A 72,089-nucleotide genomic window follows, 5' to 3' on the forward strand; every position below is an offset into this window, starting at 1 on the left:
CCGGAAAACTGCCTTTTTGTGACGAATGCCACAAGCATCACTTTGAAGGATGTGGCAGGTTTCGCCACCGGCGCCAAGGACCCGTCGCTCGAAAGATGCCCAACGCACACAGAACGGGTGCTTGCTTCGAATGTGGCCAACTGGGTCATTTTAGGAATGTGTGCCCAAATAAGAAAATCAACCCCAACGCACGCCGTTGAACTTTCGACATCGACACCAAGGATGCCCGGAACGACGATGGACTAGTAACGGGTACGTTTCTTCACAACAAACCGTATATTTCATACTTGTTCGATTCGATTACCGCTAGACGTTTTATAACCAAGGATTTGACTCATGCTCTTTATATTCCACCTCTTTCCCCCAGATACTACTTAGACGATTTAAGTGACCGACGGAAAATATTGTGTGCTTATAAATTTTATTGGAGGATATACGTTAAGACTTTTGACTTGACACCTATAGAACTAGGGAGCTCGGAACCTATTCGTAAAAAAAAAAAAAAAAAAAAAAAAAAAAAAAGTTCCCCATCATCATGTATAGATTATTGTGAACTGAGTAATTTTCGGTTGGAAACCGATACCCTCTCCCTCGCATCCATGACCTTATGATTATTTGCACGAATCCCGTATGTTCCAAATCGACCTCCGTTCCGGTTATCATCAATTGGGGGTTAAGTGAGACGATGTCTCCTAAGCCACTTTCCGAACTCGCAACGTTAGTTGTAAATCTCTCTTAGTACCGCTTGATTTATTTAGGGCTCGCCCGTATCCATAAACCTCTTGAACCGCGTATGCAAATTCATATAGACTAATCTGTTATCGTATTTATAGATGACATCTTAACTTATTTAAGTAAAGAAGGAAAACGAACAACATCACCATCTTACGCTCGAACTTTTGAGAAAAGAGCAACTTTATACCAAATTCTCCGAGTGAGAATTTCTGTTGAACGAAGTCCAATTTTCTAGACCATGAAGTTAATGGTCAAGGAATTACAATCAATCTCGAAATCAAGCCACATGTAATCAGGAAACTCTCCCAACTCAGACTTGTATTCGTAAAAATCTTAGATCTCACCGGTTGTTACCGAAGATTCATTTCTGACTTTTCTCGTATTACACGACTTTAATCTCTCCGCGATCGAACCTTGAGCGTGATTCTTCACACCAACATTTCTAGCTAAATTCGTACAACACCAGATGGGACTCAAATATGGAAATATTTCTACTTGGACGCCGAAAGGCATACTCCCTCGACTCGAAATCAACGGGACGGAAATTCGTTATTTTGCACGAAGAATTCGAATACTAAATTGTGGATCCGATCAATATTCTTGTCATCACGTACCACACTACATACCTCTGTTATTTCACCGTTACCGTCTGATATTACTGGAAATTAAGATAACACACAATCCAACGATACTTCACTCTTCTTTGACTTAACGCCCTTGTGTTTCTGATAATCGGTCAACTATTATTCAACCCCGAACTATACAACTACGTGTACTACCTCGTTTCTCTTTCAGACTTCAACTTTTGACAACTAGAGGCACGTTATAGCAACCTCGAGATGTAAACTCATCCTATTCTAAGTCCTCATTTCACTACTATCTTTACCGTTCGCATTTCCGTTTAAAGAAACTCCTTGTAACATTTCTCCATGGATAGAGAAACTCCTCATATTGCATAAGTATTCGCCACGAGGGTGAATAGTCCTAACGAACATTTTTCGAACCCTAACTAACTTGTTCAACGTATCTTAAGAGATTCTTTTCCAACACGGTGTATCTTTGTCAATTATTCTGTATCGAAATACTCGTTTCACTTCTAGTTTTACAAGAAACCTTGGGAACCTGCTTAGACATGAGTACCGCGTACCACCCACAAACTGACGAACCGAGCAAACGAACGATTTACGTCTTGGAAAGACATCTCACAAACTCGTATTGTCACCTTTAGTAGATCACTCTTACAACAGTAGTTACCACTCGTGTGTTCACGCGCACTTTTCGAAACCTTATATGACCGCTAATGTCATACCCCTGTTCATTTAACCAAAGCATCAACCACCGAAATCTGAACTCCATCAAGAAACAACAATTGAGATCGTTCAAGTCCGAGAAGGGCTCGAGACGACCCGTAGTCGCCCAAAAGAGTTATACCAAACTTAGATGAAAACCTCACAAATCCCAGCGTGTAACCGCGTAATATTGAGAAACCGCACCTTGGAAAGGTGTAATCCATTTTGGGAAATCGAGAAAGGCTATAGCCGCAATATTGAACCTTTTGAAACCTTGGGGCGTAATGGAACCGCTTCCTACCGTTTAGAACTTCCGACTAAATTAAGTTTCCGTTTACCCTACATTTCGTGTAACAAACTTAGAAACGTGTCCTGCGGAACAGGAACGTGCAATCCTTCTAGATGCACCAACTATTGATGACAAACTCCTCCTCGTAGGGAAAACCGGCTGAACTTGTGGATCGTAAAACCAAGCCCTAATACAACGTAACACCCCGACTATCCGGATTCGTGGAATGTCCAAGAAAATACCTTCAATCATTCGTAGAGTTACTACACTGGGTCTCGAGTAAGAGACATCGACTATTATTTCTAACTAAATTTCGGGACGAAATTTCTTTTGAGGTGTGGATAATGTAACATCCCGCATTTTTCCGTTAAATTATTTTAACGCCCGTCTTTTTTTTAAAAATAATACCTTTCGTTATTTAAATTCGTAGTTTCCGTTGACTAACGTTCATAATAATTCCGTCATTTAATTATAACACCTCTCGTTAACTTGCGTTTTAAAAATATTCGATCGGTTAAATCCCGCACCCGCTTCTAAACTCGAGGGACTAAAATTGACACGGGGCAAACTAGTTGACTAGGTCAACTAGTCCACCCCAATCACCACCATTCAATCACCTCCACCTCTCTCTCTTTCTCTCTAGCAAGAACACACACACAAACACTCAATTCAATCATTCATCATCTAAATTCGATCTAGGAGGCTTACAACAAAACAAATTACATATTTGGAATCCTCTCTTCATCCTCTACAATTTGATACCAACTTCATCTCGTTTGGGTAACATTTCTAAAACTCTAGATTTCTCTAAATTCGTGTTTTTGATTTGAAATGGTGTTAGTTAGTGTCTATGGCTCGTGTCTAGCATGAATATATGATTTACTTGCTCGATTTGTTGTTTTGAGTAACTAGTTTGAACATTTGAAATGGGTGTGCTTAATCCTTGATTTTGGATGAGTTAATGTTGTTAGATTGTTAAAGTGCATGTTTTAATTGTGTTACTAGTATCACTAGCTTCGTTTTGATGCGTAGGTTGATTAAGAAAACTTCAAAAACATGAATATTGATTTTGTGATGTTTGACTAGGGTTTGATAGTTCTTGACATGAACTTTTGATGCTTGAATGTCATGGAATGTTAATTGTTAGTGATTAGTTGTAATGTATGCTTAATTACCTTCGAAACGGCATATCGTATGTGTAAATTGGATTCCCGAATCATAAAATACGTTTTACGAACTTGAAACTTTGAAAATAAACCTTTCTTGATCAATTGACGAGTTTTCGGTTATTGTAATTGATGTTTTTGTTTGATGAAACGTGTTTAGTTGTTTTCCTTGTCAAATTACCTTTCCGACGATATATAGTATGCATTTTGGATGTTTTCGGTTCATAAAATAGGTTAATTTGAGTTTTGGTTCGTGACTTGGTCTTTTTCTGCAAACTGCATGTTTCCCAGGTATTGCGCGCCGCGCATATACCCGCGCGCCGCGCAGAATCAGAGATCCCAGATGTTTGCCTTCTTGGTTGAGTTCTGACCAGAAATTGCACTGGGTGCGCGCCGCGCAACCCATTGCGCGCCGCGCATATGCCCAGCTCATTTTAGTTTTTATTTTTCCTTTCACAAAATGTTTCCCGCTTAACCGTAACTCCGATTAACATGAAACTTGGCCATTCTGCTCATAAATGATTTCTCATCATGGGAAAATTGTCGGATACCCGACCCGACCCCGTTGACCTTGACTTTGACCAAGTTTGACTTTTAGTCAAACTTAACCAAACGATTATACAATCGTTCTAACATACTTAACTACTTGTATCGTGCATGAAACTTGACAAATTGATTCACATGCTATATTAATCGAGTCGTAACGAGCCATAGGACTAATTGAACATCTTTGACCGTTTGTGTTTACCGTTATTGATATAACCTATATGTTTAGGTCAAGACTAGCATTGTTCTTTGCACACGTTTACTTGTCGAAGTACTTTACTACTCGTGCACTCAAGGTGAGATCATAGTCCCACTTTTACTCTTTTTGAACTTATATTGGGATGAGAAAACATAAACGATTCTTTTGAACTAAGTGAACACAAGAACGGGAAAACAAACATTCTACATACGAGTTTAGAACAAAAATCCTCAATTCGATTATCATTAGTTACACTTGCCGGGTGTAAGCGAGAACTTATGTTATATGGCCATATGGGTTGACAACCCTCATCCTTAACGGTTCGCTACCGTCTACGGATGAAATATATTTTCGAGAATCAGTGTTTGTTCTAGCACTAAGTGATGGGGTATACAATGGAAGGAATGTTAAGCTTTGATAATTGGGTGCTCGTGAAACAAACTTTTGGAATGTATTACTATTATTCATTGATGCAAATCTTGTGGTTCACTTGTACTTACTTACTTAAACCTATGATTTCACCAACGTTTTCGTTGACAGATTTCTATGTTTTTCTCAGGTCCTTGAACGATACATGATACATGCTTCCGCTCATTATTTGATACTTGCATTGGATGTCGAGTATATGTGCATTTCATGGAGCGTCTTTTGACTTTACTTTAAACCGTGTCGCCTAGATTTCGTTCGTATTATAACGTTGTAACTTAACTATTGGTTGAACAATTCTTGTAAACTTTGGGAACAATCTTTATTTTGAAATGAAGGCGACATATTTTGGTCAAACTTTGTCTTAAAGACTTATAATCAGGTAATGGGACCCACGTAGCCGACGCCGTCACTTGACGATTTGTCGGGGTCGCTACAGATGTAGAAACGCTGCGAGATTCAAAATAATGATTGAAACTTTTTGGTATGACATCTATCGTCACATGATGCAGACTGACACAGGATGGGGTTTCTACAAATATAATGATTTTTCGAAAAGTCAAAGATCAGTGAAATTACCGGTAAGTTTACTGCTAATGTGATGAGATGTAAAGGGTTCTCCGGTAACAATGACGAAAGGCAAACTTATATATCAAAGTTATAATAAGGCTAATCCGAATGAAAGTCGAAGTTGATTTACTGGAGCTGTGACAAAATTGGCTAATTTGGAAAGGTATTGTAAAGTTATTTTCGGTAATAACACGCCAATGGATCTGGCACAGTTTTGAATTCAAAGTATGACTTTGAAAGATGTAGGAATCTAAAAGTGATGTCTTCTGTTAAATCTTGACTTGGATTTTGATCGGTCAAACATCCGAATATGAAATTAAATTTGAATGAAATAGTTGTTCTTTGGGGAACGGATACGTATATGTGTGGTTGTAAGTAGGATAGTAAATGACTGTTGAATCGGAACTGTAGGATGTACAGTGCAACATGTTAATGTGAGATCTAAATATTCCTCGGGTTTTACCTACCCGTTAAAATATTTTCACCATCAATAGTTTGTACGAAAGAATTTTTAATCACAATCTTTATGAAAATATATATACGTATATATTTTCTTCAGATGTAATTATGGATTTAACGAGTCAATATAATATTAGACTCATTTGATTTTTGGTTTAAGTAATTCCTAAAACTATTAGGATCCACATATTCTTCGCAGAATATTAATGAAGTTATGGATCAATACTTCATCGTTCATTGCTGTTGGTACTCCTTGGTATCTATGGTGCGTATGATGTTGATGTTCGTAGGACAGATTGTGAAATTGAGGCTTGGGATGTGGATGTTGTTGTTGGTGGTACTGTTGATGCCAGTAATGTTGCTGAAGCTGGTACATTTTGCACCATATTTTTCAAGGCTATAACTCGGGTGTGAAGCTCGTTGACTTATTACTCCGGGATGATTGTCGGTAGGAACGGGCGAGTAAATAAGGTTTTGAATTTGAGATAGTATATAATCATAGCAAGATATTCAGAGAATGAGGGTGAAAATAGTGTTTCGAATAGGTTCTCCGGTAAGTGATTCAGGTTCTTCGCCAAAAGGTGAATTCGGTTGGTGGAAGGAATCGCCTTCTTCGTATCTCCATTGATTAAGTCGACTACGAACTCATTAGATGAATTGGGGATGACTGATTGATTGATTCATTCCATTGACACTGCTTTCAGAGCTTAGGTGAAACTCCATATTGAAATAGCTGTCGGAATCCGAAGAATTCGAACTGGTTGAGGGATTCAACTCGTACGATCAGATGAAGGATTTTTTGATAAGAAATAGATTATAGGATGTAGATTAGTACCCTGCAATACATAATTTACATATGCATATATAATACTAAAATCCCATATGTTACGGAGGAATCTACGGAAGCTGTCAGGCAAAATCTATAGTAACAGATACGCTAAGATATGAATTTTTATCTATACACTATCGATGCACTAAATGAAGTAAGGCGTGTCTAGACTTAAGAATAATAAGCAGGTAATTCTCGACACGAAATGAGAAGCAAAACTTTTGACATGCAGACACGGTCGAAGTCCAGACCCACTAATGCATCTAAACAACTATCAGTTAGACACACTAATGCAAGACCTGGTTCGCTAAGACCACCGCTCTGATACCAACTTTCATAACCCGTCCTAATCCATCCAGACGAAGTCCATCTCGATTATAAACTATTCACAATAGTTGATTTCATCGCGAGGTACTTGACCTCTAAATGATACATTTTACAAACGTTTCATTTGTTTTTAAAAGACAACCTTTCATTACATCAAAAGTCGACAGGTATGCATACCATTTCATAATATCCAAACTATAAATGACCTAATCTGTCATTTACTTAATAATAATCTCTAATGAACTTCAACGACTCGAATGCAATGTCTTTTGAAATATGTCATGAATGACTCCAAGTAATATCTTTAAAATGAGCTAATGCACAGCGAAAGATTTCTTTCGAACCTGAGAATAAACATGCTTTAAAGTGTCAACCAAAAGGTTGGTGAGTTCATAAGTTTATCATAAAACAATAAAATTCATCATTTTAATAGACCACAAGATTTAAATCCTGCATGGTACAAATGGGCCTGAATCCTATACCCACCTGTAATGTACATGCGATATCTTTTAAATACAGTACACATTTCTCGTGTACGAAATCATCTTTCATAAATCTTAGTAACCGTACACATATCTCGTGCACAAAAATAACATACACATAACCTGTATATAAAATCATTCTCTCGATACATAACATTCACTTTTCATTGCTTTCATAGCTTGGCTTGGTAACCGACCTTAACAATATAATGCGCATAATAATATCCCTAAAACAGAACATCTCGTCTGTATAAAAATCATATAAACTTCGAAGTACTAAACACCACGCCCACTAGCCCTTCCGTCTAGTGAACATTCTGGGTGAGGGTGTTAAACCCAGTAGCTACCTTTAGGATTCGCGTGAATTAGGCGTGCACTAATTCTCAAAATTAGTGATGTTCCCTAATTCTTAGGTTACCAAGCAATAATAATCAGGGAAAAAAATATTCATATCACTTGTGGCAATTATCACGTCCACATAATTCAATGGTGACAATTATCATGTCCACATAATTCATTCGAGGAATGTTTTGCTTGTGTCTATCTCGTCAAACATTTATAAAAGCATTTCATGTAATCGCAGTTCAAAATGTATTTCAAAAGCATTTAATAAAGCAGTTGTAAAAGTAGCGCATGTATTCTCAGTCCCAAAAATGTAAAGAGTAAAAGGGAATCAAATGAACTCACCATACTGTATTTCGTAGTAAAAATACATATAACATCATTGAACAAGTGTAAGGTTGGCCTTGGATTCATGAACCTAAATCATTTGTGTATATATATTAAAATATGTAATCGAAATCGAGTAAGTTTATATAAATTACTATTAATAATATACTTGTTATAGTATTTGTTATTTAGATTAATTTAATATATTTAATTTATATATATAGTATAACTAATATTTATCGTTCTTTGTAATATGTTGAAATATATATTAGGGTTTGTGTATGATAACAATATATATTTACGTATTATCTGATACATTATAGTTTAGTAATTATCATTTTAATAATTACAGTACAGTGATATGTAATTTTAATATTATTGTAATGTACCTTTATATATATAAAAAATATCTGTTTGTAATAATACTAGTGATGATAAGAATGATAATAATAACGACAGTAATAATAATAATGATACTAATAATAATAATAATAATAATAGCAACTATGAATATAACCATTTTACTACTTAATGATAATAGTGATAATAAATTTATTAATAACAATACTACTTGTTATGTTAATAATAATAATGGTTATAAATGATAATCAATAATAACAATAATAATAATCCTAATCATATACATAATAATAATAGTAGTGCTAAAAATGATAAATTAATAATGATAATATCATTAAAAATACTTATGGTAATAACAATGATAATTGTTATAATACTTTTTATGATACTAATAATAATTATTATAATACTTATAATTAGGGTAACAATATTAATTATAATACTTTTATCAATTATAATACTAGTAATATTTATAATAACAATGATAATATTAACAACATTAATAATAACGATAATAATAATAATTATGAAAATGGTAATGATAGTAATAATAATAAAAATTTGGTATTTAAAACTACCTTAAGATCCCAAAAAAATAGTTGCACCGAACTAGGATTGAACCCGTGACCTCATGAAACCCATAACTCCCTTAAACCAGTTGGGCTGTTGCCCGATTTCTATTTTATAACCCTTTTGTTATAATATAAACCGTAGACATGTATGTTCTTCTTCCTCATCAGAAAATAAATCGTTTGTATATAATTCGAATTCGTTACTGTTAAAACGCGTTTATTTTGGATTATATCAATGACACAAAATAACAATTGACTGATTAAGTAAATTAAATCAAAAGATTGAAAATAAAAATGTCGCTGTAACAGCTTTTTGACCCGTTATGAACTCAAGATGTGAATTTGATTTCCAGCTTGTTTTAGCAGAAACTTATAACATGAATTAGGTAGGAAAATGTTCCTATAAACTTTATCCATGATCAATTGAACTCAAAACATTAACACGAATCCTAATTTTTGGATGAACACGATCGTTTGACTTTTTCAATAAAACTTTGACTCTCAAATTCATTCCTGATATGAAAAATTGGAAGTTCAGCTTTTACATAAAGTTTGAGTATCAAAATCCTATCAAGACTGCATTTATAGTTTTTGAATTGGTTTACGAAATCATTCTGTTTTTAGAAAAATAAAAAAACAGAGAACACGATGTGTTCTTGCCTTTTCCTGTTTAAATTCAATCAAATTAAAGCTAATGAATTGATAAGTGGATATGGTGGTGAAGGAACTGAGCGACCTCTTTTCTAACCTTAAAAATATGATCGATTTATAATCTAAATGAATTCCACAGTCAATATTCGATCGTACAAAGAAAAGATATAAAAATAAAAGGCGATTTGGATTGCTAACAGAATTTGGTTTCTTCTGATTTGGATTTCAACAATTAAAAGTAACGAGTACTAATCATGAACAGCAATTAACTTAATTAATTGTGATGCTTAACAATTACGTGCTGTATCAATATCATGTATATATCTGTATGCAATGTAACTATATTTATTTATTTATCTGTTTTATATTTATTATTTGTTATATATTTATACATACTGTATTTTATATATTCATCTATCTGTATTTCCTGTATTTACTTTTATGTATAGACTGAAGTTTGTATATGTATATGTATCTTTGTATATCTGATTATTTTTCAGTATTTATATATCTGCAGTTATATATTTATTTGTATTCCTCTTATATTTATATATTTATATCTATAGATTATAGTTAATCTTTTAATAAATAGGATAATAATAATATCCTTAATATTTTAACTAATAATATTACAAGTATAATAATAATATTATTACTAATCATACAAAGGATATTAATAATATTCTTAATGATAATAATAATTAATTTATTTTATCTTCTAGTAATTATAATAATGATAATAATAATGATTTATAATTTCAATAATATTGATAATACTGATATTAATTACAATAACTAAAATTACAATCTCTCTATTAGTTATATTAGTAATGATATTAACAATGATAACAATAACATTAATAATAATGATACTATAACCAATCAATGTATCAAATTTCATATTATAATCTTTATGAATGTTTATAGTACTAATATTGATATTTACAATAATAATAAATGTAATAATAATATAACAATTTTAATTCAACTTGTAATTACATTTACTTTATTAATTATGTAATAATTATATTATATATGATATGATAATATTTATTGAATATTGCATATTTATATATTTCATATAATTTACAATATAATAGTTATTAGGTTTAGAAACCATATATAAATATATTTATTTATTTATTTTTACTGGAACTTAATTATTTTTACATGTTATTTTACATTTTTAATTCTAATTGATTAGAGTATATTTTTATTAAATCGATTTATTATTTATACCTTTGTTTATATTTATATATATGTAAATACATACACTTATATATATATTCACTTTTATTTACACCCACTCGTTCGTGAATCGTCAGGCATGGTCAAAGGGTAATTGATTGCATGAATATGGATTTCAAAACTTTCGAGACTCAACATTACAGATTTTGCTTATCGTGTCGGAAACATATAAAGATTAAAGTTTAAATTTGATCGGAAATTTCCGGGTCATCACACAACAAATACAATCAAATGACTAATTAATCTATCCTGTGCTTGATCAGGTTTTCACAAGTCTCAAGGGACTTGGATCAAGAGTTGGGCACAGTGATTAATTAATCAGATAATTGTATGTCAAATAACCATATAATTCACAAAAAACAATCAATTAAACAGATAAGAAAGCCAGATAATATGAATAAATGCGAGACTCCCCTTAGAAGATCAAAAGACTCTGAAGAATAGAATAATAATCAGCGGAAGACTTTAATTGTTAGGTAGAAACCCTAACCCTAATTTTGAAGAAATTAGGGTTTCGAGAACTATCACCACCCACAACCCACAGATCTTTAATCGAACCTATACAAACGCTTTTAATCTTCAAGAAGCCCCAAACAACACTTATGAACACCAGAATCACAGAAGCCTTTAAACAACTTCGATCGATCAACAATCAAGAGCGTACCCGCTCTGATACCATGTTAAATTTGCAGAAATAATCATCAAATCATATCAAGAACTTTATCACACCAACATATTACAATAATTTACAATTCCAGATTCGTGAAACTAACACAATCAACCACACAAACACATCTAATGTTTATGCAGGAACAATAACACAGATATCAATCACAAGATGTGAATTGATAATCTAAAATCACTCAGAGAGGAAAAAATCTAATTATGAATCTGGAGAGAAAACCCTAATTTGATGAAAGTGAAACTGAATGATAAAACTGATCGATTACATGTTAACCCTAACAGTATAGGGTATTTATAGCTTGAAATATCTAGAGAGCCTTTTGTGTTGGGCTTTACTAAATGGGCTTCTATTTGAGCAGCCTTCTTTACTTGTAAATGAGCCCAATAAGAAATGGATTTGGACTATGCAGCAACTTGGACTTTAGAAGAATAGATTATATACTCATGCAGATCATAAATAAATTAAGAAACTCCATTCTTGAGTAATCAGCAATCTACACTGCAATTCCATAATGTGCAATCCAAAACAAGTAATGCTGCTTCAATGCTAACTTCCATTAAGAGCAATATAACACCTGCAAATAGATTCTAGAAAACACCACAAGTAAGAGTACTTTTAAATAAATTTGTGTTTCAAAATAAGTTTGTTTTTAATAACTTCAATAGTTATCTTTAACTTTCAGTCAGCCTAATAACTTATACAACTGTATGATTCTGTTAAATCAAATGTGGTTTGGTTCAAATACTTCAAGTTTAACCAGGTTTATAATGTTGAGCACGTTTGACTACGATCGATTAATCCCGACTTCGATCAAATAATCCTAAGTTTGACCCATTGACTGACTTTTACAACACGGGTTTTATATTGGCAGAAAAGTACAGAACCAACTTGAATCACAATCGAACATGGAGGTGGTATGTGGTAAACAGGACCCGTTTCTGAAAAGTGGAACCGAACCTGATATTATGAATAAATTAGTTACTTAAGTGAAACTCTTAGAAAGTTCAATCTCTGAAAATCAAATTACTTTAAGTCTGACATGATTTGAAGAAAAAAAAAGATCATTTTTTTTTTCATCATACCAACAACCTAGGAGTGTGGATGTGATTTTCAACATGATTATATGCTTTCGAAAAAGTACAGAATTGCTTCATTCATTAAGACTTCATCAGATACCATTTTATTAAAACAAAAAGTATTATAAGTCCTAACAGTGGAAAGTTATTATTGGATTGAATAGATTGCACATTAGTTATGTATCAATTTGAGTAAAAAGCTAAGCCCACATGATTTGGACTTCATAACTAGTTCGGGTTGTTTCTTTTTTCGCCATTAGAGTTTAAATGCTGAGCCCCATGATTTGGACTTTATCCCGAGCAGTTAAGTAATAATCAAGGCATTTCTACAAAAAACCAAACGGATTATGTAAATGTTGTGGTGAGAAACTTGCAACCATTGATCGTGATCTAATAGAGGCAGAAAAATTTGCTGATTCAGTTGCGAAAATCGCTAAAGAAAGAGAGAGACATTTAAACTTTGAGAAATTTCAAGTATGAAAAGCACATGCATATACTTTTTACTTAGCATTATTGTTATAAGGATAGTCATATGTAATAAGTTTTGTTCTTTTTGTAGAAATGCCTTGATTAATACGGACCGTTCCACTTTCTGTTACCCAACTACCCTTGACCATGCCACCCGCCACCCCCACTTTCAACCGCTTCATCGATCACCCGATGAACCCATTTTTGTTTCCCAATTCTTGAAGCAGTTTTGCCATTGGGACTTCATCCGATACCATTTCATAAAAAGAAAAAGTGTTACAAAAAACCAAACGGATTACGTAAATGTTGTGGTGAGAAACTTGCAACCATTGATCGTGATCTAATACAGGCAGAAAAATTTGCTGAATCAGTTGCGAAAATCGCTAAAGAAAGAGAGAGACATTTAAACTTTGAGAAATTTTAAGTATGAAAAGCACATGCGTATACTTTTTACTTAGCATTATTGTTATAAGGATAGTCATATGTAATAATTTTTGGTCTTTTTGTAGAAATGCCTTGATTATTACAGACCGTTCCACTTTCTGTTACCCAACTACCCTTGACCATGCCACCCGCCACCCCCACTTTCAACCGCTTCATCGATCACCCGTTGATCCCATTTTTGTTTCCCAATTCTTGAAGCAGTTTTGCCATTAGGACTTCATCCGATACCATTTCATAAAAACAAAGTGTTATAAAAAAACTAAGCCCACATGATTTGGACTTCATAACTAGCTCGAATTGTTTCTTTTTGCAACATCAGTGTTTAAATGCTGAGTCCACATGATTTGGACTTTATCCCGAGCAGTTTGCATTGGTCTTTCTTCTCTAGAAATTTGAGTTACATGCTTAATCCACATTATTTGGGTTTTATGCCTCCACTTGAATCATAAGCCCACGTTACTAGGCTTGGCAATTAAAGTAATCCGAATAGCTTTTAAATATGTTCTGTTACTTTTATCTACACACGATGTGGGTAGAACTAGTGATTTTCTTTGTTTTTTCCTTTACACAAATTTTAGTTAATCCTGTTACTTGTTTTTACCCTACACATATGTCGGTAACAGTATCTTAAAAATCTCTTTATTAATCTCTTTAAGTAATGATTGGGTATTGTGATTCAACGTATTATTAGCTTGGATTACCTTTGATTAAGATTAGTTAAATAAAGATAGTAAAATGGTCACTCTCCCTCTCTTCCATTGTGACATTGTATGATCCTAATATCTTTGTCATGAGTCTGAACGTGTTGGATAAAATTTTGGGTGAACCTGTATATACAGTTTAAACAAGTTCGAACAAAATTTGGTTGAACTCGAACTCAATACGGGTACGAAATAAAAACTCTCGAATCATTTAGGATCGAACAAAATTTGTTTCCACTCGTACGTACTCAATAAAGTGTCAATTAACCCATATAATTTCAAATTTGGAAATCTATTACATTGTCACCAAGTTTCTCTGCTGCTGTGATCTGAGTCAAAACTGTATTTTGATTTACAGGAAGAATTGAAAACATAATTTCTTTGATACTTTTAGCGATTTCTTGAGGTGCATGTTTTTGGATTTCATGTCTGCCATTTTTTGACAAATGTGCATATAACTGCACTTCAGTGCTAGAATCAGCTCCCGAAAGGCCTTTTCGCTCTAATTCTGGACCTGGTCATACAAGTATTAAGATTGGTAAGTATTTCATATACAACTCAATCAAGTAAAATGTACTCCGTACAAGATAGTAACGGTATTGAAGAGAACACGCTGGTCTTGTAGTAGATATTTTTTTTCCAAAACAATAAAGGTGGCAATTGTTGACCCGTTTGCCTATGAGTGGGTTTGTGTTTAATTTCAAATGTGTCGAATGTGTTGAAAGTCGCCCAAATTCTAATACATTAGTCATACAACCATTCAAAACATTTTATTTCAAGATTTAAAGGTTAAGATATTATCATGATAATATTTCTTATGTATTCATATTGATGCGTTATCCATGTATAAAAAATGGACAAAATGGCGTGGGGCCAAGCCAGCTGGACTTTCAACCTGAACTTGTTTTGATCCATCGTCCAACCCACATGACCCGCCCATCCAACTACCTCTAAAAACACTTGGATCATACTTGATGGTTTACCTGTGTTTATATTGATGGATTTTTGGCTAACTTTACTTGATTTGTCACGGGTAATACATAACCACACTCTTTCCTCTTCAGAATCTTGTTCGGATGCAAGAAGAATATGCCAATGGCCTTTACTCGACTCCTGGTCAGTATGAAAACGATTATCAAATGTTATCTTTATGTTTCAGTCAGCCTAATAACTTATACAACTGTATGATTCTGTTAACTCAAATGTGGTTTAGTTCAAATACTTCAAGTTTAAGCAGGTTTAGAAGTTGACCACGTTTGACTATAACCGATTAATCCCGACCTCGATCAAATAATCATAAGTTTGACCCGTTGACTGACTTTTACAACACGGATTATAGCTACTGTCATTCATCCAACATCAACATATATTGGCAGAAAAGAGTAACACCAACCTGAATCACAACCGAACATGGAGGTGGCATGTGGTACACTGGAACCGTTTCTGAAAAGTGGAACCGAACCTGAAATTATGAATAAATAGTTACTAAAATGAAACTCTTAGAAACTTCAATCTCTGAAAATCAAATTATTTAGATTCTGACATGATTTGACGAAAAAAAAAAAGGATCATTTTGTTCATCATACCAACAACCTAGGACTCTAGGAGTATGGATGTGCTTTTCGACATGATTATATGCTTTTGAAATACCAGTAATAATTTGTATTTTCTATCAAATTACATAAAAGATCTTAATCTCTGTAGATATAAAACTCACTTGATGTCTCTCTTTCCATTTAGGAAAAAAAATCATTCCCCAAGTGCTGAAACAAATGGTATCTCATCTCATTGTTAGTTACGAGTAAGCACTTAAATTTTATAGCCGCATACAACCAGTACCTGATAATAACAATGCGTTTTTTTCAGTTGACAAGTTTATCAAGAAAAAAAAAAACAAGAAAAGGCGATGAAATGAAGCTTACCAATCATCATTTGAACCAGTAGGTGTTGCATAAAGAGCATCAGCAGTTTTCCACTTCTCGATTAACATCTTATTCTGTCCGTCAACCATATTATCACCGCTTATACGCTTGTTATGCAAGATATATAATAGCCATTTCTTTGAAGGCAGCATCTGCCTGATACCATTCGAAATGGTATTGACCAAAAAAAAAGCAATTTGGGTTAAACCGACTGACCCGTTTCATATGTTTTGACCCATAAACCAGACAACTTGCCTTAGATGGTTTAAACTATCTCTGGCTGAAAAGGCCAACATTCACCCCATCTACAACAGCTTCAAACGGTCCGTATTAATCAAGCCATTTCTACAAAAGACCAAAAAATATTACATATGAGCCTATAATTATACCACTAAAGTTGGGTTAAAAAGTATACTAATGTGCTATTCATACTTGAAATTTCTCAAAGTTTAAATGTATCTGTTTCTTTAGCAATTTTCGCAACTGAAGGTAATACTTTTCGCAAACCCGTTCGTAGTTTATGCAACAAGTAGTAAACTTTATCACTTCTATTAGTTTCTATACTAACTTTTAGAAGTAATTCCAATTCGGGTTCTTCTGGGTATACACCATGAGACAACATATGTTCTTCAACCTCAAATGCTTTTTCAAAATCCCCATTGTTGCAAAAAACTGTTAAAGCAGGACCATATGATCGTAATCTAGGATTTATCCGCAAATGTTTCATATGTTTGACCATATCAAACGCCATGTCACCATCGTTTCTTGACATTGCCATTCTAGCTAAAGAAGTTAAAATTGCTTCATTCATTGGGACTTCATCGGATACCATTTCATAAAAACATCGGATACCATTTCATAAAAACAAAAAGTATTATGAAAGTTATTGTTGGATTCAATAGTTGGGCTTTATGATCATTCAATGATCTTAAAATACCTCCACTTGGATCATAAGCCCACGTTACTAGGCTTGATAATAAAAGCAATCCGAATAGCTTTTAAATATATTCTGTTACTTGTATCAACACACGATGTGGGTAGAACTAGTGATTTTCTTTGTTTTTTCCTTTACACAAATTTCAGTTTAGCCCTATTACTTGTTTTTACCCTACACATATGTCCGTAACAGTATCTTAAAAATATCTCTATTAATCTCTTTAAATAATGATTGGGTATTGTGATTCAACTTAATATTAGATTGGATTAAATTTGATTAAAATTAGTTAAATAAAGATAGTAAAATGGTCACTCTCCCTCTCTTCCATTGTGACATTGTATGATCCTAATATCTTTGTCATGAGTCTGAACGTGTTGGATAAAACTTTGGGTGAACCTGTGTATACAGTTTAAACAAGTTCGAACAAAATTTGGTTGAACTCGAACTCAATACGGGTACGAAATAAAAACTCCCGAATCATTTAGGATCGAACAAAATTTGTTTCAACTCGTATGAACTCAGTAAAGTGTTTATTAACCCATATAATTTCAAATTTGGAAATCTATTACATCGTTACCAAGTTTCTCTGCTGCTGTGATTCGAGTCAAAATTGTATGTTGATTTACAGGACGAGTTGAAAACATAATTTCTTTGATACTTTGAGTGATTTCTTGAGGTGAATGTTTATGGATCCCATGTCTGCCATCTTTTGACAATTGTGTATTTAGTTGCACTTCGGTGCCAGATTCATCTCCCGTAAGGCCTTTTCGCCCTAATTCTGGTGATACAAGTATTAAATTTGGTAAGTATTTCATATATAGCTCAATCAAGAAGATGTAGAAAATTTTAACTCGTTTTAATTCATTGCTCAACCCGCATGACCCGCCCATCCAGCTACCTCTAAAAACACTCAGATCAAACTTGATGGTTTACCTTTGGTTACTGTGATGGATTTTTGGCTACCTTTAGTTGACTTATTATCACGGGTAACACATAACCACACTCTTTCTTCTTCAGAATCTTGATCAGATGCACGAGGAATATGCCAATGGCCTTTACTCGACTCCTGGTCAGTATAAAAAAAGATTATCAATGTATCTATATCTTTCAGTTAACCTAAAAACTTATACAACCGCATGATTCTGTTAACTTAAATGTGGTTTAGCTCAAATACTTCCAGTTTAACCAGGTTTAAAGTGTTGACCACATTTGACTATACGATTGATCCTGACTTCCATCAAACAATCCTAAGTTTGACCCGTTGACTGACTTTTACAAACGGGTTTTATATTGGCAGAAAAGTACAGAACCAACCTGAATCACAACCGAACATGGAGGTGGCATGTGGTAAACAGGACCCGTTTCTGAAAAGTGGAACCGAACCTGAAATTACGAAGAAACTGTTACAAATATGAATCTCTTAGAAAGTTCAATCTTTGGAAATCAAATTACTTTATAGTATGACATGGATGAAAAAAAAAAAGATCTTTTTTTCATCATACCAACAATATATAACACTCACTTGATGTCTTTCTTTCCATTTAGGAAAAAAATCATTCCCCAAGAGCTGAAACAAATGGTCTCTCATCTCATCATTCGTTACGAGTAAGCACCTAAATTTTATAGCCGCATATAACCAGTACCTGATAATAAGAATGCATTGTTTTTAATTGATATGTATACGTATATATCTATATGTATATGTATATATGTATAATGAAGTGAAGCTTACCAATCATCATTTGAGCCAGTAGGTGTTGCATAAAGAGCATCAGCAGTTTTCCACTTCTCAATTAACGTCTTATTTTGTCCGTCCTCCATATCATAACCACTTATACGCTTATTATGCAAGATAATTAATGGCCATTTCTTAGAAGGTAGCATCTGCCTTATACCATTTGAAATGGTATTGACCTAAAATATAAAAAAGAAAAGAAATTTGGATAAAATCGACTGACCAGTTTCATATGTTTGCGTTTTGACCCATAAATTAAACAACTTGCCTTAGATGGTTTAAATTTTCTTTGGCTGAAAAGACCAACATTCGCCCCATCTACAACAGCTTCAAAAGGTCCGTAATAATCAAGCCATTTCTACAAAACACCAAAACAGACTATCATTATAACAGTAACTAATGTTTAGTAAAAAGTATACTAATGTGTTAATTCATACTTGAAATTTCTCAAAGTTTAAATGTCTATCTCTTTCTTTAGCAATTTTCGCAACTGATTCAGCAAACTTTTCTGTCTCAACTGGATCAAGATCAATGGTTGCAAGTTTCTCACCACAACATTTACATAATCCATTTGATCCAACAAACGATTTCACAACATTCCATTTTCCGTTACCCAACCACCCTTGACCATGCCACCCTCCACCACCACTTTCAACCGCTTCATCAATCACTCGTTGATCCCATTTTCTTTTCCCAATTCTTGAAGCAGTTTTGCTTTTAAACCATTTTTCTATCAAATCTGCAACAGAAGGTAACACTTTTCTTACACCCGTTCGTAGTTTATGCAACAAGTAATAAACTTTATCACTTCTATTAGTTTCTATACTCACTTTAAGAAGTAATTCCAATTCGGGTTCTTCTGGGTATACACCATGAGACAACATATGTTCTTCAACCTCAAATGCTTTTTCAAGATCCCCATTGTTACAAAAAACTGTTAATGCAGGACCATATGATCGTAATCTAGGATTTATCCCTAAACGTTTCATATGTTTGACCATATCAAACGCCATGTCACCATCGTTTCTTGACATTGCCATTCTAGCTAAAGATGTCAAAATTGCTTCGTTCATTGGGACTTCATCAGATACCATTTCTTTGTAGATTTCAAAACCTCTTTTGAGTGCATATTCTTTAACATTATTACCTACTTTTATTCCATTTCTAACAACTGAGTTTTCATGATTATTTATCAAACAGATCAATCCATCCAGCGTCTGAAAAACCGTTTCGAATTCTATTCCAGCATCAAGTTCTTCAAATTTTCCAGAATTATCATTCAATTTTGTATCCGATTTCCCACTTTTAGCAGGCTGAACAACACCTACAGCAGCTGAAGAACAAAGATACAAAATCACAGCATAATGATATTGTCCTAAACTTATACCTTCTCTTTTCGCTAAATCGAAAATTCCTATAGCACCCATTACATCCCCTAATTTTGAACAAAGTTCTAAAGCGATTCGAAGGATAGCTACAGGTGATTCAAGTTTACCTTTTTTGGGCTTTTTAAACACCTTCACATCAGAAACTGCATTTTCCAAATGTTGTGAATTATTATATCTCATCTTTCTTGAATCAAGATTGTTTCTTGGATATTTATTATTTTCTTTCTGTTTAACTTTGACACCTCTGTTGTCATTTTCTTGTGGTTTTCTATCAAAGTTTTCATCTTTATACTCAGAATAAGAAAACCCTTGATGAATTTTGTCAATAATTCTTCTACTCATTGATGGTTTTGAATTTTCTTGATTTGCAGCTGATGTTTTTGTTTCTATGTGTGTGTTAATGTGTGCATAAATATGGAAAAAAGGTGAGAGCTTTGAGTGTTTGCATGGTGATAAAATGGGAACCCCATTTGGGAAATTGTTAAAATTAGAAGAAAGATTGAATGAGTACTTACACAGAGTGAAGGTATGAAGATGAATTTGGGGGTTTAGAGGTTTGAAGGTGGAAGAGAAGGCCATTTGAGGCCTGTTGGTAAAGAAAAATTAACCATCACTTTTGGATTGGATTATACGGAGTATTTGGATGAGGCTAATTTACAATTAAGCCCTTCAAGTCTTTGAAATCATTAAATGACTCCCTTCTTATGTGATACGGAGTAATTAGGAATATGCAATGTATAAAAATATTACTCTGTTATAATATATAAATATATATATATATAAATGGATAGTCAATTATTGATACACAAAAGTAATATTATTGTATTACCTAAACTTGTGATATTTTTGCTATAAATAGCCATGAATGCAAGCATTAAACTTGCACCATTTCTCACACTTACAAAGTGTTTCTTTCTTTCTCTCCATTATCATCTTTGTTCTTACACTTCATTATTAGTATTCTTAATCAAGAATCAAATCACTAAAGGTAGTTATAAGCCTACTGAATTATAACATCAAGAATCAAACCACTAAAGGTAGTTATAAGCCTACTGAATTATAACACGTTATCAGCATGATAATCTTAATACTAATTATGGTTGGCTATGCCACCTAAATGATATATGGTCGGTTATACCACCTGAATAATATATGGTCGACACTGTCGCCTAATTATCATTTATGTTACTAACATTTATATTTCTATTATCTAACATTTATATGGCCGACACTGTCGCCTAATTATCATTTATGTTACTAACATTTATATTTCTATTATCTAACATTTATATGGCCGACACTGTCGCCTAATTATCATTTATGTTTACTAATATTTATATTTATGTTATATAACATTTATTAATGATTGCTTACATATGGTCGACACTGTCACCTACTTATCATTTATGTTATATTAAATTTATGTTTAATGTTTATATACTTATGAATATAAAGTGACTATAATTTATCATGTTGTTTGTTTTAATAGAAAATGTCGAATCTGGAAAAGCTTAAATTTACTCCTTTAGAATCAACTGGAAACAACTACATGCCATGGGTTATAAAAGTAAAAATGCATCTTAAATCAATGGGCATTCTTGAAGCCATAAATGAAAACAACACTTGTTCTGAAAAAGAACAAGCAACGGCATGTTGCTTTATTCATCAACATATTGATGAATGCTTACAAAATAATTATGTGACTGTAGAAGATCCCCATGTTTTATGGGAAGGTCTCAAAAGCAGATTCAATAATCAAAGAGAAATTTTACTTCCAGCTGCTATGGAACAATGGAGAACATTAAGGTTCCAAGACTTTAAGAAAGTAAATGAATATAGCTCAGCTCTGTATAATACATGTTCACAACTTAAATTCTGTGGACATGAAATAAGTGATGCAGACATGATGGAGAAAACTTTCTCCACAATGAATGCTGCAAACAACACAGTGCAAAGAAATTTGAGAATGCTAAAGTTCAAAACATATCCTGAACTTAATTCATATCTCTTAGTTGCAGAGCAAAATGATGAGCTATTAATGAAAAATCAGCAATCCCGTCCTACTGGTACACTTGCAATCCCTGAAGCAAATACTGCAAATAATTATAAACAGGGACAAGGACGCGGGCAAGGTCGTGGTTATAATAACCATCACCATCATCATGCCAAAAGCCATAACTATGGTAGAAACCATCCTTATGGTAATGGTAATGGGCGAGGACGTGGTCGTGGTCGTGGCCGTGGTGGTCAAAGAAATAATAATCCACGAAAATATAAATATCAACCACAAAACAAGCCCACTAAACAAGATGTTGAAGAAAATTCTTCTAAAAATTCTGAAGAATCTTGCTACAGATGTGGTAGAATGGGCCACTGGGCTAATACTTGCCGAACATCTAAACATCTTGTTAAGATGTATCAGGATTCGCTGAAAGATAAAGAAAAGGAAGTAAACTTTGTGGATAACGTCGATCCAACAGTCACTGAGAAACCATCTGATTTATATGAAGATTTCTTGAATGTTTAAGTTGTGTGTCTTTCGAAAAATAAACGATTTAATATCGTCTGTCTTTGTCATTATGTTTGCTAAATGTTTCAGTACTATCTATTTGCGTTTAAAATATTGTGTAATATTAATGTACTCACTATTTATTTCTTATATATGAAGTTCAATATGAATTTTGCTGGAATACAACATCAATCAAGTGGTGGAGATCTCTGTATAGCAGACAGTGGAACTACACACACTATACTTAAATCCGAGAAATATTTTATTGATCTAAAACCAACGGAAGGAACTATACATACAATATCAGGACCTGCTAACTTGATAAAAGGGATAGGAAAGGCAAATTTCATACTACCAAATGGTACAAAATTTTTAATAAATGATGCCTTATTTTCTCCCAAGTCAAGCAGAAATTTATTGAGTTTCTCCGACATATACCTTAACGGGTATGATTATCAGTCAGTGACAACAGAAAATGAGAAATATTTAAGTATCACTGACAAGAGTCATGTGGTTGAAAAACTGCCAAGACTTAGTTCTGGATTACATTATACACATATAAATGTACCAGAAATACATATGGTAGTTAACGAAAAATATATTGATCCTGGTGTATTCAGTTTATGGCATAACAGATTAGGCCATCCAGGATCAACAATGATGAAAAGGATTATTGAATGTACTCATGGACATCCACTAAAGGATAGAAAAATCCATCATGATACAATGGTTCCATGTACATCTTGCTCTCTTGGAAAATTGATAACTAGACCCTCACCACTTAAGGTTGAGAAAGAATCACCAATGTTTCTTGAAAGAATTCAAGGTGATATATGTGGACCAATTCATCCACCATGTGGACCATTTAGATATTTCATGGTTCTAATAGACGCATCTAGCAGATGGTCTCATGTTTGTCTGTTATCAAGCCGTAATGTGGCATTTGCAAAATTTCTTGCCCAAATTATTAAATTGAGAGCTCATTTTCCTGATTACACCATTAAAAGGGTGAGACTTGATAATGCTGGTGAATTTACATCTCAAGCATTTAATGACTATTGCATGTCTATAGGAATTGTTGTTGAACATTCTGTTGCTCATGTGCATACACAAAATGGTTTAGCCGAGTCATTGATTAAACATTTACAGTCAATCGCTAGACCATTGATAATGAGAACAAAACTCCCTGTATCTATATGGGGTCATGCAATTTTACATGCTGCTGCATTGATTCGCATCAGACCAAGTGCAAGTCATAAATATTCCCCCCTACAACTTGCTTTTGGTCAAGAGCCAAATATTTCCCATCTTAGAACATTTGATTGTGCAGTGTATGTTCCAATTGCGACACCACAACGTACAAAAATGGGTCCTCAAAGGAGGTTGGGAATATATGTTGGATATGAAACATCTTCAATATTAAGGTATATTGAACCTATGACAGGTGACGTTTTTACAGCACGTTTTGCTGATTGTCATTTTAATGAAACATTGTTCCCTAGATTAGGGGGAGAAATGAAAAATAAAGAAAATGATGTTTCATGGTGTGAACCTCAATTAAAGTATCTTGATCCTCGCACAAAAGAATGCGAGACAGAAGTTCAAAAGATAATGCATATACAAGAACTTGCAAATCAATTGCCTGATGCATTTACAGATACAAAAACGGTGACAAAATCATATATACCAGCAGTAAATACTCCAGCTCGAATTGAAATTCCAAAAGCTGGCAATAACGTCACTCATGAATCTTTGCCACGTCAGAAACGTGGAAGACCAATTGGTTCAAAAGATAAAAATCCTCGAAAAAGAAAATCAGCTGATAATGAAGTAAAAGAAAGTGTTCAAGAAGAACCACAAATCAGTACTCCTACTGCAGAGGAGATTGATGATGTCAATACAGAAATTGCAATCAATTATGCATATTCAAAAATATTATGGAACCGAAATGAAATGAAAAATCTTGATGAGAAATTTTCATTTAATGTTGCATATGACATCATGAATAATGATGATGATCCAGAACCAACATCTATGGTTGAATGTCAAAATAGACATGATTGGGCTCAATGGAAAGAAGCAATACGAGCTGAATTAGAATCACTCAATAAAAGAAAAGTTTTCGGATCCATCATTCTCACTCCTAAAGATGTGAAACCTGTAGGATACAGATGGATTTTTATCCGAAAAAGAAATGAGAAAAATGAAGTTACAAGGTATAAAGCTAGACTTGTAGCTCAAGGTTTTTCTCAAAGACCGGGAATTGATTATGAAGAAACTTATTCCCCTGTTATGGATGCAATTACTTTTAGGTACTTAATCAGCCTGGTGTAACATCCCGTGTTTTTCCGTTAAATTTAATTTTAACACCGTCTTTTTTTTTTTTAAACAAAATCTTTCGTATTTAAATTAATAGTTTCCGTGAGTAACGTTCATTATATTCCCGCTATTTAATTTTGACATCACCCGTTTACTCGAGCGTTTTAAAAATATTCATTTGGTTAATTCCCGCACCCGCTTTGAAACTTGAGGGACTAAACTTGCCAAGAGGGCAAAGAGATGACTAGGTCAACTAGTCAACCTTCACCCTCCTCCATTCAATCACCTCCACCTCTCTCTCTTTCTCTCTATCAAGAACACACACACAAACACCCAATTCAATCATTCATCATCTAAATTCAATCTTGGAAGCTCACAACAAATCCGATTACATTTTCGTGATCCTCTCTTCATCCTCTACATTTTGATACAAACTTCATCTCGTTTGGGTAACATTTCTAAAACTCTAGATTTCTTTAAATTCGTGTTTTTGACTTGAAATTGTGTTAGTTAGTGTCTATGGCTCGTGTATAACATGAATATATGTTTTGTTTGCTCGATTCGTTGTTTTGAGTAACTAGTTTGAACATTTGAAATGGGTTAGCTTAATCCTTGATTTTGGATGAGTTAATGTTGTTAGATTGTTAAAGTGCATGTTTTAATTGTGTTACTAGTATCACTAGCTTCGTTTTGATGCGTAGGTTGATTAAGGAAACTTCAAAAACATGAATATTGATTTTTGCGGATTTTGGTTAGGGTTTGATAGACTTAAAACGAGCTTTTGATGTTTCGAATGCCATGAAATGTTATTAGTAAGTGCTTAGTTGTAATGTATGCTTCATTACCTTCAAAACGGCATATCGTATGTGTAAATTGGATTCCCGAATCATAAAATACGTTTTACGAACTTGAAACTTTGAAAATAAACCTTTCTTGATCAATTGACGAGTTTTCGGTTATTGTAAATGATGTTTTTGATTAATGATATGTGGTTAGTTGTATTCCTTGTCGAAATAGCTTTCCGATGATATAAAATACATGTTCTAATTGTTTGCGGATCATAAAATGTGAATGTTTGTGTTTTGGTTCGTGCATACTTTGAAAACTGACCAGAATTCTCTGGCCAGGTAGTGGCGCGGCGCGCCACATCCCCGCGCGGCGCGCAGAATCGCCTGGCCAGATTCTGCTCACTTTGGCGCATTTCACGCGAAATGTTTGACTAGCTATCGACCTCCGATTCACATGAAACTTGTTCTAATATGCTTATATATGAATAAAAACCTCAGAAAAATAGTTCGGGACCGAACCCGAACGTGTTGACTTTTTCGTTGACTTTGACCAAGTTTGACTTTTAGTCAAACTTAACCAAACTTTTATACAATCATTCTAACATGCTTTTATACTTGTTTCTTGTATGAAACTTGACAACGTGATTCACATGCTATACTTAATCGAGTCGTAACGAGCCATAGGACTAATTGAACACATTTCACCCGACCTTGTGTCGTAACCGGTTAATTGATATAACTTACTTGTTTAGGTCAAGGCTAAGCAACTTTCATGCACACGTTTACTTGTTGAAGTACTTTTATACTCGTGCACTCGAGGTGAGATCATAGTCCCACCTTTTCAACAACTTTTTATACTTTAAATTGTGGGCTGAGAAACATATACTTTGTTACATTTGGTGCTACTTACTTTTATACTTTGAACACAAGTACAAGGAAAACAAACATTCCACAGCGAGTTAGAACAAAAATCCTCAATTCGATTATCATTAGTTACACTTGCAGGGTGTAAGCGAGAACTTATATTGTGTGGCCATACGGGTTTGACAAACCCTCACTACGGACGGTTCGCTACCGTCTACGGGTGAAATATATTTTTGAGAAACAGTGTATGTTCTAACACTATAGTGATGGGGTTCAATGGAGGGAAACGTTAAGTCTTGATAATTGGGTGCTCGCGAACAATACTTTTGGAATGCAAACGATTTTGATAATCAACTATGGGAATACTAAATCTTGTGGTTCAAAAACAACGTTTACAAATACATCTATGATTTCACCAACGTTTTTCGTTGACAGTTTTCTATATGTTTCTCAGGTTCATACTTGGCTATTTGATACATGCTTCCGCGTACACTCATACTTGCTTGGAGTCGAGCATACATGCATACACTCTGATTTCTTGCTTGGGGTCAAGCATACTTACATACATACGCTAGGGATAGCACTTTTGGATTCAAACTTTTGTTTACATATTTACGCTATTTATAGCAACGGTGTTTTTCAACTTATATCATGTCGCAAGTTATTTCATTTATACTTTATGACTTTTGTAAACTTAGACTTGTTGTCGAACGGTTTTGTAAACTAAACTTGCAAGTCTTGTACCTTTCAAATGAATGCGACATAATTTTGGTCAAACGAGTCTCATATAGGGACTACGACCACGCAACGGGACCTAAGTTAACGACGCCGTCAATAACGGTTTTGGTCGGGTCGTTACAGATGGTATCAGAGCGTTGGTTGTAGGGAACTAGGATATGCATTAGTGTGTCTGACAGAGTCGTTAGGACGCATTAGTGAATCTAGACTACAGCCGGATAGTTAGTCATTGCATTCTGACATACATTTGCTATAGATAGCACTTACTTGAATACTTGTGCATTATACTTGAATCATTCTTAGGCAAACTTTTTAATGGTACCCAACCTTCATCATACGAATTCGTATTCCGCCACTTTTTGGTAACACACGTAAATTCATGATTCATACACGTATGGATGACGACGACTTCGTTAGTCACACTCGTTCGGGAACTCTGTCTCCCGGATTGTTATTTGCCACCGTTTCAACTTACTATCGGTTTCCCACTGGTGTTTCTTACTATCTACTTTTTAGTGTTACTACCATCACTACTCTAGATGAGTATCGTCATCACTATTTATCGCTACGGTTGCGTACTACTTGTTATCATGACTCGTTACTCTTTTTATACCTAAATACATTATTGTTTGAATCGAACCGATTTGACGTTAACAATCATTTATACTCTTCCCGCGGGGAAACGCTTCTTTAGAGTTGTAGAAACTATTTCGATTTAATACGAGTCACGTTTGAGACGTCGTTACATTTTGTTCATTTTAGATTTTCGCGATGACACGAACTTGAGTCTATGGAGTGATGTGGGAATGGAGGTATGAGTTAGCATAATATAACTACACTCGATCAACGTAGTTATATTACGGTAAGACATACCAAAGTTCTAGTGACGCGTGATGGTGGTTAGACTCGATCAACCTAAACACCACCATGTGCCATGTACATGACTTCATCCTTTCATGTTTGGACATCCGAAAACTCCGAGAATATTGATAACAACCATACCGGGGACACCCCTTCGACTTTTGTCGAACTATACTTATGCTTCCGAATGAATTACCGATTCCTCTCGACTTCAACCGTATGTTACACGTGTATACTATCTCGTCCTCGCACAGTCTTATTGACTAATTACGATTTACTCGTTATGCTCGCACCGAGGCGGAAACTTCTTTTGCATCACCCTCGTACTTCCGGTTCAGGAGGTCCTTATTCTAAATTCCCAATGGAGAGAGACTCTCCACGTTATACTAGTATTCACCTCGAGGGTGAATAGTTCCGACGAACGTTTTTCTTTCAGAAACCGATGAGGACTTGCCCCGACGAACGTTTTTGGAAACTGATAAATCTTTCGCTACGCGAATTTTCTTGAGAAACTTGTCCTAACAAACTTGTCTAAATATACCTTACGGAATGTACTCCGTAGACTTCGGAGTGCCTCACAAAAAGCCTCGGGACCACGTTTAGACATGGGTACCGCGTACCATCCACAACCCGACGGACCGAACAAACATACGATTTAAGTCTTGAAAACCATAATACGAATTTGTATTACCAACTTCAAATTTACTTGAGAAAAGTATTTTCCTTAACCGAATCCTCATACTACAATGATTTTCATTCGAGTTTTAACGTCACTCCTTTTGAAACCACATGTGACCGGAAACGTCATTCTCCTTTGTCGAACCAAGTAAACGATGACCAATTCACCGGGGCCGAGGTTATTCATGAACAACCGAGAAAATTTATTCATATTCAGGCAAAACCCTACGCGACTCGTAATCACCAAGAGCTACGCCGATGTTAGACGTAAACATTTCAAATTCCGCGTGGGAAACCGCGTCACGTTAAGAGTCGCACCTTGGAAAGGTACAATCCATTTCGGGAAACGTAGGAAGCTAAATCCGCGATACTTTGATCCTTTAAATTCTTGGGGTGTTTTGGACCCGTCGCTAACCGTTTAGACTTTTCCGACTCATTTTGGGTCTCCGTTTATCCTACATTCGATGTATCAACTCAAAGACGTGTTTTGCGAAACGAGAACTTGTTATCTCCTTTGATGAACTCACTATCGACGATAACCCTCACTTCCTAGGAGGACCGGTTGAAACCATAAATCGTGAAGCCAAACCTTAAAACAACACATGATCCCGACCGTCAAAATTCGTTGAAATACCTTAGAACGTACTTCTCCCTCATTCGTAGAATTGGCAACACAAGATCTCGAGGAAGATTCAACGACTACTACTTCCAACTAAATTTCGGGACGAAATTTCTTTTGAGGTGTGGATAATGTAACATCCCGTGTTTTTCCGTTAAATTTAATTTTAACACCGTCTTTTTTTTTTTAAAAAAAATCTTTCGTATTTAAATTAATAGTTTCCGTGAGTAACGTTCATTATATTCCCGCTATTTAATTTTGACATCACCCGTTTACTCGAGCGTTTTAAAAATATTCGTTTGGTTAATTCCCGCACCCGCTTTGAAACTTGAGGGACTAAACTTGCCAAGAGGGCAAAGAGATGACTAGGTCAACTAGTCAACCTTCACCCTCCTCCATTCAATCACCTCCACCTCTCTCTCTTTCTCTCTATCAAGAACACACACACAAACACCCAATTCAATCATTCATCATCTAAATTCAATCTTGGAAGCTCACAACAAATCCGATTACATTTTCGTGATCCTCTCTTCATCCTCTACATTTTGATACAAACTTCATCTCGTTTGGGTAACATTTCTAAAACTCTAGATTTCTTTAAATTCGTGTTTTTGACTTGAAATTGTGTTAGTTAGTGTCTATGGCTCGTGTATAACATGAATATATGTTTTGTTTGCTCGATTCGTTGTTTTGAGTAACTAGTTTGAACATTTGAAATGGGTTAGCTTAATCCTTGATTTTGGATGAGTTAATGTTGTTAGATTGTTAAAGTGCATGTTTTAATTGTGTTACTAGTATCACTAGCTTCGTTTTGATGCGTAGGTTGATTAAGGAAACTTCAAAAACATGAATATTGATTTTTGCGGATTTTGGTTAGGGTTTGATAGACTTAAAACGAGCTTTTGATGTTTCGAATGCCATGAAATGTTATTAGTAAGTGCTTAGTTGTAATGTATGCTTCATTACCTTCAAAACGGCATATCGTATGTGTAAATTGGATTCCCGAATCATAAAATACGTTTTACGAACTTGAAACTTTGAAAATAAACCTTTCTTGATCAATTGACGAGTTTTCGGTTATTGTAAATGATGTTTTTGATTAATGATATGTGGTTAGTTGTATTCCTTGTCGAAATAGCTTTCCGATGATATAAAATACATGTTCTAATTGTTTGCGGATCATAAAATGTGAATGTTTGTGTTTTGGTTCGTGCATACTTTGAAAACTGACCAGAATTCTCTGGCCAGGTAGTGGCGCGGCGCGCCACATCCCCGCGCGGCGCGCAGAATCGCCTGGCCAGATTCTGCTCACTTTGGCGCATTTCACGCGAAATGTTTGACTAGCTATCGACCTCCGATTCACATGAAACTTGTTCTAATATGCTTATATATGAATAAAAACCTCAGAAAAATAGTTCGGGACCGAACCCGAACGTGTTGACTTTTTCGTTGACTTTGACCAAGTTTGACTTTTAGTCAAACTTAACCAAACTTTTATACAATCATTCTAACATGCTTTTATACTTGTTTCTTGTATGAAACTTGACAACGTGATTCACATGCTATACTTAATCGAGTCGTAACGAGCCATAGGACTAATTGAACACATTTCACCCGACCTTGTGTCGTAACCGGTTAATTGATATAACTTACTTGTTTAGGTCAAGGCTAAGCAACTTTCATGCACACGTTTACTTGTTGAAGTACTTTTATACTCGTGCACTCGAGGTGAGATCATAGTCCCACCTTTTCAACAACTTTTTATACTTTAAATTGTGGGCTGAGAAACATATACTTTGTTACATTTGGTGCTACTTACTTTTATACTTTGAACACAAGTACAAGGAAAACAAACATTCCACAGCGAGTTAGAACAAAAATCCTCAATTCGATTATCATTAGTTACACTTGCAGGGTGTAAGCGAGAACTTATATTGTGTGGCCATACGGGTTTGACAAACCCTCACTACGGACGGTTCGCTACCGTCTACGGGTGAAATATATTTTTGAGAAACAGTGTATGTTCTAACACTATAGTGATGGGGTTCAATGGAGGGAAACGTTAAGTCTTGATAATTGGGTGCTCGCGAACAATACTTTTGGAATGCAAACGATTTTGATAATCAACTATGGGAATACTAAATCTTGTGGTTCAAAAACAACGTTTACAAATACATCTATGATTTCACCAACGTTTTTCGTTGACAGTTTTCTATATGTTTCTCAGGTTCATACTTGGCTATTTGATACATGCTTCCGCGTACACTCATACTTGCTTGGAGTCGAGCATACATGCATACACTCTGATTTCTTGCTTGGGGTCAAGCATACTTACATACATACGCTAGGGATAGCACTTTTGGATTCAAACTTTTGTTTACATATTTACGCTATTTATAGCAACGGTGTTTTTCAACTTATATCATGTCGCAAGTTATTTCATTTATACTTTATGACTTTTGTAAACTTAGACTTGTTGTCGAACGGTTTTGTAAACTAAACTTGCAAGTCTTGTACCTTTCAAATGAATGCGACATAATTTTGGTCAAACGAGTCTCATATAGGGACTACGACCACGCAACGGGACCTAAGTTAACGACGCCGTCAATAACGGTTTTGGTCGGGTCGTTACACCTGGCAGTTTCTAAAAATTTAGAAATGCATCTCATGGATGTTGTGACTGCTTACCTATATGGATCACTTGATAGTGATATATATATATATGAAGATACCTGAAGGATTTAAGGTACCAGAAGCATCAAATGCAAAATCCAAAGAAATGTATTCGATTAAATTACAAAGATCTTTATATGGGTTAAAACAATCGGGACGTATGTGGTATAACCGATTAAGTGATTACTTGATAAGTAAAGGGTATACAAATAACCTTACTTGCCCTTGTGTTTTCATTAAGAAAACAACATCCGGATATGTGATCATAGCTGTTTATGTTGATGATCTTAACATCATAGGTACAAATAAAGAGATCTATGAAGCCATTCAACTTCTAAAGAAAGAATTTGAAATGAAAGATCTCGGAAAAACCAAGTATTGCCTTGGTTTACAAATTGAGCATATGCCTAATGGTTTACTTGTACATCAAACAACATATACTGAAAAGATTTTGAAACGTTTCAATATGGACAAGGCAAAACCATTAAGTACTCCTATGGTTGTTAGATCACTCAATGTTGAAACTGATCCATTTCGTCCATGTGAAGATCATGAAGATATTCTTGGACCAGAAGTACCATATCTTAGTGCAATTGGAGCTCTTATGTATCTTACAAATTGTACAAGACCTGACATTTCTTTTGCAGTTAATTTGTTGGCAAGGTTCAGCTCTGCTCCTACCAAAAGACACTGGAATGGGATCAAACACATATTTCGATACCTTCGAGGAACTACTGATTTAGGATTATTTTATTCTAACGAATCAAAACAAGATTTGGTTGGTTATGCTGATGCAGGTTATTTATCTGATCCACATAAAGCTAAATCTCAAACTGGATATGTATTCCTAAATGGAGGTACTGCAATATCATGGCGTTCTCAAAAACAAACACTTGTTGCTACATCATCAAATCATGCCGAAGTGATTGCATTACATGAAGCTACTCGGGAATGTTTTTGGTTGAGATCAATGACACAAATCATTACTGATTCTTGTGGACTAGAACGCGATAAAAGTCCAACAATTATCTATGAAGATAATGCAGCTTGCATAGCACAGATGAAAGAAGGGTATATCAAAAGTGACCGAACCAAACACATACCTCCTAGATTCTTCTCATACACTCAAAATCTCATTAAGGACAACGAGATTGAAATGAGATATGTTCAATCCAGCAAAAACTCTGCTGATCTTTTCACGAAAGCACTTCCAACTGCTATTTTCAGAACACACGTTTATAACATTGGCATGAGACATGTTCAAAAGATGTAACAACCGAAGCGATGTCTACTTGAGGGGGATTCAACTCCATGCTGCACTCTTTTTCCCTTAGCTAAAGTTTTTCCCACTGGGTTTTCTTTAGCAAGGTTTTTAACGAGGCAGTAACTTACAGTTGATCTTCAACAAACAAAATTGATATCCAAGGGGGAGTGTTATAATATATAAATATATATATATATAAATGGATAGTCAATTATTGATACACAAAAGTAATATTATTGTATTACCTAAACTTGTGATATTTTTGCTATAAATAGCCATGAATGCAAGCATTAAACTTGCACCATTTCTCACACTTACAAAGTGTTTCTTTCTTTCTCTCCATTATCATCTTTGTTCTTACACTTCATTATTAGTATTCTTAATCAAGAATCAAATCACTAAAGGTAGTTATAAGCCTACTGAATTATAACATCAAGAATCAAACCACTAAAGGTAGTTATAAGCCTACTGAATTATAACATACTCCTTAATATCTTAAGTATACACATTTTCATAACGATATCGACCAATCGACCAATAAAAATAAAGAGTAACAATAACATATGTGTTTTAAGAATGAATTGTACTTAATTGCTAACCTATAGTTCCATATAGATTATACTTCAAAAATGTATTCTTGTAACTCACTTTTAAACAATAGGATATTATTTTTTTTTGAAAAGCCAAACATTTTATAAAACAGAAACCAAAGAATTACAAACAATTAGCCATAAGGCATACAAAAGAAAACTCAGGAGGCTAAACTATCCTATAGAGAAACTATACAATATGTAAAAGAAAAAGCCTTGACTCGAATATATATGATAAATACATGTAGGAAAACACTTGGTGATACTCTAGCTCACTATGGGATAGGGACAACTTGACAAAGCAAGCCGAATAGGACCCGTAACAGCAGTGCCGTCTAATTGCGGCTACAAAGCGAAACGAAGCCATAACCACTTAGCCCTAGGCCCAAAGGATTAAGAGTCCCAAGCGAAAAACCTACACCTAACTAACCAATTCCTTCTTTGGAGGGGGCGATACGGAACGAATGGATTGGGTCAGATAGCCATGCTAACCAATCTAGACACAATTTTTTTCCCCGACAATTAATCCACTCGAAACATTTAACTTGGATATCCGAGACCATTTTTGGCGGGCTGACCGGGTTTTTTCCGAAAACATGGTCGTTCCGATTTTTCCAGATGAGGTAACAAGCAACCCAGATCACCGCTTGCCATATGGAGGATTCGGGAGCGGAAGGGAATGAGGGGTGAGATGCTTTAGCTAAGTCAGGTAGATTATTTAGGTATAAGTTGTTTATATTCCACCATTTTCGGATTTTTTCCCAAACAACCGAAGCGGTTTTGCACGTGAAAAGAATGTGATGGAGTGATTCAATGTCGTCATCACATATCGAGCATCTAGTTGAGTGTAAATCGATGCCACGTTTGTCTAGCTCAGTTCGAACCGGGAGTTTGTTCTTGATTGCACGCCAAATAAAAATAGATAATTTTTGAGGGAGAAGTGGATTCAACACCGTTGGGTCAGATGTGTTTCTTCCATCAGTCGAAACATCGTTAATCAATTTGACAAGAGAACATGAAGTGTAAATACCATTATACTGATATTTCCAGGCCCATGAATCAGCGTGATTACCGGATGGGATGTACGCTTTAATTTTTTCCGATAACTCAATTAGTTCAGATTCTGCTCTCCACTTGGGTTGAGCCTGCCATTTCCAAGAGAGTTCCGCTGAGTCCGCAGTCCACCGAATTCGGTCAGCAACACAGCAACATTTTTCTGTCTCGAGTGTATGCAGTCTGGGAAAAAAGGGTTTTAAGCGGCACATCACTACACCAAACGTCGTCCCAAAAACTCGTTTCTTTGCCTTGACCTATAACCTTAACAAAAGCATTAGAAATATCGCACCCTAACTTGGTTAGGGTGTGTTCAACATTAATGATATTAAACCAGGTTCTACCCGAAAATCTTTTGAGATTTAAACGGCCGGATGGTATTACGCAATTTAAACCCCCATTTTTTCCATATATACTTTTGATGATCAGGGCCCAAAAAGAGTTGTTAAAATTAAGAAAACGCCACCACCATTTGAGAAGTAGAGCGAGGTTTTTTGCTTTAAGAGAACCGACATTTAGACCCCCGTGTTCATAAGGTAGTAAGATTTGATTCCAATTAACCCAAGCCATTTTCCTTTGATCGGCGGAACACCCCCCCCCCCCCCCCCCCCAAAAGAAAAAATCCCTTCGCAAACTTTCTAGATCTTTAAGAACACAGGAAGGGGCGTTGAACAATGAAATATAATAAAGAGGTAAACTACTTAAGACCGATTTGATTAGAGTGAGCCTACCCCCGAAGGAAATAGATTTAGCTCTCCAATCCGTTAAACGTTTTTTGAATTTATCAAAAATAGGGTGCCAACTTTTGTAGCGTTTAATGTTTTCACCGATGGGAAGACCAAGGTAATTAAAGGGGAAGGAACCTACCGTGCACCCGAACCATGAGGCAAGGGTGGATACCTCGTTAGAGGTGAGGTTGATACCATACACGCAACTTTTATTTAAATTTATTTTTAGCCCCGAGAGATCTTCAAAACATTTTAAAATTTTTAGTGTGTTTCTAACCACCTTTTTATTCCATTTGCCAAAAAGAATCGTGTCATCCGCATATTACAAATGCGAGACGACCACTTTGTCATGACACAACTTATCGGTTATTGCTTATGTGTAACGGAGGACCTTTTAAGGGGCTAGGAGAGGCCTTCACCTTCTTAAATTTAAGTAAATGGTGAAATCTGTAACCCTTCTAAGTTACAAACAATTTTGAATTAATTAAATCAAAGTTTATATGACAAATATATGGCTAAAGTGATGAAGGTTCATAGAATTTGCATTTTTTACAATATTTACAGAGTTCTCATGTTCAAACTTTATTAGCAGTGTTTGGCAAAAGTGTTAGAAACGATCATGGTAAATAACTCGATTAGGACGCGTACAAATACTATCCTTTCCCCCCGAATAGCATCAACTATAAAAATAGATTTGTACACCCTGAGAATGGCCAAGGCAATACATCTTGGTCCGAATTTCTTTCCATAAGTGGGCCCCATAGGAAAATGGATTATCCTTGGTTCGGTGCTCATTTCTTGGTTGGAGTGTGTGGTCCTAGAGCCGATGCATACAACGATTCTTAGAAAACAGTTGATTGAATTTTGTGATGAAGTACATGCTCAAGTTAGACAACGAGCGATCGAACATATAACAAAAGGGGTTATGTTTCTTGGTCAGGTTCTGCGTAGAATAATTGTTTACCAGACTAGGTTTTGTTCTCGTAATTTATCATGAAAGAAAGGAAAAGAAGTGAAGAGAGGTGAAAGGGAAGGAAGTGAGACCCTTCCGATTTGTAATGTAAGATCGGAAAGAAAATGATACTAAAATCAATAGTTCTCTTCCTTTCCATTCTTCCCTATTAGAATTCAATGGCACTAAAAAAAAAATTATTTCTTTCCGTTACATTTCCTTTCCCTCCACAATATAACCCTCGAACAGAGTGTAAGATATACCGCATCGAGTGATAAATCATTAGTTGAGAAAGGTGTTGGTACTTTATTATCAGTCATCACAAGCTTAAAACAGTGTACTTTATTAGAAGTGACTCGTACAACTCAATTAATAAAGAGGAATTGTACGAATACGGTGAGAAGCTGGGGTTGAAGTGGCAAAAGAAGCCACAAGTGCTGTAAGAGTATCTTTTCCCATCGTAATTTCCAATTTTTTAATGAAGATTATGTCATATAATATTAGGGGTTTCGGGGTGGGAAAGGATAGTAAATTTGGACCAACAAAAAAGTTAATTTCAAAGGAAAAACCCTCTTTCTTAGCTTTACAGGAAACGAAGCTTCATAATGTCAATTTACAGTGGGTCCAAAATTTGTGGGGTTGTTGCGATTGTGATTTCATTCAGCGTGAAATGGTAGGGAAATCGGGCGGGCAATTGCTGATTTGGGACACAGGTTTATTCGAGGCCGTGGATATTATTGACATAGAATATGCAATTGGCATTAGAGGTAAATGGAAAGGAAACGGGTCGTTCTTGAATATAGTCAATGTATACGGACCACATGAGGATTCTGGTAAAATTAAATTGTGGGAGTTATTAACAAAGCTTGTTGAAGATGACTCGGAACCGTGGGTACTTTGCGGGGATTTTAATGAAGTCCGGAATGAATCCGAATGTTTCAATTGTGTATTTGTGGACAGTAGGGCTAAGAGATTTAATGACTTCATAGAGTCAAATAATCTAGTAGATATTCCAATCGGGGGTAGGTTGTTCACAAGGGTTAGCGATAATGGGACGAAATTTAGCAAATTAGACCGGTTTTTAGTCACTGAAAAATTTAACCTGTGTTGGGTTAATTTGTCAGCTGTCGCTCTAGATCGCACTAAATCGGATCATTGCCCGATTTTGTTAAAGGATGTTGATAAAAATTTCGGGCCGAAACCTTTTAAGATATTCGATGTTTGGTATGAAGAGGAGGATTTTGAATCACTTGTTACTTCTTCCTGGAATGCGGCAACAGAAGCACTTACTCAGCTAGACAGGCCACTTACAGCCCCATTCGACAGGCTTTTTCTACTAAAACTAAAAAAATTGAAACTTTCTTTGAAAGATTGGAGCAAAGGAAAATTTGGTAGATTGGATTCTGAAATTGAAGAGTGTAAGGAAGAAGCTTTAAAATTGGAATTAAAGGCCGAGACAGTAGCTCTTAACGAAGAGGAGTTGGAATTGTGGAATGTGGCAAGGAAAAATTGGTTCGAGAAGGAAAAGTGTAAGGCAAGTATGATTAGACAAAAAGCACGGGTCAAGTGGGCGCTTGAGGGAGATGAAAACACCAAGTTCTTTCATTCGATGATTAGAAGCAAATACAACAGATGTAATATTCGTGGACTTAACATCAATGGGGTTTGGAACGAAAATCCGGAGGATATAAAAACCGAGGTTTTTGAGCACTTTAAAATCAGATTCGAAGAACCAGATAGCGAGAGACCTTCATTGGAGGATCTTAGTTACCCTTCAATCACCCGTAACGAAGCGTTAACTCTTGAAAGTGAAATTGGTGAGGAAGAAATTCATGACGCCATCAAAGATTGTGGAAGTTCAAAGGCGCCGGGCCCCGATGGTTATAACATGCGGTTTTTTAAGAAATTTTGGCATTTAATTAAAGAAGATTTAATAAAAGCCATTAAATGGTTCTGGGAGTTTGGCGAAATTTCTCAAGGTTGTAATGCATCGTTTGTAACTTTGGTTCCAAAAAAGGCGGACCCGGTAGGTATGGGTGATTTTAGGCCGATTAGTTTAATTGGTAGTTATTACAAGGTTATTTCAAAAATTCTTTCGAATCGTATCCGGAGGGTTCTACCTTCGTTAATAGGGGTGGAACAAAGTGCTTTTCTAAAAGGAAGATTTATTCTGGACGGGGCTTTGGTCGCTAACGAAACGATCGAATTTCTAAAATCAAAAAAGCAAAAGGGTATTATCTTTAAAGTGGATTTCGAGAAGGCGTTCGATAGTTTAAATTGGTGTTTCCTTTTTGAGGTTATGAAATGTATGGGGTTCGGGGCGAAATGGATAAAGTGGATTGAATCTTGTCTTAAATAGGCTTCCATTTCTATTCTCGTCAATGGCTCGCCTACGAAGGAATTTTCGCTTGGAAGAGGGGTAAGACAAGGTGATCCGTTATCACCCTTTCTTTTCGTATTGGCAACGGAGGGTCTAAATATTCTTACGAAAAGTGCATCCGAAAAAGGACTTTTCAAAGGGGTGAAAGTAGGTGATGAAAACGTTCTTGTTTCACATTTACAATACGCGGATGATACGATTTTTTTTCGGAGAATGGAGTCGAACAAATGCATTTAGTTTGAGGAATTTACTCAAATGTTTTGAACTTTCTTCGGGTTTAAAAGTGAATTTCCAAAAAAGTTATCTCTATGGTGTTGGTGTTGATGTCGGGGAGGTTAGTCGTATTGCGAGACATGTTGGTTGCCAAGAGGGCAAGTTTCCTTTCACTTACCTTGGATTACCTATCGGAGCTAAGATGAGTAACTTAAAGTCGTGGGACCCGGTTATTGATAAATTCAAATCTAGACTCTCAAGTTGGAAGATGCGTTCGTTATCATTTGGAGGAAGATTAGTCTTGATAAAGTCGGTTCTTAATAGTCTCCCGTTGTATTACTTCTCACTCTTTCGCGCGCCATCGAGTGTCATTAACATTTTAGAGTGTGAGGAGAGACTTCTTTTGGGGGGGCTCCGTTTCCGGGAAAAAGATTGCATGGGTAAAATGGGAAAATGTTATTAATACTTTCGAGAATGGGGGGTTAAACATTGGGACCTTAAAAGGAAAAAACTTAGCTTTATTGGGAAAGTGGTGGTGGAGGTTTAAAACCGAAACCAACGCTTATTGGGTTAAAATTATTCGTAGTATATATGGCCCGGGTGGGGGCTTGATGAGGGGGAACGAATTTATTCAATCTTCCTCTTCGAGCGTTTGGCAAAATATAATTTTTACAGGTACTTTAATTGAAGAGTTGCAGCTGCCGTTTCAAGCCTCCTTCGTCAAAGCTTTAGGGGACGGTGGCGATACTTCATTTTGGCATGAACATTGGATCGGGTCAAATAAACTGTGTGATTTGTATCCGAGGATTTACAGGCTGGAAGCGGATAAGCATGCGAGCGTCAAAGATCGAGTACTTACTGATGCGGGTAAAATTGAATTTAGATGGAGCTGGATTCGGGTGCCTGGTGGGCGGACGCAGGCGGAATTCGAAGGTCTGGTGCATCTGGTGTCGACAACTGATTTAAAGCTCAAGGACTGCAGTGATTCATGGAGTTGGGCATATTCTTCTAATGGAATTTTTGCGGTTAAAGTCCTCGCGGGACTAATTGACGAGCAGACTTTAGCTTTTTTCTCAACCAACACGGGTACGTTACGCAACAAACTTGTCCCTAAAAAGATCGAGATATTTATTTGGAGAGCAATGAAATCAAGACTTCCGGTTTTGTTAGAGTTAGATAAACGAGGGATCGATTTACGTAGTGTGCGTTGCCCACTATGTAACGACGACCTCGAATCGGTGGACCATGCTCTAGTTGGATGTTCAAAGGCTAAAGAGATTTGGATTCGGGTTTTTAATTGGTGGGGTCTTGGATATTTCTCTTCAAAAACACTTTCGGAAATTATTGGAGGGGTCGGATCACCATCAACATCGGGTCAAGGTAGTCTAATTTGGCAAGCTTTGAATTGGATTTGTTTGTATCTCATTTGGAAAAATCGGAACAAGCTAGTTTTTCAAGGTAAAAATATGGAATTCCACGATGGCTCTAAGTGAGATTCAAACACTATCCTTTCATTGGATCGCTAATAGATTAAAAAAGGAGATCGATTGGCTATCATGGCTATCAAGCCCAAGTTCATTCCTGTAAAGTTCATGATTGTTTGTGTTTTATAAATATTCATTCGTGTCTGTTTAAGGGTTGCTAACTCGCAACCTCCAGTAGCTTAGTTTTAGTTTGTGTTGTTTGTATTCGTGTTTTGGTTCGTGTTTTTGGCTAATGTCGGCTTGTGACATAGTCTTTGTTGTACTCTCGTGTCTTAATAAAATTTGCCTTTCAAAAAAAAAAAAAAACAGTGGATTTAACAGTTTGGAAAGTTGGTTTTTAAAGGGCGATAGAGAAATAGAGATCCATACCCACAACCTTGTTGTAGGATGTTTCATGCTACACAAGCTCATACTAATGCACATATGAACAAGCTTTTGAGTTTTGACTACAATGATTGAGTGGTACAGGTTTGTTGATAATCGAAATTAGATATTAAATTTTCTCATATATTATAATGGGTTCTCTTGCAAAACTTTATGCTGCAAAATATAAGCTTTGTTCTCCTGCTAAAGTTTACAAAATTGGCCTGATCACGAGAAGGCGTTACTTGAATACATAAAACTAGATGATACAAAAACATTTGAACAAAATCGTACAACTTTAACTGAAGACGGTCTATAATCACCTCAAGATTATGGCTCTATGCTTGTTTGGAATTATAAGGAAGTGCAGCCATTAATGGTGTGAATAAATCCAAAGAAGGTGAAGCGTTGCTGCTAGGATCAGATGTTTAAAGTGATGAGCAAAGGGTAGAAGATGATCAAGATGTTTTAAAGTGCAGCCATTAATGGTTTGACAAAGTAGTCCAAACCCAATAGCACTCAGCAATGTAGTTAAAATGTGGTTATGCATAACATTATTATAAAATATCAACCTATAAAAATGTGGAAGTAAAAAATGACTTAACTGTATGGTTCTAGCATAATCCAATTCTAAAACATGGCGTTTTATTTCGTCAAAAACCACATACTATTCATGTTTAAGGGCAAACGCTGATGCAAAAAGATTCAACACATATCAAATCTGATCTTTTGTAAGACCTGAATGAACACAATCTTAATTATCCTAATAAGTAGCATTACATGTCAAAAGAAGAAACTAGTTCAACCTATGTCTCAACCCAAGTAGATTTCCCCTCGATGTAATATGCCAGAAAAAGTGTCATAAAGGCATCGAAATGCCTGCAAGTTCAAACCATGAAATAATTTTAGAACCGAATAATAAAATGATAGAAACACGCAAATCAATGAAACATATCAGATTTTCATTCTTCCCTCGTGGAGTAATAGCAATACCATATTCATCTATATCACTAGGCACACCAATACTAAAAAGGTATGCGCTATTAACATACAGATTAGAGTTAAACTTATTCCATTCCACATGAAATTCATCAAAACATGACAATACTATCAAGAATAAATAAAACAAAACAAGTCAAAACGACAAATTAAGGATCAAAAACTGACCTTGAGGGACTAATCCCCAGCTTTGAGACTCTAACGACAATCCGGATTTCAAACATGATGATGCAATAGCACTATGCAATGGTAACATTGTTATCAAAGCGCTTAATTCCAAGGGTAATCTAACACAACAAATAAATAAAAATTACCAACAATGTAACAATAACAAAACATCCATCACCATTTCTCTGCATTTTCAGCCCTTAATCATATCTCAAAATTTCTATATTCTTAACTTTATATATCAAATTTCCAAGATTCAATTTTGCTACCATCAAGATTCTAATTTTAACGGGTATATGGGTACTCAAGTTAATAAAGATCAAAACTTGCAAATAAAACAGATTTCAAAGTGTTGTAAAATGAAATCAAAATACAGTAGTATATACACACAAACACATATACATATATAATTAAACAGTATAACTTTCTAGGAACTGTGGAAAGAACAAACCTTGAAGTACGGCGAGATGAAGAAGAAATTTGGGGGTTCGAGGTAAATTTGAAGAATGATGATGAATCAGTTGATAGCGATACAAAGTTCTTATTGTTCGTATTACATTTGGGGGATAAAGATTTAATACGAGAACATAATCTTGATATAGCCCTAGAAGAGTATGCCATGGCGAACCAACCCACCCTAGTTTATACCCTAAAATGGTCAATGCAAACATAAATCAAAATCAATATTTGGATTTTTCTTGTAGGTCATCAACTAAACACTTGTTGGTTTTGGGTCGGGTGCTAAGCCCATTTCTTTTCAAGCCATTTGTTAATTATGTTTTTTTATATTTACAGTTTCTATTAAAATCCTATAATAATGATGTCATTATTAGACAAATTCCTTTGTTAAAAAATTCAAAGAATAAAAGAAAAAAATTTAAGTATGGTAAGTGATGTCATTAATCTAAATAATTTTAAATTAAAATTAAATCTTATTAATTAATTATTATTATTAAATCTTATTAATAATTATTTTAATTATTAATATTAAATAATTTTAAATAATTATTTTGAATTGAGTACGAGAAGGTATAAAAGCTAGACAGAAGGAAACCGATTCTAAATTTATATTTTAATTTACACTTTTAAATTAAATGACAATCAATATTATCTTTTATGATTGGATGTGGATTGTTTAATATGCATTTTAAGTGTTTGATGCAATGTTCAGCTGACGAGTTTCTTAGTCGGACTCTGTAGTTCCATGGATCATTAAATTAAATGACTTTAACATTTACTTTCACTTAATACCTAAAACATATAGTTAAACTGTTTCGTTTAAACAAACTCGTGGTCTCACGGGTCATTTCACTGATATATTATAGATTATAGATAGATAATAGATAAGTAGATAATAAATATAAATGTATAAATGAGTCGTAATCCCTTGAATCCATTAATTTGCTTGAAATCCAAATGGCCAATGAGAGCGCAACATGTGGCGCGAAAATCACATGTGATTGAAAAAAATATTAAATTTTTTTTTTTTGATAATTTATTTTGTTTTCGAATTTTTTTTTCGATTTTTTTTATGCATGTTAATCACATGTGATTCTGCATGTCAATCACATGTGATTATAAACCCAATCACATGTGATTATGCTTGTCAAATTCAATCACATGTGAATATACAATTCAATCACATGTGATTGTGAAGTGATTGTAAAAAAGATTTTGAAATTTTTTTTTTTAAAGTTTCGAAACAAATTTTTTTTAAAAAAAAATATTTTTTCAAAAAAAAAAAATTTTGAAATTTTTTTTTTCAATCACATGTGATTTTTTGCGCCACATGTTGCGCTCTCATTGGTCTCTTGGATCTCAACTTAATTTATGGATTCAAACGAATATTCCTTATGTATAAATTTCAATAATAAAATTTGCGATTTTTTTTTTTGAAAGAAAAAAAAATGCTACTTCACTGACCAATTGAAACATGCATTAGCGGATTCAAGTGGTGGTGAGAGTTCAGACGTGTGTATTAGTTGTGGACTTGTAGTAAAGGTGGTCCTTCGAATGCTAAATGTGTTGGTAAGATTTGTCATTTGTGAGAAGTCTTGTAGCTTGTTTTGGAATAATCGGTTTAAGCATAAGGATGACGTTTGCGGGATTGCTTCTGAGAAGAACAAGAAGAAGGAGGCAGATGACAGGGATTTCACATTGCGGGATGAAGACGAAGAGCTAGAGTCGGATGTTAATGATCATGGTTTTTTTTGACATATTAGTGAAGCGTGGTTTGTTGTCTCCTTCATTGGTAAAGCTCGTCAAAAGCGAGTCGTTCAATGTGTTATCTTACTCTTTTAATTCCCGGTTGGGAAGAGAGATTTATCGAGAAAAAGATAATAGCAAGTTGGTTAAACCGGCACTAAGAGTCTGAAAGCCTCCTCCGAAGCCGTTTTAGGTTGCTTTGATATAAGATCCAGAATGCCTTCGTTTGTTATTTGTCTGCTTGTTTGCTTCTAGTTTGTTTGGAATTTTTGTTTCCATGTTTTGGTAGTGGTTTGAAAGTTTGGCGTTGTGTTCTTTGTAGTTTGGTTGCGAGGCTCGATCATAGATGGCGTCTAGCTTTGTTTGTTTCGTTTTCTAGTCTTGAGGCAGGTCGAATTTCGTTGTGTTCTTCGATACCGATGGTTTTTTCATTTTTTGACGAGAGTCATGGTTGTAAAGTTACTGTTATTTTTCTAAAAGAGAAAATAAAAAGAAAGTGGATTCACGAGGAAGTTCATCTAAAAAATGAAACCATCAAAAAACATATAAACTGAACAACCGAGCTTAACTCTACAACAACGAAACTAATAATCTAAGCTCTTAACAAACTAATGCTTAAAGGGTTGATCCGCATGGATGATCAATGTAACTAATATAGTAAGAAGGTATACAAAAAATTATATCAATCATCCTTATATCTTTTAAATTACAACAGTTGTCCTTGGTTGATTGGTATAATTAACATAGTAAGTTTTACTAACAGTCCTTCAGATTTACGTGAAAATCATCAAACATCATTGTGCTATGAAAATCACACTGATAGTCCATGTGATTTTTATGTGATTACATCAATCATCTTCATATTTTTAAAAAGATAGTGATATATCCACTAATAGAATGATAGATCCACTTTATAATATGCAGTAACACTTGTACATTAGTATTCAATGCACAGTTTAAGTGAATTTATTAATTTTAAAAGTGGAAATATCAATGCCCTCTTAAAAACTACACTGATCGTCCTCATTTAAAAATGCACGTTGATGATGGCCCTTTATTTACATAAAATGCGCAAGAGACCGTTTTAACTAAATCATAGACCATCAGGCATCAACGTACACTTTAATGTTAGTCAAAGATGATGATGTGATTTTTAAATAATAAGGACGATTGGTGTAATTTAATAAAAATTACCGGGACAACCATCGTGAACTATCAAATAAATTAAGAACGCTTAATGTCATTTCAAGAGATAAAGATAATTGTTGTAATTTCATGTAAATCACGAAGAGTACTTGTATAATTAAATTATCCACAACATCTAACTTCACTATCAATGATGCGTTTTGTGATAATTATCCACAACATCTCTCGGATTTGGGTGCGAAAACATGGCAGGCGGTAAAATGGACGTGCGGTTATCTCATTTGGAAGAATCGAAATAGCATGATCTTTTCCAAAAATGGTTGGAATCCTCCAGTTGCTCTAAATGAGATTCAGGTTTTATCGTTTGATTGGATCGTGAAGCGTGGCAAGATGTTGAAGCTCGATTGGCACAATTGGCTACTTAATCCTCAAATGCTATTTATGTAATGTTTTGTAATTTTGTAGTTTTTGTGAGTTCACTGCTATGATGCATCCTTTGCACCTGGTAGTTTTTTGTTCTTCAATTTGGGTTGCTTTTCTTGAGTTTCTGTATGTATATGTCTTGGGGAGTTGTTTCCCCTTGTATTCTTGTAAATTTTGAGTTTTAATATAATTGTTTTTCTGCTTTTCAAAAAAAAACTTGTATAATTAAATTAAATTACTCTAATTAATATACGGCTATATATGTGTGTGTAAATTGTTTGGACCTAGGTTACGTGTGAAAGTGACTATTACTTAGTTATAAAGAGTAGTGCCTTTAGATCCTTTTTTCACAAAGGTGGTGATTTATACATCATTAGAATTACCATATTAACTATTAGACAACACTTATGAACAGTATCGGGAGTATTTTTGCCTTTTCACCTTTTTTTTTCTTTTCGCTTCTTTCTTTCAAGTAACACCACACAAGCCCCCCACACTTTGTTCAAAAATTAAAATCGACCCCCAACACAGGGGGTTAAAGCGTCAAATCAAAATTTTCATACAATATCTTAAATAATCTCCACTCAAATATTCAACAGGTCATATCTTCTCGCTCGCAACGAGTTAAATTTTTCCGACACCATCCTTAAACTCGAAATAATTTTATGAACACAATGTCACTAACTATACACAAAACGGACACTTTTAAAAAAACGCTAAATATTTAGAGTACTATTCATATATGTTGATTTTTCACTCGCAGGCTACGTAACTAAACACAATAAAATACATTAAAAATCAAATCCCCGGCGCGAAGCGAGGGTTCGAAAACTAGTTATTATTCATTTGTTCTTATATTTTATTTTTCTTTTGAAAAGCAAGAAATATCTATATATACGCAAATTTACAATGAGAGGGTGAGCCAAGACTACACCCAAAGTACACGAAAATTAATTACAACTCAAAGGCTTGCAAGCAAGCAAACCTAACAATCTACAATTAACAACAACAACAACAACAACAACAAAAAAACCCAATACCACATAAGTGGTGTATGGAGGAGGTGAGATGTTGACAATCTTTCCCCTATCCGAGTATAAAGACAAGTCATTTCTTCACCCAAATTGGAAACACTCTTAAAAGTAGAGAAAGTCATCCCTCTCTCTATTCGACGGATAGAGAGATTGCTTTCGAGTGGACCTCCGGCTAATAAGTAGGAAATTTTTTTAAAAAAATTAAATTAAATTAAAAATAAAATTGAGACGCCATGAAAATGGTAAAATCAAATTTCTATGGGTTTTAAATCCTGCATGAAATTTAATTTAAGCTCTAAGAGTCAGTCAAGCCGTCAATAAATCGACGCTTGTTGTCGACTTAATAACTAGAGTCGTAACAATCTACAATTAACAAGTAAGGTAAAAGCTAGGGTTACTTAACCACACAAGTCAATCAAGCTTTTTGTTCTTCAATCTATTCTTGATCCAAGGATCCCTGTGCTAAGTTTCATATTGTGGGCTTATCACATGGGCCCGTTTGCAGTTCCATTTCGGGCTGTATTACGAGGTTCGGTCCAAAGCCCCTGGGTACTCCGTGTCGAAGGGTGTTGTAAGACCCTAATATTTATTGTACGGAAGTGTAATTATGCTACATAGAGTGCAGGAAGTATTGTGTAATTAAACGAAGGTCAGAATCTGCCCAGACTGTTGTGCGCGCCGCGCACAGTTATAGGTGCGCGCCGCGCACCTTGCCAGCGACATAATTCAGCCTTTTCTAATTTTGAGTTTAATGAAGGGCAATTTGGTCTTTTCACTTGAGGTCGGATCTCAGGCCTTATCAGCTGGGTTGGATCCACTTTTGGATCATATTTCACATCCACAAACACTCTCAAGTATCTTAGAGAGAGAGAGAGATTTCTAGAGAGGGATTTGGGGTTCTGGTGAAGAAGGAGTTCGAATTGATCAAAAGCTCGGGTTTTAAAGTTGTTCACCTCGTTTCTAGCTACGTTTTGGTTGTTGTGGTAAGTTCTAACTCCGAATTTCATTGTTTGATTTGATATTCAAAGTTAGCGTTTGAACTTGATTTGTAGAGAAACCCATTTAAAACTCATGAAGTGGGTTTAGTGATACTAGTAATCGGGTTTATCGTTGTTGTTGGTGGATTTTGGGTTGGTGAACAAATTGGCTATGATTAGGACTTGTATTTGGGTTTAATCACTAGGTTTAGTGATTATGGAAGTATTGGAACCCATTTGTGTGTTTGAAAGACTAATTTTGAATTGGGTCAAAATTAGGGTTTTGGTGTCAAATTGGGTAAGACACGTGTTTAACACTTGTGTTCGGGTTTAATCGATGTGTTAGGACCATTTTCACTCGTGTTAGTGAATATTGGTTAGTTTGGGTGCGGTTTGTGCTTGTAAGTGCAAATGGGTCGAATTTGCACTAAGTGTCAAATTGAGTTGGTTTGTAAATCCACTCTAAGTGTGTTGTTGAATTTGTGATAATGGAATAGGTACTTTCCATTGACGAATTACGGATTACTTGGAAGCATTCATCAAGGCGACAAGGTGAGTGTTAATATCCTATGTGCATATGTATGTGTAGGATGGGTGCGGGTCGGGTGAAGTGGTTCTCGGTTATAGAGCTCACTTCACATATAGGTGGATTCGATGGACTTGCGTTTAGGTCTAATTGGCACGGTTGTGCATTTTGGTTGACCACCTTTGGCGAGGTACACGTTTTGTGTGTACGTTATCACACGTGTTTGTGATGTGGGGTATGTAACCCCAATGGCGAAGGGTTGATATTGTTGTGATGTGGATAACCCCGATGTGGTGGATTTTATAATCCCGTGACCGTGGGTTTTGAATTGTGAAAGTGGATCTCGTGTAGTTCGGATTCACGATGATGCGTGTAGTTCGGTCATCTTATCGGAAGTGAGTCTCGTGTAGTTCGGATTCACGGTGACGCGTGTAGTTCGGTCATCTTATCGGAAGTGAGTCTCGTGTAGTTCGGATTCACGGTGACGCGTGTAGTTCGGTCATCTTATTGAGGTAGTGATCTCGTGTAGTTCGGATTATTAAGGCTCGTGTAGTTCGGCCAACCTCGATGTTGTCTTGTTGAAGATAGTAATCTCGTGTGGTTTCGGATTACTAAGGCTCGTGTAGTTCGGCCAATCTTCATTGTGGTGTTCGGTATTCGGTAATGGGTTAAGGGGTTAACCTTATTCGTTTATATATTGTTATATATATATATATATATATATATATATTGTTGTATTGTCGCGATGTAGCTAACCCTCCGGGTGTAGCTTCTTGGCGTTGTTCACATCGTCGTTGGTGAACTTATGTTTGTTGATGCATATTTAGCTTGTTGCTTAGTGATCGTACGGTATGCTTAGATTAGCTTGCCTTTATGCATGGATGCTCCGGTATGCGGTATTTGATTATTTGTGTGGCGTGTCCATTTTATGCATATATATGTATGTAGTATATTTTCACTCACTAAGCGTTAGCTTACCCTCTCGTTGTTTACATTTTTAAAGATTTGCTTGGAGACGGTGGCTCGGGTAAGCGTGGGGGCTAGTGGACTTGCATAGTTACTTTAGAAGATCTTGCTTTTGGATTGATTAGGATTGGGTAGCGTATCCCTAATCGCCATGCTCGGTCTTTATTTTAAAAATCTTGTGGTTGAAAACTTGTATTTTGTACGAAAGTCGTAAAACGGCCGATGTGGGCCCGATTTCGTAAAACTCATTTTATTATTGGAACGTGTTAGTTTTAACTAATATAAGATGTTGTGAAAAGCGTTTGGTCTAAAAGTGTCGGGAAGCAAGAGATCTTTTTACGAAAATTGGAAAAAGTTGACAACGGGCTGTCAGGCCCTGTGCGCGCCGCACACAGGTGGGGCTGCGCGCCGCGCACCCCATCTGGTCAGCTCTGTTTAAATTTTATTTTTTTTCGCGTTTTTGGTTGGTTAACGGGTTGGGTTGTTACAAGTGGTATCAGAGCATGGTCTAAGGGATTTAGGTGACTTGAGATAGGTGCCTAGACTTAGACTTTTGTGTGTGCTTAATTTGTTGCGGGACTTGTAGGATTCCGGGTCGGAATGAGTTATAGTTAGTGCCTTGTTTGTAGGTGGACTAACGTTTATATTAGTAATGCGGATATTATTAATATATTATTGTGTTGTGGTGTAATTCTCGCGTGTGTTTATATTGCGTAGAATTTTGTTTGTGTTTGTTTATATCATCGAGCGAAGCGGTCATTGTACTAACGAGTTGATACGGCATGTGTGCGTAATAAGGACTTGCAAACCTTATTACGGGTGCAAATCGTGTCTAGCAAGTGATGTACGACGAGTGTTTAGCATGGCGCGGTGTGGAGTGTGTGTTTTATACGTTCGTGATCTAATCGCTTTGCATTCCTTAGAATGGCGACGGGAGGTGGGATCGAGATGAACGATTTGGAGTTTAACGCTAGAGTTGCGGCCGCCGTTGCGGAGCAAATGAGTGCGTTTCGAGAAGAAATGGATAGGAAGTATTCCGAACTTCAAAGTAGTGGTGAAATGGAGCGTTGTCATAAGAGCTTCATGAGGACTAAACCCCCTATGTATGATGGGAAACCGGATCCTTTGGTGAGCACAACTTGGATCTCGGATGTCGAAGGGTGTTTTCGTACTATTGATTGCCCTCCCGAGAAGAGGACAAGACTCGCTACTAGTTTGTTGCGAGGTAGGGCGAAGGATTGGTTGGATGGTAAGATTGTTCTTTTCGGTGGTGAAACGTTTATGGATTTATCGTGGGACGAATTTAAGAAGGAGTTCTTCGAGGAGTTCCGGACTTCAGCCGATTTGTGGGAATTGCGTAATGAGTTGCGAAATTTGCGACAAGGATCTATGGATTTGAATACTATCAAGACGACCTTTATGGCGAAGGCTCGTTTTTGCCCGGAGTATTTGGGGAATGATCGTTTGTTGATGGGGGATTTCTATCGGACCTTGAATGATGACTTGAAGAGTAAAATTAGCCGAGGTCAAGCGAAATCGTTTGCGGAATTATTCGTCTTGGCTAGAGGTTTCGAGTCGTATTCACGATCCAAGAAGGGTGAACCTTCAAGTGAGAAAAGGGTTGTTTCGTATGGTGCTCCAAGTAAGAGGATTAAGGGTCCGAGTGTGAGCACGGGTGGTACACGGATGGGTATATTGGATTCTAGTGCGTCTAGATGTTACAATTGTGGCATGAGGGGTCACAAGTCTTGAGAATGTTCGGTACCAAAGGGGGATGGTATGGTGTGCTTCAATTGCCAAGAAGAAGGACATCGTAAGTCGGAATGTCCCAAGTCAGCGGGGACGGGTGCAGCAAGGAGACGTTAAGGTACGTTTCATTTTAATAAATATGTCTCTTGATTATTTATTAAGTGTCGTTTGAGTTTGAGTTTGTAAAATGCATTGTGTTGTGCATGTTATTGATATGGGTGACGTTCCTAATGGAAGTACCCTATGGTGATGTCTTGATTGTTGGGTGAAGGGCGTAAGACTTGGTGCAACCAAGCATTCCTTAGTGTTTGGGAAATGTTTCTACCAAGTCATGGAAATGGGCTTTGGTGTTCGGTCTTTAAGCACGTGTTCGCTCTCATGTTGAAATTGATGAACTGTGAGGTTCGTTGGGTGGTTGGAACCCTTGAGATATAGTGTCTTGAATCTCAATGTATGTTGGTAATGGAGTCTATATGACGCGACATTAGGTGCCTCTTTTATACCTACTAGTGTGGTGTTCAACTCCGACTGTGTTGCGGTTACATTGTACTTAGGGTACCGAAGTGAAACCCTTAGGTACATGAGTGATCGGGTGAAATTTGACAAACTAAAGCAATTGGATGATTGCGAGAGTAGAGTGGTGTAATTTGCGGTACACTTTTCGTTCGAAGTGTTTAAGGATTGGTTGAAATCCTTCGTATGCTCAAGGTGGGAGCAAGATATGGTGATGGGTCGTGTGAACCCAATTGTTGGTAAAGTCTACCTTTGGTAGCATGGTACGGTTGTACGAGATGCGGTTATGAGACGTAGTTCCAAGTGGGGGAGTTACACTCCCGCCCGAGGAAGTTCTAGTGTGAGATTTCGGATGACGTTTTAGTAAGATCCGAAAATTGTGTTGGGACCTAGTTTTGGTCAAATTGTGGTAGGGTACAATTTCGGTTAAATTGTACTTATAGTTTGGATTTAAATTATCACCGAAGTGGTAATGTGGTAAATCTCGTTGAGAGATAATGGACGTGTTGGGCGAGCAAGGTGAAATCCCTCGGTTAAGGGATGTGTGTATCGGATTCTCTTTTAGAGAACTATTGTTGGGTACCTATGTTTGATATAGGCCGTTCTTGCTCGATTGTGTGAATGGTTAGTGGTATCCGTTAGGATTCACTATGGCGTAGCAGAGCGCGATGTTACGCTACTCGTTGTTCGAGGCCAAAAGGGCGTTGATTGATGAAGCATGACCTTCGGGGTCCGCTGACTTCATCATGGTATTGATTGATTGGTGAAGCATGACCTTCAGGGTCCGCTGACTTCATCATGGTAGTACGTGATTGGTGGAGCATGACTTTCGGGGTCCGCTGACTTCATCATGAGCGTGGTGTTATATCGGTGAAGCATGACTTTCGGGGTCCGCTGACTTCATCCGGTGTTGAGATTGGTGAAGCATGACCTTCGGGGTCCGCTGACTTCATCATGGTAGTGGATCGCGTGTGGTTTCGGATTCACGATGATGCGTGTGGTTTCGGTCATCTTATTGTGGAAGTGAATCTCGTGTAGTTCGGATTCACAAATGACTCGTGTGGTTTCGGTCATTGTATTGAGGAGTGAGTCTCGTGTAGTTCGGATTCACAAATGACTCGTGTAGTTCGGTCATTCCTCCGGGATAGTGACTCTCGTGTAGTTCGGATTCACTAAGGCGCGTGTAGTTCTGCCAATCCCGAGTGTTGTTGTGGTGAAGGTAGTGAGTCGCGTGTAGTTCGAATTCACTAAGGCGCGTGTAGTTTTCGGCTAGCCTTCGTGTTGTGTGATCTATTGGTCGTTTTATACACCAATGGTGGGGTCGTAAGGACCATGTCGTGTGATCTATTAGTTATTTGATACACCAATGGTGGGGTCCTAAGGACCATGTTGTGGGAACTATCGGTTGTTTTATACGCCGATGGTGGGGTCGTGAGGACCATGTTATGTGTTGAGTGATGCGATAGCCGTGTTTCGCACACATGTTGTTACGGGTGTGACGATAGTCGATTTTGTACACTTTGGGATCAGCGTTTCCATAGTCGTTTTGGGCGCTATCGGTTTTAGCCGTTTGTTTACGATGTTACGGTAGTTGCGTATTGGTCGTATTGCACACTACAAGGGATGTTTAGTGGTAAGTGTTATCCGTAAGGGTTCGTTTGGTTCGGTCTTCATCGTTTCGGGTTATTGATCTTAGGTTGAGACTTGGTTGCTTTTAGCGTTGTACTCAGTAAGGGTATGCTAGGGGTTGATATCTCAGTTCGAGATTGGTTGAGTTTTTCCCGATGTGAGGGATTGAGCATGGTTTTAGTGCTCGGAATTGTGGATTTATAAATCGCGGGTGACACTTTTAGTTGATAGAAGTGATTTATTGGGAAGAATTGCTTAGGAAAGTCGGATTGGGACTTATGTTTGAGGACCGTTGAGTGTGGTCCATTTGGTTAAGTGACGAGGATCACGAGGACGTGATCGATTCTAAGTGGGGGAGAGTTGTAAGACCCTAATATTTATTGTACGGAAGTGTAATTATGCTACATAGAGTGCAGGAAGTATTGTGTAATTAAACGAAGGTCAGAATCTGCCCAGACTGTTGTGCTCGCCGCGCACAGTTATGGGTGTGCGTCGCGCACCTTGCCAGTGACAGAATTCAGCCTTTTCTAATTTTGAGTTTAATGAAGGGCAATTTGGTCTTTTCACTTGAGGGCGGATCTCAGGCCTTATCAGCTGGGTTGGATCCACTTTTGGATCATATTTCACATCCACAAACACTCTCAAGTATCTTAGAGAGAGAGGGAGATTTCTAGAGAGGGATTTTGGGTTTTGGTGAAGAAGGAGTTCGAATTGATCAAAAGCTCGGGTTTTAAAGTTGTTCACCTCGTTCCTAGCTACATTTTGGTTGTTGTGGTAAGTTCTAACTCCGAATTTCATTGTTTGATTTGATATTCAAAGTTAGGGTTTGAACTTGATTTGTAGAGAAACCCATTTAAAACTCTTGAAGTGGGTTTAGTGATACTAGTAATCGGGTTTATCGTTGTTGTTGGTGGATTTTGGGTTGGTGAACAAATTGGCCATGATTAGGACTTGTATTTGGGTTTAATCACTAGGTTTAGTGATTATAGAAGTATTGGAACCCATTTGTGTGTTTGAAAGACTAATTTTGAATTGGGTCAAAATTAGGGTTTTGGTGTCAAATTGGGTAAGACACGTTTTTAAAACTTGTGTTCGGGTTTAATCGATGTGTTAGGACCATTTTCACTCGTGTTAGTGAATATTGGTTAGTTTGGGTGCGGTTTTTGCTTGTAAGTGCAAATGGGTCGAATTTGCACTAAGTGTCGAATTGAGTTGGTTTGTAAATCCACTCTAAGTGTGTTGTTGAATTTGTGATGATGGAATAGGTACTTTCCATTGACGAGTTGTGGATTACTTGGAAGCATTCATCAAGGCGACAAGGTGAGTGTTAATATCCTATGTGCATATGTATCTGTAGGATGGGTGCGGGTCGGGTGAAGTGGTTCTCGGTTATAGAGCTCACTTCACATATAGGTAGATTCGATGGACTTGCGTTTAGGTCCAATTGGCACGGTTGTGCCTTTTGGTTGACCACTTTTGGCGAGGTACACGTTTTGTGTGTACGTTATCACACGTGTTTGTGATGTGGGGTATATAACCCCAATGGCGAAGGGTTGATATTGTTGTGATGTGGATAACCCCGATGTGGTGGATTTTATAATCCCGTGACCGTGGGTTTTGAATTGTGAAAGTGGATCTCGTGTAGTTCGGATTCACGATGACGCGTGTAGTTCGGTCATCTTATCAAAAGTGAGTCTCGTGTAGTTCGGATTCACGGTGACGCGTGTAGTTCGGTCATCTTATCGGAAGTGAGTCTCGTGTAGTTCGGATTCACGGTGACGCGTGTAGTTCGGTCATCTTATTGAGGTAGTGATCTCGTGTAGTTCGGATTATTAAGGCTCGTGTAGTTCGGCCAACCTCGATGTTGTCTTGTTGAAGATAGTAATCTCGTGTGGTTTCGGATTACTAAGGCTCGTGTAGTTCGGCCAATCTTCATTGTGGTGTTCGGTATTCGGTAATGGGTTAAGGGGTTAACCTTATTCGTTTATATATTGTTATATATATATATATATATATATATATATATATATATATATATATATATATATATATTGTTGTATTTTCGCGATGTAGCTAACCCTCCGGGTGTAGCTTCTTGGCGTTGTTCACATCGTTGTTGGTGAACTTATGTTTGTTGATGCATATTTAGCTTGTTGCTTAGTGATCGTACAGTATGCTTAGATTAGCTCGCCTTTATGCATGGATGCTCCGGTATGCGGTATTTGATTATTTGTGTGGCTTGTCCTTTTTATGCATATATATGTATGTAGTATATTTTCACTCACTAAGCGTTAGCTTACCCTCTCGTTGTTTACATTTTTATAGATTTGCTTGGAGACGGTGGCTCGGGTAAGCGTGGGGGCTAGTGGACTTGCATAGTTGCTTTAGAAGATCTTGCTTTTGGATTGATTAGGATTGGGTAGCGTATCCCCAATCGCCATGCTCGGTCTTTATTTTGTGTTAAAAATCTTGAGGTTGAAAACTTGTATTTTGTACGAAAGTCGTAAAACGGCCGATGTGGGTCCGGTCTCGTAAAACTCATTTTATTATTGGAACGTGTTAGTTTTAACTAATATAAGATGTTGTGAAAAGCGTTTGGTCTAAAAGTGTCGGGAAACAAGAGATCTTTTTACGAAAATTGGAAAAAGTGGACAGCGGTCTGCCAGGCCCTGTGCACGCCGCGCACAGGTGGGGCTGCGCGCCGCGCACCCCATCTGGTCAACTCTGTTTAAATTTTTTTTTATTTCGCGTTTTTGGTTGGTTAACGGGTTGGGTTGTTACAGGTGTGAAGAGTTTCCTCCTAGCGTGTGTGTGTGCAAATGATGAGTGTCGTTGAAATAAATGATACGCTGATGCAAATAGCCATTCAAAAAAAAAATCTATTCTTGATCCACTCGAAAAATTTGATTTATATCTCGCTTAAAGTTACCGGTGTGCTCCAAACTTTGCCACGAAATACCATGTGATTCCAGTTCCTCTAAATGTAATACGCACAAACTCATTCAACAGATTACCAAATTTTTTTTACCAATACTTGTCATTTGTGTCAGCGCGATACCACATAAAATTTCATTGATGCTTAGATTTGAGAAGTTGCCAAGTCCCCACCAATTAAAAACACGATTCCTTATCTCGAATGAATGTTTGCTGAATATTAACGAATGATCAATTGATTTGATGTCATCATCACAAAGTGGACATCTTACACTAGATTGATTTCCCTTTTGTCGAGTTTGGTTCTAACCGGTAGACGCTTTTTCAAAGCCCGCTAAACAAAAAGTTCCAGTTTTTTCGGGACCAAATTGTTGTGAGCCGTCTCGATGTTGTTGCTGTCGATTACTAGAAGCTAATAATTAATTAAGCTTGAAAGTCTTCGAATAGCAAAGCGATTACCATTATTCAAGGACCAGACCCAGGAGTCCTTGTGAGTGTTGTCGATACAAAATCTTGCTAGCAGCCCAATTAGCGAGTTCAATTCACCAAGTGTTCGCCCACTTGGACTACGAGCCCAATTCCAATTAACCACTGTTTCAGATGCATTATTCACCTCAGTCTCGAACCTGTTACAAATTAAAGCATCTTGCGATTGTTCCAACCTAAACAGCCTCGGAAATCTATCACATAGTTTTAAGTCACCCAACCAATTGTCTTTCCAAAATTTTATTGAGATTCCGTCTCCAACAGTCTTCACGAATGATGCTTTGAACGGGATGTTTAGCTCTTCAATATCATTTCGTGCCAAATTAATATTATGCCGAGAGCCGAAGGATGACATGTATCACCCACCGACTCCAAGCCACTACAAGAACCATAAATACTTCGAATAATTTTGACCCAAAGTGAATTGATCTAGGTTTTAAACCTCCACCACCACTTTCCTAAAGTGAAAGATTCTTGCCCTTTAGGGAATCGATCTTTAACCCTCCCGAGCCATAATTTGTCATGACATTGTCCCATTTAACCCAAGATATTTTATTTCCCGAATCCGTCCCGCCCCAAAAGAATTTTCGTCTCACACTCTAAAGTAATTTCAACACACAAGACGGGGCGCGAAATAGCGAGAAATAAAACAACGAAAGACTAGTAATAACCGATTTAATAAGCACCAATCGACCTCCAAATGACATCGTTTTCATTTTCCAATCCGCGAGTTTATTTTTGATTTTCTCAATAATTGGGTTCCAATCTATCAACATTATCATTTTCTGACCAATTGGCAACCCGAGGTAAGTAAAAGGTAAGTTACCCACTTGATAACCCGTACTACAAGCTACCCGATTTAACTCATCAACACCAACACCAACATCATATAAGCAACTTTTTTTAAAAATTAACTTTCAATCCGTAAGCTAGTTTAAAACACTTGAGTAAATTTTGAAGGTTACGCGCATTTTCCCGACTCTGTTCCCCAATAAAAAAGGTATCATCCTCATATTGCAAATGAGATACTAGAACATTATCATCACCAATTTTTACTCCTTTAAAAAGATTATTATCAATTGTTGCCTTAGTAAGAATGCTCAACCCTTCCGCCGCAAGGATGAACAAAAACAGGGAAAGTGGATCCCCTTGTCTAACCCCTCTTTCCAAGGAAAATTCTTTTGTAGGAGACCCGTTTACGAGGATAGAAATAGAAGCCAAGCTAAGACACGAATGTATCCATTTTTGCCATTTAATCCCAAATTCCATACTTTTCATCACTTCCATTAGATATTCCCAATTGAGACAATCAAATGCTTTCTTGAAATCAACTTTGAATAAAATACCCTTATGCCGACTATTTTTTAGATAGTCTATGCTTTCATTGACAATTAACACACCATCCAAAATGAAACGATCTTTTAGAAACACACTTTGTTCCGGGCCGATTAGAGATGACATTACTTTTCTAATACGGTTCGAGAGAATTTTAGCAATGATTTTATAGTAACTACCAATTAAACTAATCGGCCAATACTCACCAAGTGTTAATGGGTCACACTTTTTGGGGACTAATGTAACAAAGGAGGCGTTGCAACCAATTATCCCAAAACCACAATATCACCTTAATTATATCTTCTTTAATGACTTCCCAATATTTTTTGAAAATACGAAAATTGAACCCGTCTGGCCCAGGGCTTTCGTACTCCCACATTGAAGTATAGCCTCGTAAATTTCCTTTTCATCGAAAACTCTTTCCAGTAATTCAGCCTCTGATGCCGAGATCGAAGGATAATTGAGGTCCTCAAGACTCAGTCTTTCGATATCCAATTCTTCCAAAATACGTTTGAAGTGGGAGAAGGCTTCATCCTTGATTTCCTTTGGGTTTTCATTCCAAATACCATTAATTGTCAACCCTCGAATGTTACTTTTAGTATTTGTTCTTCGGATAGTAGAATAGAAAATTTCCGTGTTTTCGTCTCCTTTACATATCCATTTAACTATACTTTTTTGTTTAATATACTTGACTTAATACCCTCTTTTTCTAACCACAGCTTCCGTGAATCCCGCCAACAATTAATTCATCATCACTTAAGAGAGTATGTTTGACTTTTAGTTCCAAGCTCAGAACTCAATCGATCAATTTCAGAATCTAGATTTTCATACATGCCATTGTACCATTTTTCTGGCGCATTTTTAACATTCTTCAACTTATTCCGAAATACACAATCTTTTCTATTTATATTCGAGACATTCAAATTCCAAGCTTCTCAAATAGTACTATCGACATCTTCTTTTCATACCATATATCAAAAATTTTGAACGGTTTCGGATCCACAATTATTTCTACATCCTTTAACACTATAGGACAATGATACGAAAAATTCCGTTCAAATACTCCTGCCGGTAGTGTAGTGACCCGAACTTTTCCATGTTTATATTTATATATATATTAAATGAAATTGTTATTTACATGATTAAGTGTTTCCAACATGTTAAGCAATCAAACTTGTTAAGACTTGATTAATTGAAATAGGTTTCATATAGACAATTGACCACCCAAGTTGACCGGTGATTCACGAACGTTAAAACTTGTAAAAACTATAAGATGACATATATATGGTTATATATATAGTTAACATGATTTTATTATAAGTATGTATCTCATTAGGTATTTTTACAATGAGTTATATACATAAAAATGAGACTATTAATTTAAGAAACTTGAAAACGATATATATAACGATTATCGTTATAACAACGTCTTACTAGGCACATATGAATCATATTAAGATATTGATACACTTGGTTAATTATGTTAAATGATAAGTAAATATATTATTAAGTGTATTAACAATGAAATACATATGTAAAAATAAGACTACTAACTTAATGATTTCGAAACGAGACATATATGTAACGATTATCGTTGTAACGACATTTAACTGTATATATATCATACTAAGATATATTATACATCATAATATCATGATAATATAACAATTTAACATCTCATTTGTTATAATAAACAATGGGTTAACAACATTCAACAAGATCGTTAACCTAAAGGTTTCAAAACAACATTTACATGTAACGACTAACAATGACTTAACGACTCAGTTAAAATGTATATACATGTAGTGTTTTAATATGTATTCATAAACTTTTGAAAGACTTCAAGACACTTATCAAAATACTTCTACTTAACAAAAATGCTTACAATTACATCCTCGTTCAGTTTCATCAACAATTCTACTCGTATGCACCCGTATTCGTACTCGTACAATACACAGCTTTTAGATGTATGTACTATTGGTATATACACTCCAATGATCAGCTCTTAGCAGCCCATGTGAGTCACCTAACACATGTGGGAACCAACATTTGGCAACTAGCATGAAATATCTCATAAAATTACAAAAATATGAGTAATCATTCATGACTTATTTACATGAAAACAAAATTACATATCCTTTATATCTAATCCATACACCAACGACCAAAAATACCTACAAACACTTTCATTCTTCAATTTTCTTCATATAATTGATCTCTCTCAAGTTCTATCTTCAAGTTCTAAGTGTTCTTCATAAATTCCAAAAGTTCTAGTTTCATAAAATCAAGAATACTTCCAAGATTGCAAGTTTACTTCCAAGTTTTCTAAATCCATTCCAAGTAATCATCCAAGATCAAGAAACCTTTGTTACTTACAGTAGGTTATCTTTCTAATACAAGGTAATAATCATATTCAAACTTTAATTCAATTTCTATAACTATAACAATCTTATTTCGAGTGGAAATTTTACTTGAAATTGTTTTCGTGTCATGATTCTGCTTCAAGAACTTTCAAGCCATCCAAGGATCCTTTGAAGCTAGATCTATTTTTCTCATTTCCAGTAGGTTTATCCAAGGAACTTGAGGTAGTAATGATGTTCATAACATCATTCGATTCATACATATAAAGCTATCTTATTCGAAGGTTTAAACTTGTAATCACTAGAACATAGTTTAGTTAATTCTAAACTTGTTCGCAAATAAAAGTTAATCCTTCTAACTTGACTTTTAAAATCAACTAAACACATGTTCTATATCTATATGATATGCTAACTTAATGATTTAAAACCTGGAAACACGAAAAACACCGTAAAACCAGGTTTACGCCGTCGTAGTAACACCGCGGGCTGTTTTGGGTTAGTTAATTAAAAACTATGATAAACTTTGATTTAAAAGTTGTTATTCTGGGAAAATGATTTTTATTATGAACATGAAACTATATCCAAAAATCATCATTAAACTCAAAGTGGAAGTATGTTTTCTAAAATGGTCATCTAGACGTCGTTCTTTCGACTGAAATGACTACCTTTACAAAAAAGACTTGTAACTTATTTTTCCGACTATAAACCTATACTTTTTATGTTTAGATTTATAAAATAGAGTTCAATATGAAATCATAGCAATTTGATTCACTCAAAACGGATTTAAAATAAAGAAGTTATGGGTAAAACAAGATTGGATAATTTTTCTCCTTTTAGCTACGTGAAAATTGATAACAAATCTATTCCAACCATAACTTAATCAACTTGTATTGTATATTATGTAATCTTGAGATATCATAGACACGTATACAATGTTTCGACCTATCATGTCGACACATCTATATATATTTCGGAACAACCATAGACACTCTATATGTAAATGTTGGAGTTAGCTATACAGGGTTGAGGTTGATTCCAAAATATATATAGTTTGAGTTGTGATCAATACTGAGATACGTATACACTGGGTCGTGGATTGATTCAAGATAATATTTATCGATTTATTTCTGTACATCTAACTGTGGACAACTAGTTGTAGGTTACTAACGAGGACAGCTGAATTAATAAACTTAAAACATCAAAATATATTAAAAGTGTTGTAAATATATTTTGAACATACTTTGATATATATGTATATATTGTTATAGGTTCGTGAATCAACCAGTGGCCAAGTCTTACTTCCCGATGAAGTAAAAATCTGTGAAAGTGAGTTATAGTCCCACTTTTAAAATCTAATATTTTTGGGATGAGAATACATGCAGGTTTTATAAATGATTTACAAAATAGACACAAGTACGTGAAACTACATTCTATTGTTGAATTATCGAAATCGAATATGCCCCTTTTTATTAAGTCTGGTAATCTAAGAATTAGGGAACAGACACCCTAATTGACGCGAATCCTAAAGATAGATCTATTGGGCCTAACAAACCCCATCCAAAGTACCGGATGCTTTAGTACTTCGAAATTTATATCATATCCAAAGGGTGTCCCGGAATGATGGGGATATTCTTATATATGCATCTTGTTAATGTCGGTTACCAGGTGTTCACCATATGAATGATTTTTATCTCTATGTATGGGATGTGTATTGAAATATGAAATCTTGTAGTCTATTGTTACGATTTGATATATATAGGTTAAACCTATAACTCACCAACATTTTTGTTGACGTTTAAAGCATGTTTATTCTCAGGTGAATACTAAGAGCTTCCGCTGTTGCATACTAAAATAAGGACAAGATTTGGAGTCCATGTTTGTATGATATTGTGTAAAAACTGCATTCAAGAAACTGATTTCGATGTAACATACTTGTAATGTAAACCATTATGTAATGGTCGTGTGTAAACATGATATTTTAGATTATCATTATTTGATAATCTACGTAAAGCTTTTTAAACCTTTATTTATGAAATAAAGGTTATGGTTTGTTTTAAAAATGAATGCAGTCTTTGAAAAACGTCTCATATAGAGGTCAAAACCTCGCAACGAAATCAATTAATATGGAACGTTTTTAATCAATAAGAACGGGACATTTCAGTTGGTATCAGAGCGTTGGTCTTAGAGAACAAGAATTTTGCATTAGTGTGTCTTATCGAATTTGTTAGGATGCATTAGTGAGTCTGGACTTCGACCATGTTTACTTGAAAAATGATTGCTTAACAAATTTTGTTGGAAACTATATATTTTTAACATGTGAATATTATGTGATATATTAATCTCTTAACGTGTTTGATATTATGTGATAGATGTCTACCTCTAGAACAAGTCCCATTGACTCACCTAATAATAATGAAGAGTCAAATGTAAATTGGAATGATTCGTGGACTGATTCACAAGTTCCCGAAGAGGAACCGGAGGAAGAGTCGGAACCGGAAGAAGAGTCGGAACCGGAAGAAGAATCGGAACCGGAAGAAGAAATAGAACCAGTGGGGGAAATAATAAAACAGTTAAGTAGAAGAAAATCCTCAACCAACCGATCAAAGTTAGTTATGGTCAATGGTGTTTCCGCCAAGGAAGCAAAGTATTGGGAGGATTACCAATTCTCCGATGAATCGGATCCCGACAAGGATTCCTATAATGTTATAGAAATTACCCCAACATAATTTAATAAGGCAAAAGAGAACAATAAGGGAAAGGGCATAAAAATAGAGAAATTTGATTCCAAACCCGATGAACTTTATATGTATCGTCAACACCCGAAGTCCTTAAGTTGTAACAATGACCCGGGAACCTCTAAACCACCAGGTTTTTCTAAACCAATGTGGAAAATGACGGCTCGTATTAGGGGAACATCATATATCCCTAGAAACTTGGCAAAACGAACCAAAACCAAAGAAGAAGAAACGAGCGAGTCGGAATAAGATAGTTGTATTCGTGTGGTGTAATATATGTAATATAGTGTGCTTATGCTTTATGATATATGTAAAAAAATTGCTTGTATTAATAAGTATTTATTTTTTTATGAATCTAACTCTTGTCTATTTTACAGTATAAAAACACAAAATGGATAGACAACCCAATATTTTAAGAGACCTACCCGGAGACATGATTGATGAAATCTTGTCTAGAGTCGGTCAGAATTCTTCGGCACAACTATTTACGGCAAAATCAGTTTGTAAGACATTCGAAGAACGTTCCAAGAATGTCTTGGTTTATAAGAGACTTTCGTTTGAAAGATGGGGGATATCACATTGGGAAATCCATAAGTTACGATGTGTTTACTTTGACGCATATATTGCGGGGAACCCAAATGCTATTTTACGCAATGGGTTAAGAAATTATTTTGACTCAATATATCCGAATATTGGACTTCGTGATTTAGAAAAAGCGGCTAACATGCAACATAAAGAAGCATGTTATGCTTACGGATTAGTAATGTTCGCTTCTCACCAAAGTGAGAACAAGAACATCGGGCTACAACTATTAAACAAAAAGTTCCCACAAGTGACGGAGTCGGTAATTGGGGTAAGAAATGAGGTTTTTAGATTGTTACGGGACTGTTGGACATTACGTAACCCTCGTCCCTTTGATGACGTTACAACACGCTGTCTTATCAACGGCCATAACGGTTATGTTCCACAATACCAAGGATGGGAAGTAGTCCTAGTAAAACCAGAATGCATGACTTGTTTCTGGACGTATGAATTACGTGTCTTTATTGCCTTTGCTGAACGACTTGTGTACTAGCTAGAATTATCTTCACAACTATCTTGTATCAAAGTTATTGTGTGCTATATTTCATGCTTTATGTAAAATAAGCGGTATTGTAAGTTTGTAAAATATTGTATAAAAGTTTGAACGCGAAATATTATTATAATCAGTTTTTCATATAGAATTGTAGTAGTTGAATTGTATATTAGCTACTAAGTATGAACTTAACGGGTAGGTACTACCCGAATTTAAACTTATAAAACGCTAATATGAAGAAAAAGCTTTTATAAATGAGTTCATATTATGCTACGAAATACTATTAACTACTCTTAATATTCTGTATGATTAACTTGTTCCATTTGACTATTTTGAAGGAAATGGCACCGACTACTCGACACACCGTGAATATGAATGAAGAGGAATTCCGTACTTTTCTAGCTTCAAACATAGCCGCAGTACAGGCTGCGCTACATACCAACAATAACCTTGGATCTAGTAGTACAGGAAATCGTGTAGGATGCACCTACAAAGAATTCACTGCCTGCAAACCTTTGGAATTTGATGGAACCGAAGGACCGATCGGATTGAAACGGTGGACCGAGAAGGTCGAATTGGTGTTTGCCATAAGTAAGTGTACTGAAGAGGACAAAGTGAAGTACGCTACGCATACCTTCACAGGTTCTGCGTTAACATGGTGGAATACCTATCTAGAGCAAGTGGGATAAGACGATGCGTACGCACTACCGTGGTCAGCATTCAAGCACTTGATGAACGAGAAGTACCGTCCCAGAACCGAGGTCAATAAGCTCAAGACAGAACTTAGAGGGTTACGAACCCAAGGATTTGATATTACCACGTACAAAAGACGATTCACAGAATTGTGCCTATTGTGTCCGGGAGCGTTCGAAGATGAGGAAGAGAAGATCGACGCGTTTGTGAAAGGATTACCGGAAAGAATCTAAGAAGATATAAGTTCACACGAGCCCGCCTCCATACAACAGGCATGTAGAATGGCTCACAAACTAGTGAACCAGATTGAAGAAAGAATTAAAGAACAGACTGCTGAAGAGGCCAATGTGAAGCAAGTCAAAAGAAAGTGGTAGGAAAACGGTGATAAGAATCACCAATACAACAACAACAGCAATTACAACAATAATCGCAACAACTATCCCAACAATCGCAACATCAATCGCACTACAACAAACGGCCCAACAACAACAACAACAACAACAACAACAACAACAACAACAGTAACTACAACAATCATCCCAACAACAATAACAACCGCAACAACAACAACAACAATCAGAAGCAGCTATGCCAAAGGTGTGAAAAGTATCACTCGGGGTTCTGCACCAAATTTTGCAACAAGTGTAAAAGAAATGGTCATAGCGCGACGAAGTGTGAGGTCTACGGACCAGGGGTTAACAGAACGAAAGGAACAAATGGTGTTGGAACGAATAATGGTGGAGCAAGTAGTGTCGGAGCAAGTTATGCCAATGTAGTTTGTTATAAATGTGGAAAACCGGGCCACATTATTAGAAATTGCCCGAACCAGGAGAACACGAATGGACAAGGCCGCGGAAGAGTTTTCAATATTAATGCGGCAGAGGCACAGGAAGACCCGGAGCTTGTTACGGGTACGTTTCTTATTGACAATAAATCTGCTTACGTTTTATTTGATTCGGGTGCGGATAGAAGCTATATGAGTAGAGATTTTTGTGCTAAATTAAGTTGTCCATTGACGCCGTTGGATAGTAAATTTTTACTCGAATTAGCAAACGGTAAATTAATTTCAGCAGATAATATATGCCGAAATCGAGAAATTAAACTGGGTAGCGAAATATTTAAGATTGATTTGATACCAGTAGAGTTAGGGAGTTTTGATGTAATAGTTGGCATGGACTGGCTGAAGAAGGTGAAAGCAGAGATCGTATGTTATAAAAATGCAATTCGCATTGTACGAGAAGAAGGAGAACCCTTAATGGTGTACGGAGAAAAGGGCAACATGAAGCTACATCTTATTAGTAATTTGAAGGCACAAAAACTAATAAGAAAAGGTTGCTATGCTGTTCTAGCACACATCGAGAAAGTACAAACTGAAGAAAAGAGCATCAATGATGTTCCCGTCGCAAAAGAATATCCCGATGTATTTTTGAAAGAATTATCGGGACTACCTCCACATCGATCTGTTGAATTTCAAATAGATCTTGTACCAGGAGCTGCACCAATAGCTCGTGCTCCTTATAGACTCGCACCCAGCGAGATGAAAGAACTGCAAAGCCAACTGCAAGAACTATTAGAACATGGTTTCATTCGACCAAGCACATCACCATGGGGAGCTCCTGTTTTGTTTGTCAAGAAGAAGGATGGTACATTTAGGTTGTGTATTGACTACAGAGAGTTGAACAAACTTACCATCAAAAACCGTTATCCACTGCCGAGAATTGACGACTTATTTGATCAACTACAAGGCTCGTCGGTTTATTCGAAGATCGATTTACGTTCTGGATATCATCAAATGCGAGTAAAGGAGGATGATATTCCAAAAACTGCTTTTAGGACGCGTTATGGTCATTACGAGTTTATGGTTATGCCGTTTGGATTGACTAACGCACCAGCTGTGTTCATGGACCTTATGAACCGAGTGTGTGGGCCATATCTTGTCAAGTTTGTCATTGTTTTCATCGATGACATACTTATTTACTCAAAGAATGATCAAGAGCACGAAGAACATTTGAAAAAAGTGCTAGAAGTATTGAGGAAAGAAAAACTGTACGCTAAGTTTTCAAAGTGTGCATTTTGGTTGGAAGAAGTTCAATTCCTCGGTCACATAGTGAACAAAGAAGGTATCCAGGTAGACCCGGCAAAGATCGAAACCGTTGAAAAGTGGGAAACCCCAAAAACTCCGAAGCATATACGTCAATTTTTAGGATTGGCTGGTTACTACAGAAGATTCATCCAAGATTTCTCCAAAATAGCAAAACCCTTGACTGCATTAACGCATAAAGGGAAGAAATTTGAATGGAAGGATGAACAAGAGAAGGCGTTTCAATTATTGAAGAAAAAGCTAACTACGGCACCTATATTGTCATTGCCTGAAGGGAATGATGATTTTGTGATTTATTGTGATGCATCAAAGCAAGGTCTCGGTTGTGTATTAATGAAACGGACGAAGGTGATTGCTTATGCGTCTAGACAATTGAAGATTCATGAGCAAAATTATATGACGCATGATTTGGAATTAGGCGCGGTTGTTTTTGCATTAAAGACTTGGAGGAACTACTTATATGGGGTCAAAAGTATTATATATACCGACCACAAAAGTCTTCAACACATATTTAATCAGAAACAACTGAATATGAGGCAGCGTAGGTGGATTGAATTGTTGAATGATTACGACTTTAAGATTCGTTACCACCCGGGGAAGGCAAATGTGGTAGCCGACGCCTTGAGCAGATTGGACAGAGAACCCATTCGAGTAAAATCTATGAATATAATGATTCACACTAACCTTACTACTCAAATAAAGGAGGCGCAACAAGGAGTTTTAAAAGAGGGAAATTTAAAGGATGAAATACCCAAAGGATCGGAGAAGCATCTTAATATTCAGGAAGACGGAACCCGGTATAGGGCTGAAAGAATTTGGGTACCAAAATTTGGAGATATGAGAGAAATGGTACTTAGAGAAGCTCATAAAACCAGATACTCAATACATCCTGGAACGGGGAAGATGTACAAGGACCTTAAGAAATATTTTTGGTGGCCAGGTATGAAAGCCGATATTGCTAAATATGTAGGAGAATGTTTGACGTGTTCTAAGGTCAAAGCTGAACATCAGAAACCATCAGGTCTACTACAACAACCTGAAATCTCGGAATGGAAATGGGAAAACATTACCATGGATTTCATTACTAAATTGCCAAGGACTACAAGTGGTTATGATACTATTTGGGTAATAGTTGATCGTCTCACCAAGTCAGCATACTTCCTGCCAATAAGAGAAGATGACAAGATGGAGAAGTTAGCACGACTGTATTTGAAGGAAGTCGTCTCCAGACATGGAATACCAATCTCTATTATCTCTGATAGGGATGGCAGATTTATTTCAAGATTCTGGCAGACATTACAGCAAGCATTGGGAACTCGTCTAGACATGAGTACTGCCTATCATCCACAAACTGATGGGCAGAGCGAAAGGAAGATACAAATGCTTGAAGACATGCTACGAGCTTGTGTTATTGATTTCGAAAACAGTTGGGATCGACATCTACCGTTAGCAGAATTTTCCTACAACAACAGCTACCATTCAAGCATTGAGATGGCGCCGTTTGAAGCACTTTATGGTAGAAAGTGCAGGTCTCCGATTTGTTGGAGTGAAGTGGGGGATAGACAGATTACGGGTCCGGAGATAATACAAGAAACTACCTAGAAAATCATCCAAATTCAACAAAGATTGAAAACCGCCCAGAGTCGACAAAAGAGCTACGCGGACAGTAAAAGAAAAGATATAGAGTTTGAAATTGGAGAAATGGTCATGCTTAAGGTTTCACCTTGAAAAGGCGTTGTTCGATTTGGTAAACGGGGAAAACTAAATCCAAGGTACATTGGACCATTCAAGATTATAGATCGTGTCGGACCAGTAGCTTACCAACTGGAACTACCTCAACAACTCGCAGCTGTACATAACACTTTCCACGTCTCAAATTTGAAGAAATGTTTTGCTAAAGAAGATCTCACTATTCCGTTGGACGAAATCCAAATCAATGAAAAACTTCAATTCATTGAAGAACCCATCGAAATAATGGATCGTGAGGTTAAGAGACTTAAACAAAACAAGATACCGATTGTTAAGGTTCGATGGAATGCTCGTAGAGGACCCGAGTTCACCTGGGAGCGTGAAGATCAGATGAAGAAGAAATACCTGCATTTATTTCCAGAAGATACGTCAACACCTCCAACTGCTTAAAATTTTGGGACGAAATTTATTTAACGGGTAGGTACTGTAGTGACCCGAACTTTTCCATGTTTATATATATATTAAATGAAATTGTTATTTACATGATTAAGTGTTTCCAACGTGTTAAGCAATCAAACTTGTTAAGACTTGATTAATTGAAATAGGTTTCATATAGACAATTGACCACCCAAGTTGACCGGTGATTCACGAACGTTAAAACTTGTAAAAACTATACGATGACATATATATGGTTATATATATAGTTAACATGATTTTATTATAAGTATGTATCTCATTAGGTATTTTAACAATGAGTTATATACATAAAAATGAGACTATTAATTTAAGAAACTTGAAAACGATATATATAACGATTATCGTTATAACAACGTCTTACTAGGTACATATGAATCATATTAAGATATCGATATACTTGGTTAATTATGTTAAATGATAAGTAAATATATTATTAAGTGTATTAACAATGAAATACATATGTAAAAATAATACTACTAACTTAATGATTTCGAAACGAGACATATACGTAACGATTATCGTTGTAACGACATTTAACTGTATATATATATCATACTAAGATATATTATATATCATAATATCATGATAATATAACAATTTAACATCTCATTTGTTATAATAAACAATGGGTTAACAACATTCAACAAGATCGTTAACCTAAAGGTTTCAAAACAACATTTACATGTAACGACTAACAATGACTTAACGACTCAGTTAAAATGTATATACATGTAGTGTTTTAATATGTATTCATACACTTTTGAAAGACTTCAAGACACTTATCAAAATACTTCTACTTAACAAAAATGCTTACAATTACATCCTCGTTCAGTTTCATCAACAATTCTACTCGTATGCACCCGTATTCGTACTCGTACAATACACAGCTTTTAGATGTATGTACTATTGGTATATATACTCCAATGATCAGCTCTTAGCAGCCCATGTGAGTCACCTAACACATGTGGGAACCATCATTTGACAACTAGCATGAAATATCTCATAAAATTAAAAAAATATGAGTAATCATTCATGACTTATTTACATGAAAACAAAATTACATATCCTTTATATCTAATCCATACACCAACGACCAAAAACACCTACAAACACTTTCATTCTTCAATTTTCTTCATCTAATTGATCTCTCTCAAGTTCTATCTTCAAGTTCTAAGTGTTCTTCATAAATTCCAAAAGTTCTAGTTTCATAAAATCAAGAATACTTCCAAGATTGCAAGTTTACTTCCAAGTTTTCTAAATCCATTCCAAGTAATCATCCAAGATCAAGAAACCTTTGTTACTTACAGTAGGTTATCTTTATAATACAAGGTAATAATCATATTCAAACTTTAATTCAATTTCTATAACTATAACAATCTTATTTCGAGTGGAAATCTTACTTGAAATTGTTTTCGTGTCATGATTCTGCTTCAAGAACTTTCAAGCTATCCAAGGATCCTTTGAAGCTAGATCTATTTTTTTCATTTCCAGTAGGTTTATCCAAGGAACTTGAGATAGTAATAATGTTCATAACATCATTCGATTCATACATATAAAGCTATCTTATTCGAAGGTTTAAACTTGTAATCACTAGAACATAGTTTAGTTAATTCTAAACTTGTTCGCAAATAAAAGTTAATCCTTCTAACTTGACTTTTAAAATCAACTAAACACATGTTATATATCTATATGATATGCTAACTTAATGATTTAAAACCTGGAAACATGAAAAACACCGTAAAACCGGATTTACGCCGTCGTAGTAACACCGCGGGCTGTTTTGGGTTAGTTAATTAAAAACTATGATAAACTTTGATTTAAAAGTTGTTTTTCTGGGAAAATGATTTTTATTATGAACATGAAACTATATCCAAAAATCATGGTTAAACTCAAAGTGGAAGTATGTTTTCTAAAATGGTCATCTAGACGTCGTTCTTTCGACTGAAATGACTACCTTTACAAAAACGACTTGTAACTTATTTTTTCGACTATAAACCTATAATTTTTATGTTTAGATTTATAAAATAGAGTTCAATATGAAACCATAGCAATTTGATTCACTCAAAACGGATTTAAAATGAAGAAGTTATGGGTAAAACAAGATTGGATAATTTTTCTCATTTTAGCTACGTGAAAATTGGTAACAAATCTATTCCAACCATAACTTAATCAACTTGTATTGTATATTATGTAATCTTGAGATATCATAGACACGTATACAATGTTTCGACCTATCATGTCGACACATCTATATATATTTCGGAACAACCATAGACACTCTATATGTAAATGTTGGAGTTAGCTATACAGGGTTGAGGTTGATTCCAAAATATATATAGTTTGAGTTGTGATCAATACTGAGATACGTATACACTGGGTCGTGGATTGATTCAAGATAATATTTATCGATTTATTTCTGTACATCTAACTGTGGACAACTAGTTGTAGGTTACTAACGAGGACAGTTGAATTAATAAACTTAAAACATCAAAATATATTAAAAGTGTTGTAAATATATTTTGAACATACTTTGATATATATGTATATATTGTTATAGGTTCGTGAATCAACCAGTGGCCAAGTCTTACTTCCCGACGAAGTAAAAATCTGTGAAAGTGAG

General features: G+C 35.8%; 3 protein-coding genes and 2 pseudogenes across 3 annotated transcripts; 1 reads left to right on the forward strand and 4 right to left on the reverse strand.

Annotated features, from left to right (window-relative positions):
- Positions 1–14,463: 14,463 nt before the first annotated feature.
- Positions 14,464–16,945, reverse strand: LOC139871473 (proteinaceous RNase P 1, chloroplastic/mitochondrial-like; annotated as a pseudogene).
- Positions 16,946–17,504: 559 nt separating this feature from the next.
- Positions 17,505–20,771, reverse strand: LOC139871930 (proteinaceous RNase P 1, chloroplastic/mitochondrial-like). Its single transcript, XM_071859684.1, has 7 exons — positions 19,223–20,771; positions 19,054–19,143; positions 18,783–18,964; positions 18,573–18,693; positions 18,365–18,433; positions 17,984–18,116; positions 17,505–17,828 (listed from the first exon to the last, which is right to left on the reverse strand). Exons 1-7 carry the CDS (start codon positions 20,750–20,752, stop codon positions 17,599–17,601), a joined length of 2,355 nt encoding a protein of 784 aa, XP_071715785.1. The 5' UTR covers positions 20,753–20,771; the 3' UTR covers positions 17,505–17,598.
- Positions 20,772–34,501: 13,730 nt separating this feature from the next.
- On the reverse strand, positions 34,502–35,341 carry LOC139871474 (uncharacterized). The gene has a single exon (XM_071859182.1). The coding sequence runs from the start codon at positions 35,339–35,341 to the stop codon at positions 34,502–34,504; it is 840 nt and encodes a 279-aa protein (XP_071715283.1).
- Positions 35,342–36,782: 1,441 nt separating this feature from the next.
- Positions 36,783–41,634, forward strand: LOC139871475 (nuclear intron maturase 2, mitochondrial-like; annotated as a pseudogene).
- A 259-nt stretch (positions 41,635–41,893) lies between these two features.
- LOC139869985 (uncharacterized) lies at positions 41,894–43,058 on the reverse strand. Its single transcript, XM_071857837.1, has 3 exons — positions 42,868–43,058; positions 42,417–42,535; positions 41,894–42,128 (listed from the first exon to the last, which is right to left on the reverse strand). The coding sequence occupies exons 1-3, from the start codon at positions 43,035–43,037 to the stop codon at positions 42,109–42,111; spliced, it is 309 nt and encodes a 102-aa protein (XP_071713938.1). The 5' UTR covers positions 43,038–43,058; the 3' UTR covers positions 41,894–42,108.
- Between the last annotated feature and the right edge of the window lie 29,031 nt (positions 43,059–72,089).

Source organism: Rutidosis leptorrhynchoides, chromosome 10, assembly GCF_046630445.1.
Source record: "Rutidosis leptorrhynchoides isolate AG116_Rl617_1_P2 chromosome 10, CSIRO_AGI_Rlap_v1, whole genome shotgun sequence".
Lineage (NCBI taxonomy): Eukaryota > Viridiplantae > Streptophyta > Magnoliopsida > Asterales > Asteraceae > Rutidosis > Rutidosis leptorrhynchoides.

Excerpts from the sequence above, each read along its gene's own strand:
- LOC139871930 (XM_071859684.1), bottom strand. The coding sequence starts at position 20,752 with ATGGCCTTCTCTTCCACCTTCAAACCTCTAAACCCCCAAATTCATCTT. Across the intron at positions 18,117-18,364 it reads CATGTTCGGTTGTGATTCAG|GAGTCGAGTAAAGGCCATTG; the intron begins GTTGGTTCTGTA and ends TATACTGACCAG. Across the intron at positions 17,829-17,983 it reads ATCCATCACAGTAACCAAAG|AATTAGGGCGAAAAGGCCTT; the intron begins GTAAACCATCAA and ends TTGTATCACCAG.
- LOC139871474 (XM_071859182.1), bottom strand. The coding sequence starts at position 35,341 with ATGTGCCGCTTAAAACCCTTTTTTCCCAGACTGCATACACTCGAGACA.
- LOC139869985 (XM_071857837.1), bottom strand. The coding sequence starts at position 43,037 with ATGGCATACTCTTCTAGGGCTATATCAAGATTATGTTCTCGTATTAAA. Across the intron at positions 42,536-42,867 it reads TCATCTCGCCGTACTTCAAG|ATTACCCTTGGAATTAAGCG; the intron begins GTTTGTTCTTTC and ends TTGTTGTGTTAG. Across the intron at positions 42,129-42,416 it reads CTGGGGATTAGTCCCTCAAG|GCATTTCGATGCCTTTATGA; the intron begins GTCAGTTTTTGA and ends TTGAACTTGCAG.